Here is a 72,089-nt window from a genome sequence, read left to right as displayed (position 1 = left end):
TAAGCACGCAGTCACACGTTTGTATATATCAGGTCACACGATTCTTAGAATCCGTGTTTCCAATAACTTCACTGGTAGGAGAAATTGAACTGTGTATTTACATATTTCGTAGGCTGCTATATAGCATTGTAGAGTAGTTCGAGAAGCCGGGTTTTCAAAATTTTCGGGAACTGGACCCGACGCGACTCGACCTCTTCCCGACTGGTCCCGACCATCCGGTTCTCGCACATCCCTACATATCAAGTATATGTTAATTTAATTTTAGATTTTCTAAAAAAGTACAATATAATGGATGTAAGAATATATTTGTATTCAGATAAGTACAAAAAGAGAAATTTAATATTCATACTTAATAGTTTTGTAATATAATTACATGTAAATTTTAAATAATTGCATTTAAAAAGAAGATGCACTTCTGAACATTATACAGTCAGAGGTTTTATGTAATTATTAATGCAAAACTATATAAATAATTGTTTTGTGCGAGGCACATATCGATAGATAATAGGCCATTGATAATCATAAGAATAAAATAACTGTATTTGAAATATCGGTGTGTTTAAATCTGTCATGTTGCTACTGCAACTTTATTCTGAAGTGCCTTTGTCACTTATGGCATTTCAGATTGATATCTGTATTAATTGTATGTTATTCAACAAGAAAGAATTAGTTAAATATATTGAAACATAATGAATATATGTGATTGTAAAGATCATATCATTCATTACGATTTATTTATTAAAATAACAGGTTTAGAATATATATTATAGAATATATATTATAAGTAGAAACAGAAGAAGATAGTATAGAATATATATTATATATTATAGATATTATAGAATATATATTATATATTATAGATATTATAGAATATATACTATATATTATATATTACATATGGTATAGAATATATATTATAAATAGAAACAGAAGTTAATTTTTCACACTAATTATTATTATTAAACAACTTGGATATAAATAAAGATAATTTTCGTTTTTAATTAAAAATAATAAAAATATAACAATAAATTTGCATATATTCGATTAGAGAATACATTGTTCAAAGATTTACTGTTACAAGGAAACATCATAGAAACATTATAACGACTTACTGCGAGCAGAAGCTAATGGTATTGCGCAATCATATTCTTTACAAATCCATCAGGCCCTCGACTTTTACTATTTTCATTTTATACTTTTCTAAATCGAAAGGAAGCGCGAAGCATCGAATTCTCGAAGGACTCGAGAATTTCCTTGGACGCGACAAATTCGCCTAATTCGGGGTTTCGCGATGACGACGACCTCGCGGTCGACCTTCTTCCCTTGAGCAGCAGAGCTCGCCCGCGAGAACAATCGAGGCGAAATTCAGCGCGGCAGCCGGCGAGGAGAGAACGCGTTATCTCGAATCGAGGATCTCCTCCGCATCGACCGGATGTCGAGGCCTCAAGGTTTCGGCGCCGACTTTGACCGTGACGGCTGCCTCGGGACTGTCGGCGGCAATTATTCCTCCTTGTTGAAGCTTCGAATTGTTGTGACAACCGTGGCTTTTTTCCCCTCCCTGAGTAACAGATCTGTTTTTTTTTTTTTCTGTATCGTGTATCTTCACGAACGAAATCCTACCCGAAAACCCCGATGTAACTCGAAAGTTACATATTTCTTGTATTTGTATATTGAAAATTTTATTTCGTTATGGAAGCACTTTATTTTTTTTTATGGGAAATTTTGGGAAATAAAAATTGGATTATGATTACGCGAAGAAACTACGATGCTCTTCACAATGTGTGACGCGTTGTGAAATAATTTTTCTCATCGAGCTTTTCTTTTTCGTTGCATTCTGAGAAATATGAATTTGCACAAAAGTCCACAGTCTAGCCATTAGTTTCTGTTAGATCTATCTTATAGATCTGTTATAATCGCGACATCTCGTATCAATTAAGTGTACAACTAGTATGTACGTGATATGCGTGTATGTGTATGTATTATTTACATAAGCAGCTCGAACGTATTGTCAACGTTCTTTGTAATAACAGTCCGCTGAGTAAAATTGTTATTCCAAAATGGTTATTACCTCGTTAATTATTATAAAGCCACGTTGCTCTACGCGCTCCAACAGTTTCTAAATTTGATATTGGTGCTACAACGGAATTTTAATTACAGAGGGTCAACTCTTAACTGGGTCGGTCATCACTGTACCACTGGAAGACCGTGACAATTGCCTAATTTTAGAATTCATAATTCAATTTAATTCTGTCATTAATCTCCGTCAGAGAGAGACTGTAAAGTGTAAAATAAATTTAGCGCTCGCGTTGAATTCTTCATTCGTAATTCAATTTAATTCCATCAGAGAAAATACATAATGAATTTAATTGCTCCGAATTATTACAGTCACTTATGGTGCCGTTTAACGTCTCTCTTAGTCGTTGATAACGATGAAGATATCAAATTGAACGGATTAAATGGCTGAAACTGTTGGTTTACTACGAATCGAAACATGGATGATTGTGCGAATTGTCCATTATCAATAACGTTAATGACAAGTAGTTGGCCCGCGAGAAAAAACCACGGCTAGACATCGATGCACACAGCCACGACCAGGGAACATATAAAATGCATGGGTTATTGTCGCCGGGAACCTTACCGACAGCTGCTCGTTAGTTGTTGCCAGCCGCGGAGGTGAACCAGTCGAACCTTACTCTTATACTGGGTGTTTCCCTTCGAAACTGTCCCACTGATTTTTGTCACAACTTCTGTCTGCAAAACTTACGTATATTTTATCTTTTCACATTCCCAGAAATCTTTCGAAACCGAATTTTGACGAAAAGAACCGAAGAATCTTTCACTGTCGTGAAATAACATTCGTGTCGCTTGTCGGCGAGATTCAATTTAATTGGAAAATTGTCGCGTGATGAATTATAGAATTTACGATAAAGATAAATGTAGACAGGTATGTGTACGGATATACATGTAACAGTACCGGAAATAAGAAATGAAAGATTTAGTTTGTTCGATTGAAGATGGAAGATGAACGATCTCCGTTGATGAAACGAGTTAAACTAAAAAATAAAATGCATGTGGAAATAATCCATTCTACTGTTTTTGAATTTATTAAGAGAATCCTAAGTGATCTTCCATGGTTCCTGAAAGTACTCAATAACAAGTAAGAATATTATAATATAATATAATACAATATAATGTAATGTAATATAATATAATATAATATAACATAATATAATATAATATAATATAATATAATATAATATAATATAATATAATATAACAAAATATAATATAATAAAATATAATACAATATAATGTATTGTAATATAATATAATATAGTATAATGTAATATAATATAATATAATATAATACAATATAATGTATTGTAATATAATATAATATAGTATAATGTAATATAATATAATATAATATAATGTAATATAATAATAAGAAACAATAGATACGTAGCATTCACTACAAAAGACAACGTTTCTTAATCTATAAAGTATTTTACAATTTCAACGAAACCATACCGTCCAAAGTATGGAAGTTTAACCCTCTTTCAATTTCGAATAAAACTCATCGACAACAAGATTAAAGACACTCATTTACAAACTATTATTACTCGAAAGCGGTAAGATTCAGAAATGGCAATGTTTGCGTGTGATTTTTATTTCTCGAGCATGATATTGACGTTGTGAAAGATGCTGGCCCCGATCTCCAAACGCAGACGCCGAGGTAATCCTTTCGATGAGGAAGAGAAAACCCTTGGAAGGGGGAGGTAAGGCTGACGAGGAAATCGTTCCGAGAGGAACACCCTGTGCTTGCGCCGAGCGCAGAAGGCGAGCGCAGCATCGGAAGAGCAGCAGAAGAGGATAAGAAAGCAGACGAAGGCAAAGTAAAGGGACAGGACCACGCCTTGCGCCGCCTTGGCAGTGGAGGAGAGTTCGCCTCCGCTTCTTCGCCTCACCTCGCCTCGGGCATAACTAATATATCGACGGGCCTGTGCACCTCGCCTCTCTCTCTCTCTCTCTCTTTCTTTCTCTCTTTCTCTCGTCCTCTTTTACCTCTAGCACCAGCGATCCGCGATTCACGTGATCCCCTCTGACGCTCGAGTACTCGCAAACACGCGACTCTTCGCAAACAACTCTCGATGCTCTTCACGCTCCGGCCTTTCACGCTCTGATTCGAGACGCTCCGAACGTGTGCTCGCCATCCAGAGAAATATTGCCGGGATGATTTCGTTGGTAGAGAAGGAACCGCTCGTTCTCGAGAGATTTGGAAAGGAATTGTCGAATCGTGTTTGAAGGTTAGGACGAGATGCTCGGATGCTTTGGCCGATTCAGACGAGAAACGTCTCGTCTGATCGGTAACCAGGTTCAACGAGACGATGTGATTGCTCGTAGAATTCGTTGAAATTTTTATACTGAAACTTTGTACGAATGTCTGTGTTTGAGAATTGAGAATAAAGGGGAAAGGAGTATCGTTTGTTTCTTCGAGAACGCGATAACGTCTAGCACGCGCGAATAGATTAGTATCTAACAAAGTTGCAACACTCGGCGATTAGAAGTTTTAATTAAACTGGCGTTTAATAATGCCATGATTTTCTCTAGAATATGAGATTCAATTTGTGGGACAATTAACGAAATCCAGGCGCGCAATTGACGCTCACTGTTAAACGTGAAAATCGTACTTTCACGGTAATGAGGAAAGATTTATCGAAAATGAACGGCACTTTAAAGAAAAAAAAAGAACGACTTAAAGGAGATACAATTATTTTTCATTATTATTGTAAAAATACGTTCTGTAATGCGCAAAATTTATTCAAATCTCTGTAAGAATTAACCCTCATCGCTGTCAACTTGATTTATTCTTCTCGCGGAATGTGCACAAAATGTACAAAATCACAATATAAAATTAAACATACTCGAAAGTAGGCTATACGCGCTTGAAAAGAAATTTACTGTTGATAAAAGAATTCGAAAATTGTCAAGGGACAAATCCAGCTGAAAAAAATGAAGGATGAACGAGTGTTGAGAAAGTGTGTACATTTTATTATTGGAAAGTATGTCATTGGGTTACTGGAAAATTTTCCAGACCAGCGGCCGCCAACTATTCGCCACGCATTCCATTCACGATCGAAAGCCTTAATTGAATCGTATCGAACACTTTGAACGTTTTAAATTCAGTCTGCGCGATCTTGAATCGAACGAGGAAGAAAACTCCAGCAAATCCGAGAATCGAAAAAGGAAAAAGAAAAAAAAAGGACCGAAGCACAGAGTAAGAAACAGACAGTATTCGCGAGTTTAAGATTCTTAATAATTTTTTTATTAAAAGTAAATAAATAAAAAGGAAGAAAGGAACGAAAAGGAAATCGGGAATCTTCGTCGATAAGTGGTACAAGTCAAGAATAAAGCAGACATCTTCGAAAATTTATTATTCTATCTGTGTGTGCAAGATGATTAGTAAGATTATTTATTTTTGCCGAATTTTATAGAAATTTCCATCTAATATACGATATGTACGATGATCTATATACAACTATTTCGACTGCACTTATTTCTTTTCCTACATTTTGAATATTTTACAAACGTGTCTCTGTTAAAATTATGAATCTAATTCTCCAACTCTGTGACATTTGTCCGTTAACAATAATCTCCCAGTGTGCCAAAGAATCCCATAAATATAAATACCAATAAAACGAATAAACAAGAGCACTAATAAATATCATAAATAGAACTAACAAATCGAAGAAATTAATAATTGCTGGATCTTCCTTGATGATTCATTTTCTACGTGTCGGGGGCAACGCGAATACAAATAACTGAGTTAAAAAATAGAAAAATGTACAATTTCGCGAAGTGTCGAGAGGTTCAAAAATTCCGAAAGTTGAAAGAAGGAGACTGGATAAAATAAAATAAAAGCTTCGAAAGCTTTCAGAAGGCATCCGATAGTTCGCGTACCGATTCCGCTGTAACGATTGACGAAAGGTCCCGCAGCTTCTCACAGTGTCACTGGGTTACTGGATAATTTTCCACGCGAGTAACCGCGCCGCGTGAGAGCGAATCCGAAGCGAGGCGCATTGCGGCAACGCGGTTCGCTCGAACGTGCCTCGATAGCGGAACGTTCGATAGCACGAGAGTCTCGTAAACTATTTAAGTGACCATAAAAATCGAACGGAACATTAGCAACGCGCTCGCTCGCCCTCGATATGCACGCGGTTAATTGCCCGCGAAACTCAAAACCACCGCGTGTTTTTTTTTTTTTTTTTTTTTTCCCACGTACCTACCAATTACTCGATGTTCGTGATACGTAAGTGTTCGTGGAGTTCTCTGACGAGAGTTCGTCGCTCTTGCTTTCGTGAATGAGATTAACGTAGAATTTCTTTGAAAGCCAGTCGCGTGGTACTTGTTTGAGATATTAAAATTCCAGTTGACCAAGCAAACTGCTGTGAAATTAAAAAAGAAAGAGAGAGAAAGAGAAGAAAACACTTTGAAAAGTATGAAATCGACTTTCTGAGAAACTACTTGTCCATCCAGTTAAAAGATCGGATCGAGATTCTAGTTAATCAAGTTATTAACTGATTGCTTGGGGAATGATATCCGAACCGAATAGTGGGTCATTCATCCATGATGGAGATTTTAATACATTTTCTTATCTAGTAAAATAAATATTTCAATTCTCAAAACTGATTACTGCTGAAATTTTTTTGAATTTTTATCGTAATAAATTTCGCGGATTCCACGACGAATAAAAACACTTGTTATAGCAACTCACGTTATCGTAAAGGTTTAGGCACCAATACTTTTTTACTTGGAATTTGATTTTCTTTCGACTTATGACGAAAAAGATGTATGGTCCAATTAAAAAAAGAAAAAAAATAAAGGTGATCTTGGAAATTTTGAAAGGTTGATACACGTCATATTTTGCCTTCGTTTCAGATATGCAAGTTACGTGTGATTCACCCTGAGTTGTTACTGTCGACACAACATAAATAAAATAAAATGAAATATATCGTAAAGTAATATCTGATAATCTAAGAAGCGAGCTACGAGTCAGGTCAAAGTGATCGAAATACTTCAATACCCGAGGATTAAATTGAAAAAATTAATTAAAATCGCCTCTGAAAACGTCCGAACCGTTTGACCAACGATAATTAACTTAAGATTCGTTGAATCCTGTATATACAGTAAAATACATACTGAAATACCATACAATCTCGGGAACGCAGAGCCAAAGACGCGGTTCGCAACTTCTAGCAAATACTGGAACGACGTCTAAACGACAAACGGAAGAGTGTGGATAGAATTCCCGCGGCCACGCGGTACAAGACGCGAATTAATAGACTCGTCGAGCTTCCGTTCCGATCCGATGGAAAAAGGCGAGCGATCGTGAAACTAGACGGGCCGATTACAACGCCGAGTCCCCAGCCCCTCGCCCGCACGAGAGAGAAAGAGTAGCTCGTCATCGCGAGTTGGCTAGCCCCACAGGCCATGGGATCGCTTTAATCGGCTAACTCTCTGCGGCTGGTAAATAAATAACATTGTATTACACCGTCGCCGGCCTCCGCATCTCACGGAAGACGAACGAACGCGCGGATCGTTTTCCCAGGCGTGTGCGAGCGCGTGTGTGTGTGTGTGTGTGTGTGCATTGAACACTCCCGTTATCGTTATCCTCTCTCACGCGCGCGAATCGGCGCCGAGTCGATTCAGCCTCACGACCGCGCGCGCGAAACGGCCGCTAACGGTGATCGATTTTCCGGCCACGGGAACGATACTCGCTCGTGTAACATCGACGTGCTTGATCTACGATCTCCTCTCGTCTATTTGGTGAAGTCGATCGGCGAATTAGCTTGGCAAACCCCGATAGATTGACCCTTAAATCGTTCGCGAAACCGTTCTGCGAACGATCGGAACGTAGATCTCGTTGATTCTGAATCGGTCGGTTTGTCCGAATGTAAAATCTCGCGTGACATTGCGTTTGTTGTGACACTGGATTTGCTGGCAACTGGTTGCGCGGACCATAACGAGTGACCGAACCGTGTACAAACAAAATCGTCGACACATCAGCGGATAGAAATTGTTAAGAAGTAACGTACTTGTCATTTGTTTCGCCTAGGTTACGTTTAAACGTACTTGAAAACACGTTGAGAGAACGTTGCAATTCCGAGGACAAAAAGTTCTCGACGTGCGTGGCACGTCATTCCATCGTCGTTGACGTACGTACTTTACATCGTGGAATTTGTACTTATTACAGTTGAAAGGCAAGAGGAAACATTTCAGCTGAAGTTTACTTATGGATTGAAATAAAGTCGAAAGCGTATTTCACCGTGAATTAAGAAATTGCAGTAGCATACCGAACGAAACTTCTTAGAAAGATATAATTGCCTTCGAACATCTCCTGTACCACGAATCAAAAACTAGTTTCTCCGCGATTGTATCACACGGTTCGCACATTCGTTCTCTGGTATCAAAGCGGACGTGCATTTTTCCACGACGAGACGAAGAAAAAAGAAAAGGAAAACGAAACAGGTACTGATAACGGTGCCATTTCCCTCGTCTCTTCCTCCTTCTCCTTCTATTCCCCTCAACGCATCTCTCGCTATCGTCAGACTTCCTTTCCTTTCCTCTTCAAAAATCAACGCTCGATCAACGCGAATTTCCACTCTCGATTCATCGAGAAGTTCAACTCGAGAGAAAAGTTTCAACTCAAGATTTAAACCGATAGTTTGAGGTGAAAAAAATCATTCTAAAAATTGAGCACGTCCTCTAATCTCGAAATAAACGCTTGGTCTTACAGATTTCCACTTTAAAATGTCGAACTCGAGAGAAAAGTAACGTTTCGAACAGACGTTATACGTATATAATTTGGTAAGGTTCAAGGAACAAAAATTCGAAATTCTTCTCTTTCTTCTCGTTCATTCCTCTCGTCTTTCTCTATCGTTAAACTTTCCACCTCTGACCTTCGAATAAACGCTCGAGTTCCACTCTCGATTCGATGAACAGTCGAACTGAAGGGAAGAGAGTAACGTTCCAAATTGATGTTACACGCAATTTAGCAAAGTTCGAGGGAAGGAAAACTTGAAAATAAACGCTCGATCTCGCGGATTTCCACTTTCGATTCGTTCCACATCGGAAATCGCGTTCTCCATGGCGCGCGATCCCCCCCCCCCCCCCCCTCGTTCGTTCTTTTCCTCTTCGTTTATCCTTTTCCCCTCTTTCCGCGCTCTTGGCGGAACGATCGTTTCGTGGCTCGATCGTTTCGCCGTTGGAAATTGTGCGTTGCCCGGCGCACGTTGGCGAAACGGAAACGAAGGGCCGCAATTATAGCAGTCGTTACTTTTCCTGCTGTAACCAGAGTGACTATGTAGTCCCGCGGTCGATTAACTATGACCTTCGCCGCGCCGGCGAACGTAGAAACTCGGACGAATGCTCGTACGCGAGAGAGAACATAACCTCCTTCTATTTATATACAGGGGTGGTCCGGCTACCTCGTGGCGCTCACTGCTGTTTGAAATTTGCACGACCGTGTAACTCGTGTTCGAGCCATGTTCGCGATAATGGCGAGCTTGTAATACTTTTGCCCGTTGATAGCTGAACGGCCGTGTGATCGATGAGAAACATCGACGATTCTGCACGTCAGTCCTGTCAATGCGAAGTAGATTGTCAAGGCCTTCACTTTGAACAACGTCGATAGTTAGAATTACCTTCTTTCTTCCCGTCTTCGATCTCAACCCCGAATTCTTAGATTTCAACGTTACTGTCAAAATAGAAATCGTTTACCCTGAATGCTTGAAATTATATTAAAAATCTGAACGAGAAACATGTAAGAAATCGAGGATACACTCATTTTCAAATATATTCTTTTTGACTTTATTTAACATATCGCGTTACATCAGTCTCGTTGAATTTCTTAACAAGTGAACTAATTATTTTATAAGTGAGCGTCCGTACGATACTCTAGTACTGATTAAACACTCAGAGAGTTAAAAGGATGCGCAACAGAAAATTTAATTGGAAAACTATGTATACTGATAACTGCTTCATTAGTTTGTTCAAACTTGTGGTACATATCTTTTAGTTCATTATAAAAATCTATGGATGCATACATTCGTATTATCCTTATGCTATATATAATGATTATCTCAATCTACATAAAAATTCCTCTGTCGTAAGAATTCAGGTGTGTTCGTGAGTCATTTCACAGGGAAAGTTGTTCCATGTACAATCCATACATAATCGTTTCCCTATTAATTTCGATAATTGACTATTGTATCTAAGAAATACTTTCTCATAATCTCGAACAATCGATTTCCCTTACAATCGAACTTTCTTCTCATTTACATGCTTCCACTTACGTCGTTCACGTAATAATCGTGAGAAATTTAAAATTGATACCTCGTAATGGTACCGGTAATCTCTTCCCATAACCGTAACTCAAAAGTAATCTTTAAGCCGGGTCGAAATACTCGCTGGAAGAAAACGAGTCGACTTTTCGATGCACTGCCCAACGGACGCAATTAATTGCGTCGATTAAGGAATCACCGTAATAATCCTGTGCGCGATCGAGGTCAACGCTGAATGAAAAAAAAGGAAAAGCTCGTGTATCCTGCGTTGAGAAGGAAGCGGTGCAATTATATTTGCAAATATATATATTTGCAGTATCTCGCGAGGAGAGACCTTTGACTGCTCGTGCTGCTGCGATTGAAACACAAGCACGTTGAATCGGAGAAACTAACTTGTTGATTATATGCACGTTTCCAAAGACTTTTCTTTAATTTCTAAATAGGAAATTCGGGAGAATCGGACATTTTTCGAATAATGATTAGTTTCTCACTCCCAGATGTTGAAGTTAGAAGGTTACGAAGCTTTAAACTTTTAGTTTTGTCCTTTCAGTCCCCATCTTTTATACACAGTTCTTCAACTTCCTATCTCATTAAGCTTCTCTCGAATCTTTAAAAAAAAAAAAAAAAAAAAAACGAAAGAGCGATAATTAATTTCAACAGGATTAATATTTTATCTCCCCGCGCGTGAGCCTCTGCATCTCCATTAAAAGATATCTCTTGGCAAAAGAAAAGAAAAAAGAAGAAACTCGCATCGCGTTCTCCTCGATACTGACTTTTTACATTTGGATCGAGGATGCTTTCAGACGATAGGCTAATCGGTACACGATTACCAAAGGGAAGAGCGTGCCGTGTGCAAATACTTTCGAACGTACCAAACGTGTACACGTGAATATGTGTAACTACATCTCGTTACCTGTTGCCGCGAAACAGACGTTGACCGCAACATCGCGGGCCCCAGGAGTTGCGCAATAGCGCACATAGGAACGAGGCGCGATGGCTCGAAATCAATTAGGTGGATAGCGTTGCAACGGCGCCAATTAAGTTTTCTCTGGGCGACAATGATAAATCGTGCCGTGCAGTCTGTTGCGGCCGGCCGATTACAAAGGTCACCGAGTGAAAGTGCGCGGCCAATTAATAGCGATCGATACCGTGCGCGATCTCCGTTTCTGTAATAATTGCCGCGCGCGCGAAAATCCGATACGTGACGAGCAACTAGCATTTCGCGAGAAATAAATTCGCGTTGAACGTTATTTGAAAAATGATCGATGTTACTTTGAGATAACCCTGCGAACTAATTTTTATTTCAATCCACAGACGGCATCGTTGTATTCTAGTGATCAGAAAACTTTGGATGTTTGAATGTTTCTCTCGTACTTTCATCTAGTCAAATTCAATTAAATAATGTGAAAGCTTCCAAAATGAAGTCTTTTAACCAGACACTGAATTGGCCATTGCAGTCTGCAGGATTTTAAATAAATTTTTAATTTAATTTCACAATTAAAGTAAAATTAAATATTTCAAATTACGACACGATCATCTGTTCAACTCGGTTATGATGAAACAATCATAAAGTATCGCTCCATGTGCTGAACTTAACTTCTGCATCAATTTCTACTATTTCAAAAATTAAGGAGTCCTCGATTCACAAGTTGAAACATTTGAAAGTTTAGTGATCGAGGCTCGCAGAATTCGGGGTTTTCTTTTCGAACGCAGCGAGCCGATCTGGGTCGGCCGACATTGCAACAATGCGCTTTGCGCAGCGCGTGTGCAACGAGAGGAGGAAGGCACGGTGAACGTGTGCATATGAAAGATAGCTGGCTGATCGCCTACGTGCACGTGCCGTGCAGTTGGCTCTTTCGTTCCGTGCCATTTGTTGTTACATTTTCCCACTTCGACAACCTGGATCCACTTTGAATGTCCCTTTGAAACACCTCGGGATTCGTTACCGTTACGCGTCGCATTTGCTTCCCTTCTGATTTGAATTTATCGATCTTATCGGCCGTGAGAAAGACAGACGACACGTCTGTGTTCCCACGTGCGTGTGACAAAATATCCCGCGAATGAAACCACCAAACAGTTGCAATTTCTTAAGAGACCCTGGACTAATTGAATTAGAACTGCATTTTGACATTTCAATGTTTGAATGTACGAGCGAATGTAAAATTGAAGAGATTGAATGAAATTTCATTGCAAGTTTTATTAGCTGCTGAACATCGTATTTTATTACCTTACTATCATTAAGTGTTATTATTGTGCGAGTTGAGTATCGAGTAAATGATCATGTTGCGAGACATGAACAATTGAAAAGAGTGGTAAAAGATTGATATTGCAGTTGCAGAACTCAGAAAAGATACACATATTGCAAAAATAATTATTAATGTGTACGTGTGCAACACTGTGTACATTTTCTAATGTATATACGCGTAGGTATAATATAATATTTAATTGAATTTATTATTTTTTATAATATAACATTATAATAATATAATATAATATTTAATTAAATTTATAATATAAATTACATAAGATATCAAAAATTAAAATTAGTTCCAATTCTAATGACCAAGAGATGATGTGTGTTATAAATACTGGAATTCCTTAAATTTCACAAGTAGAGAAATATTCAGAAAATCTTTATTAAGAAATAGAATTGGCTAATGTAAATTAACTGAAAAGAAACATCGTTAACGCAACGTTGGGTCCGGAATTCTTTTCACGAGTAAGCCGCGCGCGATTGGTAAGCACGAGGACACCAAACATAGCGTCGAACGGGAATGGAAGGTTTTTACGGGTCGATTTTTCCGTTCCACGTGCCCCTGGAGTCACTCCAGGCTACGCTCTTCCCACGAATTTCATTCCCGATAAGCGGGCAAGATTTAACTAAGATTCACGTATTAGTACGGCTGACTAGCATAACATGGTTGAGAACGGTACATGAGACGGCGACAAAGGCCGCTGAGGTAACTTATGGGTATGAACTCTGCAAAAGGACTTCCTGTATGACCTCTGATCGGGAAACAAGGCCGTGGCCACGAGCTAACTCGTTCCACCAGCCAGGCGCCGCAAGTGCGGAACATTCTCACCGCGTTTGCTTTATCCTTCGTTCTGGTCGGTCTGGCTGGTACAAAAAACGTTCGTTGAAAAACGCGGCTAACGACAGAATTTTTTCTAGTCGGCCCCACACTCGTTTCCTCGAGAACTTTAAAATGCTTGCACGGCATACGAAAGTGTTCGGTATTGCGAAGATAAAATGTACAGTCCGCTGAGAAGGAAAAACAGAGCATGCTTCTTTGGAAGATGAGAGTGTGTGCAAGTACTTTCTGCAATCACCGTAGTTTTAAATCATTTCTGAGAAATTTGAAACGCCATTTTCATTTTCGTTTGATCATCAACGTCGAAACGGGGAAAAAAGGGGGGAGTTTAACTAGTTTAACTAGTTTAAACTAGTGTGGCACGCGCGTGAGTCCGCCAAAATCCATGAAGAAGCGGCGAGCCATCGAGTAGGGGGAGCCATTTTGCTTGGTAATCGCGTCATGCTCGTTTACGCTAGTTTACGCCAGTTTACAGAAGCGATGTTACGTTAAGACCCATCTTCACGAGGTCTAACAACGTCTTGTGAAAAATACGCCCGGTTTTTCGACGTTATTGGCGAGCAGAGAAAAAGAAAAAGAGAGAGAAAAAGAGACAAAGACAGAGAGAGAAAGAAAAGAGAAAGAGAGAGACGAAAGCCGCGCGTTCGGAGCAAAACGAATCCCAAAGTGAAGCGTTTCCTTCGAGACGATCGTGGCTAAGATATGACGTCCACGACTGGCTGCCAGGCTTGAAGGGCTTCGCAAACGATCGGTCGTTGAACCGCGAATCGTTCCTGAAGCGTTACACACGAGCGGCGGGACGTGCAAATTTCACTGGCCGACATTTGGCCTGTCTGGAATTTGAGCATCATCTCGGCTATTTTCAGCTACGAAATTGAAATTCGAAAATTTGCCGACGTAGTTTCTACACATTGAACTTTCTAAAACTCAATTTAAAACATGGCACATTTCTCGAATTTTCTAAAAAATCGGTAATAATCTTCAGTTGAAAATTCTTCGATTGTTAGCATAATAATATCGACAGTCACAGATCCTACGAACTCTATTTGATCTAATGGATTTGGAGTTTGTTGAAAAATATGTTTCCATTGAAGATGTTTTGAAGAACTCTTGTTGAAAAACTCTTGTTTTACATTCTCTTCTTTTGGAACTGTTCTTCGTTCACGAAGTTTGGTAATCGTTCGAAATTCAAAATTCTTGCGAATTACTCAACAATTTCTCCCGATATCTGTCCAGTATCCAATTGGAGGATATTATCTGCCAGATAAGGCTATATTCGCGGTTTTTGCAACGACAATTGTTCATCGCCCGGTATAAAATTTCCCATTATTCTGTGTGACGCGACAGCCAGCTTGTAACGGCAGAAAGGAAGCAATTAAGATACGATAAAAGGGAAAAGCGTCAGCTGGGTTCGATTTTCGCGTGGCACGCGAATCCTCGCGGATCCTACGCCATTGCGGGGTAAGACGGAGCGACGAGGAGGAACAAAGCGACCCACGCTGCAGGCATCATCATAGTCATATTCATACGCGAGCGTAAGGGCATTTCAGCACTGGGACAATGGCGAGACCGAATTTTTTCGCAGGCTCGATTGCAACGTCTGTTCCCTTTGTAGCCACGCGACCACGTCGACTGCCAATAAAGAACCTTCTTTATGAAACCTGCTGTACCTGGCTCCGCAGCTGGCTCCGAACGGAAACGAGCCACTGTGATCACTCTTTGTTTCCCGATCTTTCGAGCAAACGTCTCATTCTCCGGTGACATTAAAAATTTGTTGCAAGGTGTTTCGTGAATTTCCAAGCTTAGCGAAAATTTGAGAATTCGCGAACTTTTCATTCTCAACTATTGTCGTTCGGCATTATTAACAATACTACTGTATCTAACTAGCACGGTACGTAGTAATTATTATTTTAAATTGTTAGAGTTTAGTCATTTAATTTAAATCACTAAAGTTGGGTTTAGTTTGTTTCATTAGGTGTTAGTTTATTCTGCATTTTACGCTGTTGATAAAAAAAAAAAAATTTCGTGAATATGAAAGGCTTGTGTCTTGTACTACTGCGAGAGTTTACGTATAATTTATTACATGCATGTTTAATTTAATGTGAAACTCCGAATAAAATACCAGATCTTTAAGTTTAAGAAATATCTGTAAAATTACTGAGAAAATTATTAAAATATAGATTATTATACAGCAAACTACAACTTTCCTCCGTTGTTTGCACTTTCGTTTCGTCTGACGCAGGTCTTGTACCTCTCAGTGACAGATAGTTTTAGTCGACCGTAAATTCTTGTAATAATTTCCCTAAACGACACCAGTTAAGAGTCAAGTATGTAACTGTACAGCGGTGTTTGAAGCAAACACAAAGATTCGGATCGGCGAAGTTGTTTCAACGAGAGAAGTTTGGTTGGACGCGACCTGGACATGATAAACAGTGGCAGGTACAACAATGGGTTCATTACCGAAAATTTGGGCCCGAGCGTGAGCCCCCTTGGCGAATCTTGGCGAAGGGGTCCGGGTCGGTGACCTCTGCACACGGATGGCCGGCTCGCGGCATCGGCCTTTGCGGAAAGTACACGTGCACTGAGAAAACGTCGCTTCTAACACGAAGAATTTTTACCCAAGCATGAAAAAACAAGACGCACTCGGCAGTTTCATCAACATCGTGACATTGAAATTTTAGTGGGCCAGAAAACAGATGGAAGATTCTAGGTTTGTGCCAATTTGAACTTGTAAATTATAAAAGCGTCGTGATAAATTTTGTTGGTTCCTAGAAAATGAGAGAGTATCGAAATAGAAGATCCTAGATTGTTCTAAGACTCGTGTCAATTTATTAATTTAACTTCTTTCGAACTTGTCGTAAATTACCGAAATATTATTAGTTGAAATATCGACATCGTAATGCTGATATTTCGACAGTTTAGAAATCTAAAATGGGAGAGTTTGTTATTCTGGATTATTCTTTTTGTACCAACTTATAATTTCCTTTCTTTGAACTCGTAAGATGTATCATTCATCTGGTCGTACACGGTAATACGGCAGTAATGTAGTCACCGAAAAATAAATACATGCACGGCCATTGTGTGGGCACACACGATGGAACAACAGCAGGAGAGTTTTTGTTCCGACGTAGCATGCTCGGCGACTCGTGTCGTGTCATTCACACGAACGCCGAAAGCTGCAAAAGCCTTAACTTAACTTCTTTTCACTCTCGGCTAAAATGTCTCGTTGAAAAGGATTCTTGGAAGAATTCTTAACCCCTTGAAGTCCTTCAGACAGACTCTTCTGTCGTTCGTCATTTCGGGAATTCTAGCTCTTCGAGGAGATGTTCGAAGGCCTCGAAAATCTCGAGTCTTGAATATTTTGAAAATCTCGAGGTTTTAGAATATTCGATACTTCGTGAAATTTTTGAATCACTTGACATTCAACAAAAGTAATAAGTAATAAAAAAGCTTCTAAAGCTATCAAATCCTACTATCCTCGTGACTTTCAAGATTTTAATCCTCAAGTAGAGTTTTAATTTTAATTTAACAATCGAAATTTATGTTTAATGTATACCAAGTGGATAAATGGAAACGTAACGAGGCAATATGATGATTACATAAATTTTCAAACAATGACATCAACGCGTGATACAATTGTTAATTTAAAAAAATTAATGGTCCATTAATGTGGGTAAAGATTCAAGGTCTACCGAGACTGCTCAAGATTCATCAGGACTTTCAAGAGTGTTCAACGATTCTCAATGTGTCTCAAATCCAGTAACTGAATATATGATGTCTGTATTTGCAATACAAGCAAAACAAGAAAACGAGAAACAAAAAGCCGGAAAAGGAAAAAAAAAATCACGTTTTCGTTGTAACATCAGACGCGCGAAATTGATGATCGTTTACGATTATTAATAGCGACGCGAGGGACTCGACGATCGTTGGACAGCGAATTTCGCACGATTATGGCCGGATGAAATACCTCTCTCAGGCCGAGGCACTCGGTAATTGCCACGTACCGTCGAGTGATAAATAATTTGCAAATATGCCGTACACGAGCAACGACAACATTGCACGTAGGGGCGGGCTCGCAGCGTCTATAGTCACTCGGAGATTTATCGATTCGTTCGATTGCCGTTTCGCAAACGCGACCTTGAATCCCAGCACCCTTTGTCTTGCTCCTTTTTTTCCCTCCCCCCTCATACGTGTGCACTGTCCATACACGCCGCTCTATTAGCTCGTCCGTCTTCCTCTATCGATCGTAGACAATCATCGGTACGCTTTCACCAGACAAGATTTATCACGTCACTTTGTCGAAGATAATTGTTATTTAAACTTCGAGCGAATGGGACGCTTTTGTCGCGGGAGACTACGTGAAAAATCGAAGAAAATCTTCTGTAACAAAGTACTTTTGGAACTCGGTCCGGATTACTTTGAACTCTTCGTCGTTCTTAGCGAGAAAGAACGTTCGAGAGATAACGGAAAGTCGAGGGAGCCAAGTGAAAGAGGGGGGAGAAGCTATCGACCTGTTTGATTGATTAAAACGTCGAGCGCGTCGCAGTTGTTTCGATCGCTAAATGAATTTAGCGGCGAATGTTTCTCGCCGCGCCAGCCAGGTATACAAAGCGGCGCTTTAAATCTTCGGGGCTTAATAATCAGTCTGAAGGCTCTATAATTCTTGACCGTGAATCCACCGTCTGGAAACCGGGAGGGGGGAGGGGGGGATCGTTGAAGGCAACAGGCGAGATGGAACGCCATCGCGTTGAGGGTGTGCTGGGGCGTTCGTTCAACAACGAACTAAACTCAAGATGATAACGCCTGGTGTTTGAAAATGTGCGTTTCAAGTGATTTTCAATCATCTTGCGACGTCCGTTTCGAAAGTAATCAGACGTTTTTAGAAATAACGAAACGTGGATAATTTTTTCGTGAAAAATTATCCACGTCAAATACATTCCTTTTACAACGACTTGCGTGATTAATTTGCATGATCAGTTAAACGACTTCTGAGATAATTGATACTTTGTCGAAACACTTTGCTTTCGTGAGTATCTCGTGGAAAATAGCAAGGAGCCAAATGTATCATATACCTACAGTGAATAGTGTAACACTTTAAATTGTTCTTTTTTTTTTTTTTTTTTTTTTTTTGCAGTAGCTGTCGGGATGAGTTTCTGTTTCAATCCAAGTTATCATCCTTGCACGTGTTACTACAACTGCGTGACAGAGTTTCAACTTCTGGGAAATGCCTCGTATTTTTCGAAAGTTCGAATTAACCTTCATCTCCAATTTCGCCTGATTGACATACAAATATTCCACGACTAAACCACACCGTGGACGTTCACGTGCAAAGGAGCACAGTTGCTAGTGGAAAATTTAATCGAGATACTGGTTGCTTGGATATCGCAGATAGAGTGGAATATAAGCATATAATGCAAAAGCAAAAGACACAGTAGGTATGGTCACGTTGGCTCTATCTCGGGTGTATCGTATCCACCGACAAACCAATCTGGTTGCCACAATGGGGTCGACTCTATAGCAACCGGGACGCGTTTCCTTGTGATCTCGGTGATACGGAGTTTTCTTGACGAGTTCCATGCAAACGCGGCCGTTCTCCTCGTCATCTTGGCGAATTCAATATGCTCGAGCATCGATACTGCCGCTGCAGCGTAGCATGGCTGGCACGCGCATAATCCACGAGGTACTCCAACTTTAATGGGGCGAATCTCGAAAACGCGTGCTCTTTTGATCGATCGCGACGTAGCGACCGTTTCAATACGCTCGTTGGAATAAAGTTAACAAATCAGACAGACGATACAACCGCCGGTGTGCGTTGGGGATTTTTCCGAGGTTGTCGTTGACTTTCAAAGGGGCCGGGTGCGGTTCTCGCTTCGCTTCGCCATTATTCGCGTCCGTTCATTATTTATTGGCAAAGTTGATGCTCTGCCTCGTAGAAGCGAGGAATTTCTCGGACTAACAATAAGAGTTACTCGCGTTGAGACAAAAATTTCAAACTTTCTCAATGCGACTCTCTCTCTCTCTCTCTCTCTTTATACACACAAAAATCGGCGAATTCACGCTAACGCCATTCACGCGAAAGGCGGCCACGTCCAACGTTCGCGTCGCCTATAGAGAGGTTCGACGTAAGCAGGCACGACGTGCATTCGTCGTCAGGTGTCAGGAACGCGTTTCCTCTCGAGCCGGCGTTTCTCCTCGCCGCCTAGCCTCTCGCTGGCTAACCTTTGTCGAGACGTCCGGCAGCCGCATACCGGCACGCGTCACGTGACGTGCCGAATTCCCGGCAAATGGCGGGACGTAAGACAGAGGGGCAGCAACCCGCCAGGAAATAACGTTGCCTCGACGAGGCCGAGACAAATGGCAAATCGATGGCCACACCGTCATTTACGCCCGACCCCACACTCTCTGCGTTTCGCAAAGGACGCTCGGCTGAGGAAGGAACTGTGTGCGCGTCGTGTGCTTGTCGACCTCTGCTCTGCCCTCCCCACCCTCTGCCCCTCGTCGCCACTTTTCCCAGCGACACTTATTGTTAGTGAAAATCCGCCACAAGCTGCCGCCACGATTGCTCTCTATCCTCCTCTGCCGCGCCGACCGAGAGGTATCCACTACATGCATGGGGTTGGATTTAAATTTTAATGAGTCGCGGTTCGAGCACCTGTTTTCTGGGTTAATACGAGCGGAAAGGCTCTGCCGCGCCATCCCCGGATTTTCGTAGAAATTTCTAGAGTGGGTTTTCGCAGGTCTGCGGCAGGCGGCTCTCCTCCATCGCCGATTCTCGCTACCTTTTTGATAAAATGGTAATTTCCCTTCGGCGGGATTGTCAAAGTTATTTTGTATATTTTCCTCGCCGTTCCGCTAATTTCTGGGAAACTTGAAGATGAGACTAATGTGAAAAATATCCAAGGTACAGAGCAGCTTTGCGCGATTAGGTTAGATTGGATTTGCAGGGGTTGGAATTGTTGCTATTGGAAAGAAATTTTGCACAGGAGTTCACGTTAGGTGTATATATATGTGTAACGAACCCGAAGCTGTATAATTTGAATTGAAACTTTGTCTAAACTAACCTAACTTCGATACTGTGTTAGATACTGCTAACGCGCATAATATCAGTCTCGTCGTAAAATAACGAAGAAAGTACGCTGCACGCGTAATAAAGTGTTTGAAGACTGGGAAATTGAAATGAGAAGGGATGTTCAAGTAGACAGAGTCGAATAACAGAACACGTCCTTACATTTACTATTCGGATAGCAGAACAGGTTGGAAAGTGGAATAGATGGCAAAATTAGTAAATCTATCAAATTCCACTTTTTCTCGTACTTGAGCAATAAAGAAGATCCCAAAGCAACAACGCTAAAATTGAGAAAACGCAACGAGTTGCAAGATTGTATTCAATCAGATTGTATTCTCTCAACCTTACAACCATAAAACGAATGTAACAATCGAGACTTGATAGTTACACCAACAATAATTAACCAACTATCCAAGTTTCATCGTCAAACTTTCTTGCCCCGCCTGACCTGGCCGGCATGTACTTTAATTAAAAAGCCAACTAACTAAAGAAAAATCCAAATAAATCAGAACCAGAACGGAGACGAGAGTCGGAGCGCGGCGAGTCGATCGCGTCGATGAGAGGGCGGCACCGTCGGGCGCCGCATTAAGCAGGGGGGAAAAAAAAAAACTTGTGGCCCTTGTTATCACGGTCGTTACCGCGATAGTATCGCCTTGTTCCACGTACGGTTACACGGGGCGCGACGATATTTGCCCTGACAGGCTGCATGCAACGCAGACTGCCTGTTACACCGGTTACAACAATGGCGACCGAGCGGCTAACGAGGGAACTGTGTGAACCGACACCTTATCGAAACTTTTCTCCATTTTACGATTCTGCCCCTTGAATCCATAGGTATCTTTCAGCTCGATTAGTAACTGCAGATTTTGAATTAAACCTGGTCACGAGGTGTCAGTCAAAAGAGCGTGATCTCTTCTCTTTTTCGAGAACGTTTCATCTATTTCTCTGGCCGCCAGAGGGCAGTCACGTCACGTTCAGGCTTCTTAATTTGACTCAATTTAATTGCCAATCGCGCGTGGAATGTGAAGTACGAAATAATAGCCAACGATACCGTCTTTAGAGTTTACCAAGTGAAATAAATTTGTACTAAAACGTCCATGAGAGTGTGAATCGCTCTCGCTTTCCACAGTTTCGCGAGCCGTTTTCTCCCCGCTGACCAACACGAGCGAACACGTCGCCTGGTGTTGAATCTAATAAAACATAGCTGATCTTCGGGCCAGACGGCATTCCGTCAATGCAACAGACGATGAAGCATTCCGACAAAATAATTCGGCTGGATAAACGAGTGCGAGCATCCAGACGCGGAAAACGGGGATGAAACAATCCTCGAAATCGTTCCTTCAAAGGCTGACGATCCGCTCGCATTCCGCGTTTCATTACGCCATGGAAACTCCATGAAACAGTGCCGGCGGCGGCGGTGGCGGGAGGGAGGAGGGAAGGGGAGTAGAATCGCCGCGGAATCCGTGAGCAACTCGACGGATTTTCCGCGAGCCAGACTGAATCAAATAACAGTTATCCTTCATTATTTTGCGGCCCCGCGCAACTACCAAGACCCTTCCCCCGGGAGAAAAGCATGACGAGTTCAACAAAATGACGTGGAATTCGAATAATTATTTCAGTGGTATTTAATAATTTTCAATTCGAGCTTTGGAACCCTTGGGGAGAAAGGGAAGAAGAGAAAAGAATGCAAATTTGCGTAAAAGCACGCAGATCTAATAAACTGACAAAGAATGAAGAAACACACGGCGAGAGATATGTAAAAGTTTACTACCGGCAATCGCGATAATCGACAATTTCTGATCCCAATCGCGAGAAATCTCCAACCATCGCGGGGCGATTTTTCCAACAGAGGGACACTGATATCGACCAACCTACTTTTTTGAAAAAGACGAAAGAAGACTACGGCTCTGTTCTGGTTAAGTTTCCCTTCTCCCCCCAGCGGAAACCTAGAGGGCTTGTCTTTTCAGCCGGGTTCATGAATAATAAATAGAGCTTCAAAGGGTCCACGCGTGATCCGGGCTTAATGACGATACCGCGGGGAGCGGCGGTGATAGAGATCGCGTATTAATCTGAGAACTTGCTGGTTGGTCACACTTTCCGCGAACGTAAACAAAAGGAGAATTCCAGTTTGCGGCTTATCACCGCCTCGGCGCGCCGGGATAAATATAAACAGCTTGCAATAATACCAGGGCACAAGGTGCTAGGAGAGAAGGATGATTTTATCGATGCTCTCGAGCTTCCATCCTGCCGGAAGATTTCGTTCAACCGATCAGGCTAATTTAAAGTAGTACAGTACAGACGATGATTCTTCGGCGTCGTCATTGTTGGATTTAAATCGTTAACTGCGGCATAGCTGGGTGGTATGAATTTTTTCAGGAGATTCGAGCGATGTTAAGAGAAATTGAAAGTTTTTTTGTTTCGTTGGTGTTTCGTCCGAGCATGAACGAATTTGTTTTGCAGCGTTGTCTATCGAATGATCTGATTCCAAAGTCTCTCGTTTCTCAATGGTCGCAGGTGGAACTGAGGTTATTGATCTAAAAAAGTGGAAGGCTCGAAACTGTATTTGACAAACGTACCATAAACGGATCACATTCAATCAATATCCGTGACATTGTGTGCACACGGCGTTTCTATTTACTAAAGATGGATGGCGTGAATCATCAGGAGGGAATCCCAGATGATCTGCCCAGTTAAGATACAAGAATACAATGGTACTCGCGTGATCGTTTCCTCTATAGATTTCGCCCGATCGAACACGATTCTCTAGACACTCTTCAGTACCTCCCTCCCTTTCGTTACTTAATCTCTGGTTTCTCTAATTTATAGTCGAGAAATAAAATCAGGCAAAAAAAAAAAAAAGAAAAAGTAAAATAATCTTAATTGTTGGAAACTTTCTTACCGACAGAACGTTAACAATCTTGTATAAATCTTGGCCAGAAACTTACGTTGTTACGTGTTCAATTAACAACTAGCAAATTTGCAATTGCGTCATTATTCCTCTTCTGACGCGGGCGTGTTCGGTGCTGTTCCGCGAGAAACGAACTCGGTATCGGAGGAAGAATCGGCAGACGCGGTGCACGGAATCGTAAATGGCCTGGGCAAGCGCGTCACTGGGTGGGATAAAGCGAACGGGTGGCGCTAGTAGCGATAGCGGCGCGTTTTGAGGGTTGTCTGTACAATTGCGGTTAATTACTAGCATATTCATGCACACGATACACGCTCCTTAGTCGGGCGGGAACGGTGTGCACGACGTGCCTACTAATCCGCGGCGCAGATGCGACCGTAATTCGTTTGTTGCTCGGGACACGTCCATCGAATTAGCGCCAGGCTTAATTAAATCGTCCAGATAAACAACTTCTGCCTGTAGCTGGACGGCGATGCGACAACCGCCTTTATCCGGCCGATATTCAATCTCTCCTTTCTCCCTCCCATCTATGATTCTACCTCATCACCATCGAAATTACGTTTTCAGTCTCCTTCGAGTCTCTCCGCGCAGAGCGCGCCACCGTCGTCGCGATATTCTAGCAAATTTTCACGAGAGTTTGCGACAGTTTGTTGCCTGTTTGAACAACGTTCGATGAAATCTCCTAAGGAGATGGAGAGTAATTTTTGTTTGTATGTAAAGTAAAAAGTTCCTTGTCATCGAATTAAATAATATCGGATGTTTCCAATGGTATCGTTTTAGTTATTGACTTTCTTCTGTCAAGCTGAGTTCAGTTGGCTCAATTTATCGTATTTTTTAAACGCTTGGAAACAGGTCGACTTTTTATGAATCAATAATATTCAATTTCAAACATAATTAACTACAGTTTGAACAGAAACGAAAGAAGGATTATTTCCTTGGGAGTGCCCTAAATTTTTGATCAAAGCCGTATTCAATATTTCGCAGTCGATATTTCCCGCGTGTACATGTATAATAAATGACGTGAATATAATATGAAAGGAGAATCATCCAACGGCCGATTAAATAACAAATTTTGAAGTATTTTGTCCGCTGTTATTAGCCTTTAATGCGGCGCCGATTATTCGATTATCGTCCGTGTAATAACTAATTAATTAGCCAGGCTGCGCGCCGGCCGACAATAAGCCAATAATTTATGACGAATCGCTGACACGATACGCGTTCGCGTTCTAATTTTTCATCGATCAAATTACCGATGACACGCCGTCGATCAATTCGATTTTCATTCCCATCGAATTGAATTAACATCGGCGCGCCCTTTGCAGAAACGTTCGCAAAAAAGGAAACATACGTGTATAAAATTCTGTGAAAAATCTCTTTCCTTTGAAAATTGTTGTTGGTCGAAAACTGTTGGCCGAAACTTAGCAACGAGATTCTGAATTGAAACAAAACACCACGATATACGCTCATGTAACAATTTCTTTTTCATTGCTCTGTTCTCCGCATTGCTGATATATATTCCACGTGCCTCGATATTCCTCCAAGTTAAAGTTCCCGACCCTAATCTTCCCGGACTCCTGTCGATTCTCCCGTCCAAATTTCTGGACGCATGTAAACTTCACGACGTCCGACCAACTTTACGACCTCGTTATCCCCCGAAAGGCCGACGAAACGTCGAGACACGTGGCCATCGTTACCATCGGGGAGCCACACGTCGTCGCTGCTGTTTTTCTCTCTTTCTCTCCCTTCCTTCCTACTAACCACATGTCAACGGGCCGGCGGAGATTGATCGAGGGATCACGAAATTGAAACGGAAATATTCGAATTTCTTTCGTCGCCGGTCACACGGGCGTCTGCCATGCATATTTCAGGCCACGGACAAGAGGGAGGAAAGAAAAAGAGAAAAAAAAAAAAGAAGAAGAAGAGGGAAGCGTTACGCATATTTTCCCCCCCGTGTGTCTCGCGCGTTCGAACAGACACGGAGAATGGAAGCCAGAAATAGACGTGAGAACGTCTCCCTGTCGGCGCACGAAGCCCCGCGAGTTGTATCGGGGACCCCGGACTGTTTGGACACTCTCTCGACAGATTGAAATTTCATTTCGGGACGGAATGGATATTGGCTCAGCGCGATCAGATCGATCTCCAAGTGGATTTACCGCCTGTTTGTAAAAAATGTTCGTGATGGCTGAGGATTTTATACACATATATATATATATATATATATGTATGATTTCCATCTAGAGACGTAAGCTCTCAGTCGCGCGAGACCCGACGAATGAAAATAAATCTAAAAAAACGTAGCAAGTGTGTCGTGCCACTTAAAAGAAATCCTCAACCAACCTATCTATCGCGTTTCACCGTTAATTTGGTTGCAAAAGTGTTCGATTCGTTCGCCGAATTCTGCCGAATGAAGAAGTTATTCATAAACGTGCGATTAAGAGACACATTCGCGGTTCAACGACCCGTTTAAACCATCCACATCCGCGATTCGGCCGCGTGATGTTTATGCATCTTCGTGTATGATATCCAAGATATATGCGCGCATGTATATGCGTGCAAATCAGGCTGGACTTTCGCGTATCCACGTGAGAGATAGAGAGACAGGGGGCGTATGCCTCAGGAAGCGCGCTATTGCCCCCTGGTTGCATACAATATGCGCCATTACGTTATGCACATGTATGCATGCGTGCACAGGTGCATCGGCTGTCCACCGATCGAATCCCACTTCTATCCGCCAGCTTTATAAGACACACACCACCACGATTGTATGCAAATAACCGATCGAAACACGAAATTTCGCCGGTTAAAGCCAACGCTCTGCCATTAACTTGGAAACTCGATCTCCCCTTTCGCTTCTCGAAACTTTAAATTCCCGTCAAATTCCTGGAGACCGGCGATCCGTTGAATTGCACCGACCATTGCCCGGTAGCTGGAATAATCCCGCTGGACGAGCAATTCGCCACTTTAAAAATTTCCTACCGTTGAATCCGTGGCAATTTGCACCCTGTGTTATCGCGGCCGGTACCAGGGTTAAACGTCGCGAAGCGTCCGTCAAACTTTGGCACAAAGGGCTGCATTCACGTCACGTCGCGGCTCGGGAAAGAAAAAGGGAAAGAAAAAAAGAAAGAAGGGGGAAAGGAGCGCGAAAACTTAAAGTCGACGCAACAATGGCTTTTTGTCAGCCTAACCCACGAGCCCCCGTAAGAACGATACCGGCTGGCTCTCGAGGGCCCTACACCTTTCTGCCTCTTCATCGCCTCCTCCTCCTCCTCCTCCTCCTTCTCCCCCCCCCTTCCCTCCCAGCAAGATCAAGGGAGAACCGATCCGGGGATATCCCGGTGTATCGTTGCGGCGTCCAACACGTGACATCGTCCTCGTCGACGTCTCTCTTTCTCTCCTCGCCATTGTGCATTTGGGTCAACCCTTTCGACGACCAGTTCCGTCTCTACGCCTCTCCTCCTTCGAGAATGAGAGACGATAGCCACCATTTTCACGGGAGCATGAAAGGCCACTCGAGCACCCAGTGGCTTCTTTGTGGCCTCGCGCAGGTGAGAGAGGCTCGTCTTAATTTCCTCATTGAAAGATACACTCTTCCCGAGGTTTCTCTCTCCCTCTTCCGCCAGTCTTCTTCTCTGCAGCCGCGCTTCTTCGGTTTTCGTTCGATCTCGCTTTCTCCGCCATTCTTTTTTTTTTTTTCTTTTCACGAGACACGTTTGAAACATTGCTTGGAAATTTTCGGATGGAAGTTTGATAAAAATTGGCACGACGAATGAAGACGTTGCGCTAGATAGACGTTTTCTAATGGTGGTTTTAATCAATACTCGTCAACAGTAATACCTGAATGAATGAAGGGTTGGGATACTTCTGTCGAATTTTTGTGATCACAGCCCGACTCACCTGAAACAGAAAGATATGAAATGGTATTCAGTTGTCCATCCGTCCATCCCGTTTTCTTGTTTCATTAATTACAATTATCGTCAACGTCAGATTTAGAGATTATCTTACGTCGTTTCATTTTACAAAATTCGTAAAATGCGTTTATTCGGGCGACGATCGGAAATTACTTACACGCGTCAATTATCGTCATCGCACGCAACGTATTTGAACGGTACCTGATTGACCAATAATTAACGATATTGTGTTCAATAAACACCATCGCCAATCAACAAGTTATCAACGGTGTATTATCGTTCCGTTGCACTGATGATTTCATTCCTCAGAGCAATTCAATTAGATCATCGAAATAACACGACTGTTTGGCCGCGTTTCCATTCCAGGCAACATTAGCCCGAATAACCTAAATTTCTTTCTCCCCAAAGGAAAACAAAAAAAAAAAAAAAAAAAAAAAAAAAATGGAAAAATAAAAAGGTGAAAAATTCCTCTATCTACTAAATATTACAACGAGTATTATATTTTGTTATATATATTTTATACATTTTTACGTGAATTTTGTACATCTTGTACTTTCAAACTTTTCTTTCTTTCTTTCTTTTTTTTTTTTAAATAGAAACACTTTTCGTGTTTCCTAATTTTATAATAAACTTTAACAAAGTCTACACTATTCTAACACATTTTGTATATTTTGGCAAAAACGTTACATTTACTTTACTTCGTGTCTTTCAATAATGTCGCAACTTATGCAACCTCTGAGAATTATTTCACTGTTTGGCCCTTAATAGCTCAAAATCGTAGAACCTTCTTTCAATAATTTTAACAATTAACCCTCAAGTAAACTCGGAGACTCACCACTTGATTCATCAAAGGAGGAAATTTATTTTTACTATTAAACTAAAAGATTGAAAGTCCACTCGAGGCTTAAGTAAGAATTCAGTCAATAACTTAGCAAGCGAATATCCTCTAATTACGACAGTGACCATCTGTATCAACGGAAAACTTTCCTCTTCGCACATCCCCCCGTGGAAACACATGTTTTCCGTATACACGGAAACGCGTGCAAAACGATTTCCTGCCTTCAGGCACTAGGCGGTAACAATAAATACTAAAAATCGGTCACCCACATAGAACGTAGTTCGTTCTTTCTTTTTTCTCCGTCTTTTTCTTTTTTTCATCTTTTTTAACTCGTCGAACCTTTACGTGTTGGCCCGATATTCATGTGTCAATATTCTTTTCGTTCTTTTTTTTTTTTTTTTTTTTTTTTTTTTTTTTTTTTTTTTTTTTTTTCTTTTTAATCGTATAGCCTAAGGTCGTATAATCTTTCTTTTATTTATCTTTTTTAACTTCCCATAAACGGGAATTCTCTCTCCCCCTCCCTTCTCTCTTTTTCTCCTCCCTCTCCCCGTCTAGTTATTATCGAAAAATTTATTCTCTTTTATTTACACGATTTTTTTTTCTTTTTCCTTTAGTCCCTATTTATTGCAACGAGTAAAAAATAGTCGTATATTATTCGAACACGAAGCTCACGATAGATACACACGATTAATGCCCATTAGAGTATTTTGATTTTCGGGAATATTACTATATCGCAGTTCGCAGTCTCTCTTTTCTCATTATATCATACACGTTTTAGCAGGGGGAAAATTTTAAATTCATCTTTTCATTACTTCCTTAGTTTTCTGCTCGTCGTTTTTTTTTTTTTTTGGGGGGGGGTTTTTTATTTTTTTTTAATTTTTTTTTTTAATATTATCGTTATACGCATTGTCGATATTATTGAACACAGTGAAAGAGAGAGAGAGAGAGAGACAGAAAGAGAGAGAGAGAGGAAGAAAGAGAAAAGAGAGAGAGAGAGAGAGAGAGAGAGAGAAAGTAGGGACTTTCTCAAAAATTAAGTAGATCATTAACGTTAACAATTAACATTTTGAACGTAGCGTCTAGAGATACATAGGGTGAATTGTGAATCAAATGAGAAATGAATTGAGCAATTAACAACGAGAAATGAAATACTGTTTCTGAAATTTTCACGGTGTATAGTCTTTTCTTTTTTCCTAATACGCAGTTTAAGCTATTAGAATTATATATCACGCAATCATATGTTAGAATCTTATTAAAATAAATAACTTAAGTAAGTAAAACGAATAAACAACTTTGCTGCTTTAGTAGTTTTTAAACAGAGTGCGTGAAAATTCATACGATGCAAAATACACTGTTTTCTTCGCGAAACAATTTTGAACGATTTTTTTTTTTTTTTTAAAGAATGAACGTAACCAAAATTTCAAAATTGCCTCTTCGAGTTCGTGTTCTCGAACTCGAAGTTTATCCACGGTTTATTCTTCATTTAAGCAAATATTTCGAAATACTCGATATATACAATACAATGTGTTTAACGATTTATTCTCATTTCCTTGGTCTATCGTTCGTATAATTATCGAAATTTCAAAGAATATCGGATCAACATTTCTTTCAATGTCGTTCTATCCGGGTACAAGTCGTTACGTTAACATCATTATCACTATTCGTTACACGATAATATATACCTAGAACGTGTGCGATAAATGAACATCTCGGGATTTCGTTTCGAAGATTCTCCCGCGCGTTATTTACTGAATATTGCGTTACTTGCACCCTCTAAATATTACATTAAACAAACATAAAAGTTTAGCGCCAAGATATTTATATTTTTTTTATACGATATAATACTACAAGACTTTATGCTATGATATATAATAAATTTATTTATTGTTAATTCATAAATAAATTTATTTATAAATAATACGACAAACGAATCTCACGAGTACAATTATAAAATGGAAACATAATTTATTTCTGATCCAGTTGCATGAAAAAAATGTGTCAAATTTGGAGAAAAATTTCATGTTACATTCTGCTCAAGACACGAGAAATATTTTCAAACGACGAGATAAAGGGACACATTATTAATCATCAACATAGAAAAAACGTACATTGTCGCGCCAAGAAAGAAAAAAAAAATTAATTCAATTTAATTAACGAAATTAGGGTTAGTTTTCAAGTAAATTGGTGCAAGTTTCAGTAAATAACAGCGTATCGATACCGTAAACACACATAGGACGATAAGATAAAGACGAAATTGTTAGAGAAACGTAGTTTTGAACATCGGGGCAAACTCATTGATTGGCAATCAGCGTAATAAAACATCCTCGCGATGTATAGCAACTTGCTTCCTATTCTTTCAAGAGACTATTTCACACGAGTGCACGGGTCAACCTTAAAATGAAGAGATTTCCTATGCGTTTAGAATCTCGTACATCTTTCTCGCTAAAAATATTAGACCGCGGAAATACGAATATCCCAGCAAAGAAGTAACGCGACATTTTTTTTTTTTAATCCTATCATTATTATTATTTCATTTAGCAACGTTTTATCCTACCGTAATACCTCTTTGAGTTTACTAATCCTATCGTTTATAGTAAATTTAACTTTCTTCCTGTTAAGCATTTCTCGCATATTGAACCACCTCGTCTCAGTTACGACGTTTACTTATTTGAACCCTCAAAAGTCGGTGACGGGTGAAATTTCTCGACCCACACGAATTTTGTAACATTAGAACTAGAATCGACGATTAAGGTGTAATACTCGCGTCAGATAATACAAGTTTTAAAAAAAATGAAAACATGATAAATGATCGAAATCTCTTCAAAGATGTGGAAATTTCCACGAGACATTTAGTTCTAGTATTAATTCAGTAATTATCGCGCTGCAACGTATCGTAACGTTTATAGTAACTTGTAGTTACTATAGACGATAATTTACCTTTCATTTAGTACTGAATAATGATAATAATAATAGTAGTAGTAGTAGTAATAATAATAATAATAATAATAATAATAATAATAATAATAATAATAATAATAATAATAATAATAATATATTTATAATAATATACACTCCCCCTCTAAGTCTGCTAACTTTCTAATTTACAAAGAAAAAAAAAGATGTACCTTCTTCTATGATAAGGATTAAAAGAGAAAATGAGAAAGAACAAGAGGGACACGTGATATTCGCGCAGGTCAGACTTGCCACTGTACGTGGAGATTCCTTTTACGTACATTCGTTAAATTATCATCGTTAATATCGATAACAGTGGAGATAAATTAATGTAAATATTTTTACGTATGACGGAGCATACGTTAAACTATTGCTAAATTAAAGGAACTTCTATGTATGTATGTATGTATGTATGTATGTATGTATGCGTAACACTAGTAGGCGATTAGAATTAGTAATAAAGGAACGCGAGCGTTGTTTCGTTCGCGAATTAAATAGAAAATACAAATAAATTAAATATTGACCGTATATGTGTATGTAGAAACGTAGAAACTACTGTAATAATATAAAATATGCTTTTCTGCATATTATTTATGCAATATATGCATATATAGAATATATACTCCTCTCTATCTCTCTGTGTAATAGCTGATACAGGTAAAATGAACGATTTCAATGCATGGTACAGGCATGTACAAGGTGTTTCATTTTTGTCACTCTGTGAATGTCTGTGAATGTTCTAAACGTTATCGATGATATCATAAAATTACATTTCATCATGATAAACAGGGGGGGGGGGGGGGGGGAGAAGAGAATTTTAATAACGTAAAATATTCAAAAAATAAGGAATAATAATTCGTTCTGTTTCTTTAAATATTATCGTAATATATATATATATATATATATATTGTGTTAATTAAATGGTAATTGTTCCATGTTGTCATTCTTAATTAACGCAACACTGCAAGCGTACATTAATACTGAGCATGAAAACGTGTAGACTGCGTCAGAGATTTTGCATTAATTACTCATGACACTCGGAGAAACTTAGCTTAGAAAGAAATGTCGCATTAATGTTAAAGAGTTCGATAAAAAAAAAAAAAAAAAAAAAAAAAAAAAAAGAAAAAANTGCGGAGTAGTGGCGGACGAACAATCCACCGCAAAAAAAAAAAAAAAAAAAAAAAAAAAAGGAAAAGAAAAAAGAAAACAAACGATCTTTGAATATTGAAATCTTCGCTCTTCAAGTAAATAATAATCGCCGTTTTAACGTAACTTATAAATTACTTGCGTAGCAGCAACAATTCTTCACTAGTCTCTACGTTCTTCTGAGTACTTGGTAGAGTTAAAAAAATACCACTATGTTTTAAATATAGGAAATTTTCATTTTTTTTTCTTTTTTTTTTTTTTAAGCCATTTTTATATCCTTAGAATTATAGGCTCTTCGCAGGAGAATATTATTTACAAAATAGGGGTTTGAATTTGAATTAGAATTCTAGGTTAGATCTCGATTAACCTTTCGCGTGCTCGTCGAAATTATCAAAAGTCTAAGAATTTAATACCGAATGAGGAGCGTATATAACGAACCAAGAATCCATTCATCTATAAATATATACTTTTCACTATATTTATATTCCGTATATCCTAACGTGTTGTCCTCTTTGAACCACTAGTAATTAAACTAATTATTACAAGTATCTTAAGTTACCTAGTACGTATGAAAGGGTTAATTTAATTAGGTTAAATTCGAGTCACAGTTCAAGACTTTCCAGACTTGACACCGATATTTTCCAACCTTCGCTCATCCCGCGTAAGCTCCAATCCTAATGACACCCTCAAAATTCTCCTCAGTATCGTACCATCCCCAAAATTCGTTGCCTGTGCTTTTCAGCGCAGAGACAGCTTGCTTGAAAACAAAACCAAAAATAAAAAAAAAAAAAGAAAAAAAAGAACACCCCGTACATAACCATACCAGAAATCCTCTTCCACAAAGTAAACCTCCTCCGGGCTGATTCAATTCGACTCCTTACCTTTCGTGAAAGAGCGAGAAATCGAAAAAAAAAAACGGAGGCTGTTATCGCTCGATAACCAGAAAGAAAGAATTCAGTCAGCGGTTACTCTCTGTAACCGTCGATCGATAAAAGCCTCGTTTGAACTTCCGTCTGTACCTGCGCCAATGTATTCGTGCGTCATGATACGCGTACACTTTTCTCCCTGTCCTATCCCTCTTTTCATTTTTTTAATCTCCCTGTGAGTGAGCGTGTGGTTCGATCGATCGAAGAATAAATACGTATATACGGCAGCCGAAAAAATACTTATTCGAACGTGTGTCTATGTGTGTATATACACATGTATGTATATGCAATATAGGTACATATACATACACACATACACGCATACACACACACACACACACACACACACACGTGTGTGTGTGTGTATGTATATATATATATATATATCGTTACAATAAAATAGAGATATACTCTTGTTTTTTTTTTTTTTTGTTTTTTTTTGTTTTTTTTTAGACGAACAGCATGCTGCGTATATTGTTGTTGCAGAAAGTGTTGTTGCACAGAGAGATAGAAAGAAAGACGCTGTGTCTCTTAGGCAGTGTAACAAGATCGTGTAACAAGAGAACATATCAAATTTGTCAGCGAAATAAAGAACAATCTTTATCGTTAGGGTGTACCTGAGGCATGTGCGCGAGAACGCCGCCGACCGAGTGCATTTCCGCCACCGGCATACTGATCACCACGTCGGACTTGGAGTCCCCTTTTCGCGATGTCTCGGGACTTTTACGACCGTGGTCTTCCGCCGTTTCGTCCACGATTTTCTGAACAGAAATCAGAGAAATTCACAAAGCTTGGATGGAAAATTTCTGACAATAGAACTCTCCGTTTACGCAAACTTGTCGAGAAACACAGTCGACATAAGTTCGAGAAGTTTGCGCGATAGAATTTCAATTTCAAAACAGCATATCGTTCCAATAAATGGTGTTTTGTAATGTTGGCACAAGGGACTCACGTCAGGCGGATAAGCTGGATTTTCCGGTGCCATGTAGGTGACCAACTGCAAACATAATTGGTGCCAGATCACGCTGGACTCGCAGTAGGTGCACTCGGTGTCCGTGTTGCACACGTGACAGTTGTTCCAATTCGAGGCGACGATCGACTTCATCAAACGACACGCGTCCCTGCAGACCCACGTGTTGATCCCTGTGTGCTTGTCTATGTTCTGCAACTCCATCTTCCAATATTTCGCGCAATTTCATTAGGTTACTCCTCGTTCGTCAGACGCCTCTTTAGAATACGTTCCAGTTGCATAGATACCTGTTTTAGTAATATGTCGAGCATAAGAATGCAGCAGGATAAGTTCAACTCCGCGTTGGTAGTGAATTCCATGTGCCTCGGTGTTGGTACGACGTCGTCGGACAATGGCGTTGACTTTCCCGATTCGTTTTCGACCACAGAACCTGTGTATATATATCTATTGATAAACCTCTTCACTTTTGGTTCATTTCTTTCATAAATTAATATTGTATTACATACCCTTTTTGTAGTGTATGCAATAATATTAATTTATGAAAGCTTTATTTTAATATTACTTTAATAAATCTTCAACACTCTAATATTATAATATTTTAATTATGAATATATTAATGATAAACCTCTTCACTTTTGGTTCATTTCTTTCATAAATTGTTACATATCTTTTTTGTAGTGTATGTAATATGATTAATTTATGAAAGCTCTTTTATTTTAATATTAAATTTATCGAACCTCCATTATTTTAATATTACTTTAATAAATCTCCATACTTTAATATTCTAATATTTTAATTATATAATATTTTAATATTTTAATTATGAATATATTAATGATAAACCTCTTCACTTTTGGTTCATTTCTTTCATAAATTGTTACATATCTTTTTTGTAGTGTATATAATATGATTAATTTATGAAAGCTCCTTTATTTTAATATTAAATTTATCGAACCTCCATTATTTTAATATTACTTTAATAAATCTCCATACTTTAATACTTTAATATTTTAATTATGAATATATTAATGATAAACCTCTTCACTTTTGGTTCATTTCTTTCATAAATTAATATTGTATTACATATCATTTTTGTAGTGTATGTAATATAATATTAATTTATGAAAGCTCCTTTATTTTAATATTAAATTTATCGAACCTCCATTATTTTAATATTACTTCAATAAATCTCCATACTTTTAACATTTTAATATTTTAATTATGAATATACTAATGATAAACCTCTTCACTTCCACTCTGCCTCGAACATTTCTTTCTCAATCGTTATTTTAAATCTTAAACGGAGCTTTACTACAGTCTACATTTCAACAAGTAAACTTACAAATAGCGTTCCCTTCCTCGTCCTCTTTCTTCGTTCCTTTGCTGGGTTTCTGTTCAGACTCGGCAATATTCATGGATCCCATAACAGCCACACCGTCGCTGAACATGGAGAACAGTTGACAGAGAGGGATACTAATCTCCAACATAGTGAGTGTTTGCAGCCAATTCAGAGCCTGTTCTTGAACCTTTGCACATGTATTGACGAACCGTTTCGCCACAAAGTTGTACATCTTCTTAGCGTCGAAGCCCAGGGGGCTCATGTCTCGATCCAAAATTTTGCTGAAAGACCACGATCGAACGATTATCAATATTTTCAAAAATCGAAGAATTTTCTTTTTTTTTTTAGACGTTACGTTACCATAGGATCATTTTTAGCTCGTGAAGCTCGTACTCTGGTACGTCGTTCACCATAGCCTCCATCCAATGTGGCATCACGTAGTCCCAGACGTCTGGGGTGATCACTTCGTAGGGAACCAAGCAGAACAGGCGATTTAGGCCATCTTTCAGGTGTGACGTTCTCGAAGCCAGTGTCTCCCTTAATTAGAATCGTTCGTTTATAAACGACAGCTTTGTTTATACGCTTCTGTAAATTAATCTCTATCGTTGAATTAACATTGTTGGGTTACAGGGGGTCATTTGTATTTGTATAATAATATATAATATATTATTACTTTTATGATAACATAATATATTCTCTCTCAATATATATATATTATTATATATATTAAGAGAGAATATATTATGTTATTATTATATATATAGAATATATAGAATATATTATGTATTAATATAGAATATATTATATATTGTGTTATTATTATATATATAGAATATATAGAATATATTATGTTATTATTATATTATTATATATATTAAGAGAGAATATATTATGTTATCATAAAAATAATAATATATATATTATTATTTTTATGATAACATAATATATTCTCTGTAACAGAGATTAGCACAGTGGCAAGATTCAATGAAATAAGAAATTCGGAAATCAAGCAATTCAATTCTAAATCAATTAATTATTAAATTAATCTGAATTGATTAATCCCAGATTATTGATTCATAGTCAAACAATAATCAGTTCACAAGGAATAATTAATTCCTACGAAGAATTCTTTTTATCACTAGACTGCGGATTTTTATGGAACTGTGGGAAACTAAAATAAATTGTACGATCATTTAACACGAGAAAGATCTATGAAATAGAATTCTTGCTAGAATTCTTCCTATTTGACAGATCGATTATTTTCGTTCATATTAGTCCACAAAGGCGTAAATTTCTCATAAATATCCGCCGTCTGTTTGTCGTTGTTCGCACCAGTGTCCTCCGACTCGTACGTAATCCGCCGGATGTGGGAGAAGACAGGAAATGAAAACCTCGTAGTGCGTTTTCATCACCTCCGACAACCATCCGCAAACGTATTCGGTTTTCAACTTCTCCAACGCGCTCTCCGCTTGTCCTACAGTGAAAAACCACATTCGATCAAATATTCACAGTCACATACGTGAACCTTTTTGGTAAAGTACGTTTCGAGGATATCACTCAGGTCGGATTTACCGTAGAAACCGATAGTATCTGGTTTAGTTCGTGTGCTTTTTTTTTTTTTTTTTATTTTTCGAACGGAAACGACACAGAAGCGGAATTTCGGATTGCACAGCAAAGATACAGGGAAAGTACAAAGCCCATTGAATTACTGTATGTACATATTAGCGGTGTTACTTCAACAGCATGCGAGAGAAGTATCTCTACATATCGACAACTCGAAGAAATTCAAAGTAATTTTTTTTTCTTTTTTTTCTTAACAATCGAGTTGTATTTTTATCTAGAAAACTACTCGCGAGCTCACATTTTTTTTTTTTTTTTTGTTTCCTTTTTCGTTTTCTTTTCGCGGCAATTCTCGATGTGGGATTTCGCTACTTCGATGCATAGGAACTTGGTGCGATATTCTTTCAGCGTCGCGGAGCACAATTTGCGACAGCGTCGGAATTTCCATAGATCCTATGCATCGATCATTCAGAGGCTCGATCAGCCGCGACGCAGACGCACTCTTACTTTTTTTTTCTGTTCCGGAGATTTTTCGAGAGAAGGCTCCTTGTGTATGTGTGTGGCATGCACACGTAAAGGCAATTTAACGCATAGGCGTCAACCTAGCAGGTTGTCGTTCTGACGCGAGAATTTCGAATTGCACTTGTGTCAATATTACTTTTATATTCTTGCCCATTCCGTGCGATGCGAGGAACAAACGAAGTTTATTTTGATACATTTTCTCGACGATGAAAACTTTTATTTATTATTTAAGGATTAACTTGTTTTTATGCAATTACGTAATTTCACGAAGTTGTTTTCAAAGCAAATTTCCATTATTTTTAACAAACTTCCTTCAAAAGTTCTCATTTCAGACCGCTTTGGTAACATTTCAATGCAATAACATTAATATGCTTAATAGTTTTAAGTTTTGTATTATTTGACACAAAGAACATAATATACAAATTTAATCTTAATTGCTTTTTGTCGTTTACTGAAAATTAGTTAAAAATCTTGTCACAGTAATAAATTAACCTCCGTTGTAAGCTATATGCGAATCTTGCGTATTTAAGTTATTTTTCCTTGGATCACATTCAAGAATGATCCATATGGTCTCTCTTGGGTATTTATATAATACTTTCAATGAATTTATACAAGACAAATTTTAAACGATTCTAATTCCATGGCAAAGAAAGAAAGAGAGAGAGAGAGAGAGAGAGAGAGAGAGAGAGAAGAAATGGACAACAAATACAAATTTTATGTCTAAAAGAAATTACGAGTTCTATTAGACAATGACACACAGTAAGAGAGAACAGATTCCGAAACAATATAAAACGTGACAATAAAAAACAACAAACAAAGATAAAACAGCTGCGAAGTTGACGCCTCTACGACAACGAGTTGGACACAGGAACATACATCGAATACATTGATTTACTGGTACAATTTATAGACACCAAAAGTAAGGAGAATTTAGACAGAGACAGAGAAAGAGAAAAACAGGGAGACAACATTGAAAGCTATTCAAATTAGAACATGTCGAACGGTGTTAGTGTTCACGATCAAGCTTTTGTCGAGACACTGACAAACGTGTGAACGTATGAATGTCTTCTTTTTCTTTACCTAATCACGAGAATATAATTCGTTTCGTTCTTTTCTGATTACCACTTTGTCTAACTTGTTGAATACCGTGTCGAGTGTGAAAACACGGGCTAGTCAGTCACATGTGAGCATTGAAAGCATCCGAAGAGACAAAGCGAAAGAAAAAGAACGAAAACCAATGGGAAAGTTGAGCGTTTTCGATCGAATGTGCCTACGATCGCGGCCAAGGACTACCTACGGTCTATAGTGATGGGCTCGAGATGCTCGAGTCTCGTGTCGCTTCGAACTGAAACTATGGTTACAGCGAAATGCACGTTCTTAGTATTAAAATATTGTGAAGACCGAAGTGCATGTATATTTGTAATTTACGTATTTTTTTTTTTTTTTTGCTGTTCTGTTGAACACTTCCGCTCAAAAGTTAAGACAATTTCGAAGTGTAATAATGTAATAACAAAATATATTAAAATTTTGAAATGATATCTATGATACATTATATAAATACTTTTCAGTATGAATACTTCCTTGATGTGATATTACTTGATTTTTTTTAATTTTGAAGAAAATATCAAAGAACATCTTTTATTTTCAATAATTGGTATTTACCATAGTTGATAAAATTTTGAAGCTGCAATTTACAATGTGACATATTTTCAATTTAATTTACTTTTAGCACAAATATACTGAATTAATTATCTTTGGTAAAGTTAATATTTTCAGTATAACTTGATTGATTCATAAAATTCTTTCAATTTGAACATTGTAATACTCGTCATACGACTTTTGAGCAAGGCTTTGTACTTGCCTGAGAACGCGCATTCGCTGTAGCCGCAAGACAGATCAAACAAATTATTATAAAAAAAAAAAAAAAAATACACATATATATATATACATCTCGAAAAATTTTCAAAGACAGAGTGAAACTCGTAACCCTTCGACGCAACTTCTCCATTTCGAGAATTTCGAAGCGACATCGCGACTTCGTCCAACGACCCTCCGCCGCCCATCCACCGCTCATCTACGTTCTACGTTCATTAAGTGTATAAATATGCGAAGTGTTAAATTACCAACAGAAAAGATAAGGTGCATAAGGCTTTTTTTAGTACCATCGAAAGAGTAGGCAGTAACATGAAACCAATGAAATAGCATTGACAATAAACGGCCGAGTATTTCGATCGAGGTGTCTTGGTTCGGGGTGCAAAGACCCACTAGCAGCCAGACACCGTATCTCCCTAGTAGCTGTCTCTCCTCCAACGTCGCCGAATCGAACTGGCCGCCGCTTCCGCTACCGGAACCGGCCCCGCTGCTTCCGCCGCCGCTCCCTGGGAATCCTGCGCTTCCCTTATTAGTACTTATTTCCGAGATGTCTCGATTACTATCCATACTTAGCGGTTCAGCTTCCTTAAGCAGGCTGCAAGTAGAGAAGAGATTTGGTTAGACGCGCGTTGCACGCGATCCACGGCCACGTCTGGTTGTGGTCGGCTCACAGCAGGCAATTTTTTTCGAGACGATTGTAATTTTGGAAGAGATAGATCATTTAACGGTGATCGACATTCTCTGAGGCTATGATCCTCGAGTAGTATCGCTGGGTCACCGGTGCACTTTTTTTTTTTGATTTCACTTTGTCACTACAGTCAAGTTCATATTAACAAAAGTGATACTGGTGAGATTAAACTTGAAATCGAATAATTGTCGATCGACGACGAAATTAATTTGAAAATAAATCGAATCGAGTGATTCAACTGTGAGTTATTACGGTCGCGCCAGTGGCTCAATGATACTATTTGAGAATTAGATTAAAGAGCCTGACGCAAAGGAACGAGCAAGTATGTTTCTTTTTCTTCTTTTAATAAAATTGTTGATGTTTGTTTGAAGTTTTCGGTGTAAGAATCAAACGAGTTCGATGCGTGTTTTAATAAACCGACGGAAGAGGCGATTGAGAATCAAGTACAGTGATTGTTCGATATATACAATTCAATTTTTGTTTCAATTTCAAAGTCAGGACTTGCTCAGTTTCAGCACCAAGCTCTTCCAGTCGCTCGCTTGGAATTGGTAGATGATTGAATGAAATTTAAATGATTCTGGAAATACAAATGGCTCACGAAATTATCAACACGTGTTTGATCAAAAATTTTAATTATAAATAGTTGCAAAATTCATTTATAACATGTAAATTGTACCGAGTCTGGGAGAAATCGAAATTTGATCAACACTAGAACACTATCGGTGATTGAAGTGTAAAAATTTAGTACCATAGGAGAAACTGGACAAAGATTACACTACAGTAGAGAACATAAAACTTTCATAGATCATTCGAATCCTTGAAAAATCTACAATTATAAGTCTGTAAAATTCCTCCGAATGATTGCAAATCTGGTAATTCTAGTGTCAATATATAATATATTATTTTCATGAGACGTTTTGGAACTTGTATTCTAACGATTTCAAGCGAGCGAGAAAACGAAAGAGCACCGAACGTCGAAGAATCGAGGCTTCCACGTTCAATGGTATAGTTTGAACTTTCTCACGATCCATCTTCATTTCACTTGTATTTTACAGAGGACAGAAGAAAGTTTTAAAAAGCAAATGAGCACGAGATTATTTAGAATTTTCTAAAATGGAACATATCTAAGAGTAACATCTTCCAATAGAATGTCGATAAAAGAAATATCCACTTAGTAATTAATAATAATAGTTAACTAGACAAGTGCCAATTTCAATCTTTCTTTTGCCCTCCGTTGTATTTTGTGATCGACGATATCGATCGTGAAAACAGTTCGCGAAAATTTGTATTCGAACAGTGACAATGTCGATCCACTGTTCAGCCATGTCTTTGAAAAACATTCGAGATCAAGAGAAATCCGATTGATCTACGTCGACCACAACTGATGATCGATCAGACGCGACCTCGGATCGCGCCCGCTGCGCGAAATTATATCCAGTTATATAGACAATCAGATCAGGTTGAGAGAAATCTCGAAAGAACTTTCTATTTCACGTGACAACAAATATAATAATTCACTGTTCAGTTCTGTGATTCTAGCTACACGGTGATTCATGCTAGTTTCATTATGTTCAAAAACAACATGCAGTAGTTGGTGTGTCGATACTCGAGAAGTAGAATTCCAAACACCAAAGGAAGAACAGAAGAAAAGGAAGAAAGAAAGGTTGGAAAAAAATTAGAAGAGAAACAAATTTATAAAGAAATTTGATCTTTCACAGAGTCGTGATTCTATTTTATCGGATACTGGGAAAAATTCGTACGAGATCCTCTTTGTCAAACAAAAGTACTGACGTTCCAATATTCTTGTCGTCACGTTATTGGAATATTTCCGCTGCCTTTTCCTAGGTTTGAATCTTCTTCTCACGCTGCATTCCCTATATTATCTAGACTCGTGAAAAATACGAAAATAGAAATTTTTCGCTGTCCGATTTGTGTATGAAATATAAATCATCGTTTCATTTATCAATGACAATAATTAATTGGACCATCTTGAATTTCCAAAGAGAAGCAGCGAGTTCAACTTGAGATCTACAGAACATTTTCCACACAGCGCACAGACAATATTTCTGTTCAACGTGTACTAATATATTGACATACAAGTTTCAGGAAATAATTGAAAATCAGACACGTGTACACGCTACTGTAATTCAGTTACTGACAAAATGCCGTACGAACTTTCGCCAGTAGTTGATGAAAATAACGATCGAAGAAAGAACGGGGAAGGAAAAAAAAGAAGTGAGATTCCCAAATTGAATTAATGTCCCGTAGTAAAGTAGTGTTTTCTGTTCGTGCAGCATACCAGTGTGTCTCGGTTAATGGGTATCTATTCAAGCCTGCACCAGAGTGGGTCCGTTTTTTATTTGTGTGGAAACGGTACCAAGCCTGTGGTGCGTCGGTACCCAGGATGCGATACTGGCTGTGGTGTCCTCGCATTGCAACTTTTAAGGTGCACTTTTCCTATGCTCTCTACTGTGAGGCTGAATGCTTCGGAGTCACGCTCGTATCTCTCTCTCTCTCTCTCTCGCTTTTTGTGGACAACTCGGAGAGAAAAACTTGTCCGCGCTAGCCGCCATCCGGCTTCGAACGTCGCTCAAACGATTTTCGAGGCGACCCCGAGGTGCCCTACTTTCCACTGAACGTTTCCTGACTGACCAACTCGCGTATGTCTTATCACAAGTTGGCATATAAGGGAGAATCGCGCGGTACTGACCCCGTCTCGGATTTTTTCTTACCGTAACTTGGACTATCCTCGGTATAACAGTTACGTTAATTTATAGTATTATTAATGTTATTAATACTAGTATGATATTAATAATATAATGTTATAATATTAATTATTAATACTATGTTGCATATAATATTATAATTATTAATACTAATAATATTAATAATACTATATATTACATTAATTTATAGTATTATTAATATTATTAATACTACTATGATATTAATAATATAATGTTATAATAATATAATAATATAATGTTATAATATTACTAATACTATGTCATATATAATGTTATAATTATTAATACTAATAATATTAATAATACTATATATTACATTAATTTATAGTATTATTAATATTGACGTCGATATCAAAATTAACAAGATTCTGTGATTCTCTTACAATTTTATTATAATTATATTTATAATTTAAAGAAAATTGACTCGTAATTCTGTGAGAAATTATTTCTTGGTCTTGTATGTGTTTGGAATGAACAACCCTAGTATTCGTTAAAGTGGCCAAAAATCTAGAAGTTTAGTACTGAACGAAGAGCATGCGATAAATGTGCTTTTGACACATTCACTATATTGTAACATGTTCATTCTTTTTAAACGTCTTATAAGTAAAGCATCTCGTGATCAAATGAATATTGTTGGTCAAAAGATTTTAAATAATTAGGTGACTTTTATCGCAACTTAATGTTTAAGAAATATTAAATATTCTACTATATTTAAATATTAAATGTTCATAGGCAAAATGTATCTATAAACTTCGCGTGTTATGGATTGATTAAGAAGGAGAAAAACTATTTTTCTAATTAGCAAAAGACATAAATATTGGCCAATACCGCTGCGTGACTCTCCTCTATGGTTCTCAAAGACAATTTTAGTGGAAATTTTTTAAATCATATATCGAGAAAGATTAGATACCTTGACACATATCATGATCGTTACTCACAATACGATAACGATATTATATAAACACGATAACAATTTTATTTACGATAACACATTATACATCGAAAGTGCTTTCAGTCGACGAGAGTTCCATCGAAGCTTGGATTCATCGAATCCTAATTCCTTTTTCTATCGTTTTTTCCTTTTTCCTTCGAAATTTTCGAAATTGAACTTCCTCGCCTCAGTTTCCGGTTGTATAGAAAATATCTGTCGATCCTCGATAAACGCACAGAGAGAGACTTTCGAAGTCGGTGAGACGTCGAGCGTCAATGACGGATCGAGATGTACGCGGAACAGCTATCGAATATAATAAAAAGAAAGGCGGAAGGTACGGTCCCGATTTGAACAGGGTGGCATGCGACATCTCGTCCGTTTCTGTGAATATTCAAAAACAATAATATGGAGCATCGATCAACCACGTTGAACGGGAGCCACTGCGACCTCGAACGCCCAACAATTCAATGCGAGGAAGAAAAACACGACGTTCTGCTTCGAGTCTAAGCAGGATACAGGTGATTTTTTGAGTTCAGTTTTCCCATTGAACGTGGTTACAGCATAATGTCTTACCAAGCAGGATGGACCAGCACGAACAAACACGCAAAGCAACAATGATCCTGCGATCATTCGTTAGTACGCGTCATCGTGTTGTCACAATACTGTCGAACACATTACGATGATCGAACATCGTGGATAAGTGATTAACAACCATCGCTTGGATGCGACCTGTTGTCGTTAAATAAGTCATTAACTGATAAGCCCGTTAATTATTTAATTTCTTTGTTTATTTTTCACTTCTTTATTCAGCGAACGACGAAACGGCGAAGTGAACTCTTCATCTTTCACCTTAAACTGATATTGTTGAGCCACTGGCCAGACTAACAATTTAACATTAGATTACTCGATTTACTGGGATTCCTTTAATTCGATTTTATATCATGGCAACATGGCAATACGAGAGGATGAAACACCATGAGCTTTGTTGTTGGTAATGTAATGTAAATTGTTATGGTCGTCTGTGACTCAACGATGCCATTTTAAGGGTTGCAATAGTGAATTTATTTGCTTTCTTTTTTTTCTCTCTCTCTCTTTTTCCTTTCCGAGAAAAACTTGAGTCACGCGTGTGTATTATTAAACGAGCGGATTAAAAGTACGACGATGGTCGCGATCTGTGGGTTGGTAAACACGGATAGAACCAATCGAACTGTATCAACGTGCGTCGCATACGTCCACGTCGTCAAAAGAACACTTTCTGTCGCAGAAAGAGGCTTCGACATCGACGATACGTTAGAGACAAGAGACTCTGGCATTTGAATGAGAATTCTAAAAGACCGAACGACAATGAGACGCTTCGAGTTTTTATTCATCTTCAATTGATTCTCAAATGGTATCGTTTGTAGGTGATTGTTGAAATTTACATTTATATAGTTATCAAAATTCAGCACGTTTGATATTTTTGACGATTCGACGAAATTAATTTATAATTTGACAGTAGAACTGTTAGAGAAACATTAAAGGGTGGAACTTACGTCAGACAGATTAAAATGCAAAGAATAAAGGGAAAAATTTACGGTAGACTAAAGAATATAAAATAGATTTGTTATATACAATTGTTTGTGAAAGTATTCAAACTTTGTACGATGTTAGCGATATTGAGTAATATATATATTACTGTGATAATTTTGAAATGTACACTTATGTTAGAAATTAGTAATTTCTATATACATAATTATTTATAATAAATTATTTAATGATACATATATATATGTATAATTATGGATAAAATATGGATAATAAATTATCCATTATATTAATTAATCCTTCATTTGACACTTTTGCTTAGGCTAATATAATATAATAGAGTTACAATACACAACTGTACGCTTCAGATAACTTTACATACTATATATTAATTATTCATTAGATATATGTTTCGAATAAACATCTTACAACTCGTACATACATCTTTCGGTTCCAAAATTCACCATCAAAATGAAATTTCAAACATAACTTTCATACATGACGCGCGCAATCTATGGATTCGAATATTTCCCTGGCCCACTATAATTTTACAAAAAAATCATTCCCTCCAAGAATCCTTACAAAATTAATTGGTCCACGACGAGTTAATACCTAATTCTAGATTTCTAGAATTCAGCGATACCAGTTGAGAGTGGTCCATACGAAACTGTCGTGTCGAAAATTTCGAATACTGACAAGTCGAGTCTCTTCTCCCTAGTCGCGACAGCGTCCCAATTAAACTCGTGCAAATTACAACGACTGTTAGTGTCCCTTGTCCCAACCATAGCCCCCATCCCTGTCCCGATAACTTTCGAACGTTAAGCGATACAGGATATTTCAGCAGATAGGGAACGAGAATGTTGGAAGTAAGAGCATCTCACCTGACAATCGCCTGGACCATGTAGGCCTGCGTCTGTGGATCCATCTTCGATATGTGCGGCAACGCTGTGTGATACACGTGGTCCTCGCCCCGACCTTTGTCGTGTCGATTGTTGTGGCACTTCTGGCAATAACGAATCGGATGGTTCCCGTTGTAACTGGCGCACTCGGTGGAGAAACAAACACTGATCGCCGACTTGTCCGTGGCCTTGCAATTCTGAGGTGGTTTAAAGCAGTGAATTTGTAGCAATTTTGGGTCTAATATCTATTATATAGATTGAAATTGTTACAAGATTATGTACAACGTTAAAGGATTGGGTATTTTCCTGTTGATTTTCTACAACTGTCCTGTCATTTGGGAATTACTGCACTTGTACATTCAGGCATCTACATTTTAGAAATCTTTTATACTCACTGCTTTATCAATTCGAAAAATACGAGATGAATTATTTATGACAATTGTTACAACTCAGATTCTATATAATTGTAGAGGCAAGCTACAATTTATTACAAGGTTTCCTCTTCTAACAGAAAAAGATACAAACCGAGTTATGTCAATATATATGTACTATCGAACGACATTCAATTTCGACTTTATATAATTGCAATTTTGTTCACTTACATAAATCATATGATCATATCTTTGTAATCGCGTATCGATGAAATGTAGATACAATAAATATTTTTCAAAATATATATAATATTATATATATTATATTATTATATACAATATTATATATATTATATTATTATATTATCTATTATATATAATATTTTTCAGACATATGAGCACATAATTCCAAAATTACATGATGCCAATTATCCTCTGAGATTTTAATTACCGACGTACAGAAAAGATCATTTCATATCATTCATTCAACACTCACTTAAATGTTGAATAATATTTGCAGAAAATATGCAATAATAAAGAAAACACTAATAAAAACTCTTCGGCATGCAGCAGTACATTTGTTCAAAGTTGATCGTCAATTAATGACTCACCTTGTTTTCGCATATCATCGACACCTGTTGCATGGGGTGCAAGATGTCGTAGAACAGTTGATTCGGATGCGCCCTGTGTATCTCGTTCGCGCACTCGATGCAGAGATACATGGGTGGCGGTGTCTCGGTAGCGAACGTGATGGATATCCGATGATCGTAACACACTTTGCCAGCTTCGGCGTTGCCCGCGTTCGGACAGGAATCTCTTTGACAAACGAACGGTGCCAGATCATCTGTTGATGATTTCAACGAAACTCGATATCTTCGATTTCATTCGTGTATGAGGTTTTGGATATAGCTAGATACCGTGAAAGACGTACTTGCGAATTTTACTAAAACCGCTCTGCGATCGAAGAGGTTCGGATTGAACGATGGCCAGTAGTAGAATAACAATTTCGCTGCTGAGGCTCTTGCAGGAGCTGTGCCATAAGCAACCACGCAGAGAATGTCCTTGACAACGCCTGGTTTCAGTGCCATTAGACACTCCAGTAGTTGGCAATGGTGTGCTGAACGTTTAGACAATTTTCACTGTCGTTGATGTTGTTATAAAATAATAAAATTGATATGGTAGTGATACTGTACAAAATAAAATAATTTATATATAATATTAAAATAAAGATAATAAATATAATAAAATAATTTATATACATAATATTAAATATTATTTATTATAGTAAATTAATTATTGATTTTAATATGATAATTATTAGTAGATTTAATATCATGTTAATGTTGTTGTTATCGATACCATATTTTTTTATTATCTTATAATCATAGAATTAATAACCACTGCAACTACAAAATAATAAAAATACATTTCGAATAAAATACGAAAATCAAAATTATAACCTGGGTTACTGGAATATTGAAAGATCATCATGATAACGGCTGCTATCGATTGGCTGGCTGCGTTTTCCGTTCCATCCTCGGTCTTCCTTGCTGAACACATTTCATACAAATTTTAATTAATAAGTTGTCGCCAGGAAACACGTTTTTTTTATTTTTGACTGCTCGTAAAATATGCACTACAATATTTACAAAGTACCACGGTAATTAATATTATAAATTATTACGACACCGAAATGTCACAATGGCTACGCTCACTACATTTGCATTTAATATCATCGCGGTCTATATTTTTCGTCCACCACGTGTCAAAATAGTTTAATAACGAAACACTTACTGATGGTGAATGGCAGAATGTAGTAACAAAGATAGTTGACGATATCTTGATGAAGTTCCATTGGAAGCACCGAAATGGAGCTGGCCGTGAGGTAGGCCACGTTGTCGATCAGATCGTGATCCAGAAATGGCAACAGACACGCGAGACATTGTAGCAATGCTTGGCCAAACGCTGGAATGTAAATCAACGAAACACGAATTCGTTCAACATGTTGCGAGCAACATTGCATTCCATGTGTGTATAAATAAAAAATAAAAATAAATCAAAATACTAGAATACACACGATACATATCGTACAATACAAAATTTATATAACGATAGTTTTTGGTGAAAATTTTGCTCGGTGTAAATGCTGAAATCGAAAAATATAGAGCAAACCTTGTAGACCGATGTGAATGGAGGAAACAACGTCGATCAGCTGAGTGAGGGCGTTGTACAGCTGTTTGTAATCCAAGTTCGGGTAAAGCGCCATGCGCTCCGCGTCGTACTTTTGTGATTTCACCATTTCGAGTGGCGATTCGTGAACCTCTTTCAACAGAGCTGCGAAATCAGGTATAAATTAATGATAATACCAAAAGAAAAGTTATGGATGAAATGGTACCGAGATACTTACACAGCAGCATTTGAGAGAAGAACTTGAGTGTGTTTGCCATGTCAAGGCCGGAAGGTACAGGTTGACTTCCGTGGAGAAGTCTCTGATAGTAATCGTGGAGGCTAGTCAATTTTAACGAGTCTGAAAAGATATTTGTACATCCATTTGTAAGTCATTCGCTGTGAATTAACTGTGAAACAGTATCATTGGATTATAGTAACTTATGTTAGATCACTAAAATTTTACTTTGTATTTTACATTCTCTCTGACTAGTTATAAAATTTCAAAATTGAGCGAATGAGAAATTTAAATTGTTACTGCGACCAATGTAATTCGACGATATACCAGTTAGGAGTTAAACGAAACACGTGTGTAGACCTAGTCTAATCTATTCTAATAAAATTTGACATAAATCATAATAAACAGACTTCGAACTTTTACAAACTTTTCCAGAAAATTTCAAAGTGAAAAAAATTACGCAATATTGCGCGTAACATGCAAAATATTCGAAATACAATGCTCTCCGTGATACTTGGTGCGGAAAATAATTTACCACCGTGGTTCTCTTTCTTAATTATACTTTCAGAACTATAAATTCGCGTGGAGATCCAAATTCTCCGGTGACAAATACATGGAAGGTTGTATTACTTTAATCTCGTACTCACACGCTGCGAATCTAGTCCCCATTTTGTGTAATTTCTTACTCCTCTTGCGCTCTGTTCAACTTGAATCGCCGAGATCGCAAAGAAAGAGACACCGGTAACCGAAACAACACAAATTTCACGTTACATCACGATCGAGCCTCCGCATCTTTTTACCTCGCTCGCTAATTTATTCGTCATTTATTCCGGTCATCGTGTCTCGAACAGACGACACAGAACACGAGACTTCTCTTGACGTGATGCGTTTTACAACTGCAGAATCAGCACGGGTCCATTCCAGCAGAGTCGTCGATGGAGAATGAGCGCGCATGTCGTATCGACCTGTTTGCCCGAGCGGCGCCCTCTCATCTTTTCATCCCCTCAGCTCGATTCCCGGGAAAATCCGAAAGATACGATCGAACTTAACCGAGTTTAACTCGCGGATACGTGATTTCCTTGTTTGTTGGAATTATTTTGTGTGTGAGGTACACTTCCCACCAATATTCTAATGTAGACTTGTAGTTAAAGAAGTGTAGGTTATTGAAGAATTCTCCTCTCACTAAAATTGAATTTAATTCTTTTCAATAATTACACGTGGATCATTTGTATTCGTTTCTTTAGTTTAATATTTTGTGTTCGATAATATGATGATCGACGTTAATTTTTTATTGTACAATTTCACTCCTAATTAACATTTAGTCATTTACAGTAAAACACGTGTTTAGAATTCAACATGAGTATTATACGCAGATTATTCACGTAAAAATTATATTTATTAAAAGTTATTATTATTTACGATTTTTAATTACAATAGAATTTTTACATATAATTTTTATTTTATATATATATATATATATAGATTATGATTATTTTTTATATTTTTAATATTTATAGTATGTGAAAGAATTTTAGGATTATTATTATTAATTAGTATAAATTATGAATTTGGTCATCAAAAAATAAAATTTTTAAATTTAACATTTTAAAAATGATTGAATTAATTTATATAATTTGTTTAATAATAATAGTTTATTTATTTGATTTTATTATTTTAAGAAATTTAATTTATTTAATTATAATTTTATCTTTTTTTTAATTTTAATATATTAAATTGAAGAATACTTTTTTTTAATTCTAGTTTTCACGTTTATTTTTGGGATCATTCTACATAAAAGAATTGCATTTGGTAATTTGAAAATGTCTACGTTTCGGTATATTATTTCGTTTGTAATAGTCATTTGTAAGTTAGTGAAACGTACGTGTGCAGAATGCTATAAAATATGCTTTGATTATCGGGAAATTTGAGAAATTGAGCATAGTGTAATGTAATCAGGATCATACTGGATCTATCGATAGATGCATAATTCACAATCATTTCTCCGCTTTTAGAGTTTGTAAAATATACTTCAAGTGTTTCGAATATCGACATACGTCGAACTTTCGAACTTGCTTAAACGAACAAATTTCGTTCCTTCTCGATCGATCATTGTCCGCGAATCGGCAGCCGTTTGCGTTTGCAAATTAATTAAAAATTCGCGTTGCCGTCGACTCAGAGAAATACGGTTTCCATTTTTCAAAGAAACCACGTCGTAACTTCAATCGAATCGAGGTCCACGCTCGTTGTGACCAACGTGAAACAGTACCCGATATGCTCGTCAAACGGAGAGAGTTATGTCATCGTGAATTGACGGAAAACCGCCCGAAGACTCGTTATGCAAGTAGCTTCCTCGCGGTCACGTAAGCCCCGATCGCATGAGGTTTGACAATTATTCCGTAATGTCGTTATTCTTGATCCAATGAGCTGCAATTATCTTTAAGAGATTACCAGCGAAGCTCGTGTGCGCTATATTTGCCTCTTATCGTTCACTTCGTTTTCCAAAGTATTACAAAATTTTCATCGATAAGATAATATCGCGACAGATGGTCCGCGCCGAAATTTTCGACATGCCAACTCTGTCTCGTTGCAACGATTTTACTTTGTAGCCAACGATTTTCTTTTTTTCTTATTTTAGGGAGTATATAAAAAAATGCAAAAAAAATTATACTTACTCTTTACGGAGAAGTAGTTGTAAAATTTAATTGTAAAATTTAATTGTAAAATTTAATTGCAATTTTATTGTTACATAATTTTGTAGCTGGACATCATGCTTCTTCGAGTTCTTTGAAATAAATTTTTTATTCCGCTTAAATCACGTGTATGATTCATACAATATGAAGATTATAGGAAAGAACTATAGACAGGCCATATCTTTTACTTTTAAGGAACACTTTTAAAATTCGTATTATTGAAAATGTCTTTTTATTTGGTTTTTGGTAGTTACACGCGTGTCTCTTCGATATTTTCGAAATCTTTTTGATTTCAAAAACATTCTTTTGCAATAACACGTTTAACTTTCGTCGTTCGATTATTTTCAAAGAACATGTATCTTTGGAACGTAATAGGTTCTAAATAAGTAATTTTTCGTTGTAATTTCACTCGAATAAACAAAAATATTGAATTAATCTTCGTAATTACGATCGTTAAAAAAAAAAGATTAATGAAATAAAATGAAAAATTCTGAATGTTATATTACTTTAGAAATATATCATACATTCTGACATTTCATTAACACTCTAGTAAAACGATCACAATTATATTGGTCAGATTTGAAACAAACAAATCATCAACACTGACTATTCACTCACGTACACTGGTTTTCAGCAAACATACGTTCACAGCGAATATCGTTCAATTCGTCGCTCTCAAATTAGTTTAAGCAATCGCGTCAGTCATTGCAACATTAACGAAATTCCAAAGTGCTCTGCATAATACACGTAATAATACTTATGTACATAAAATGCACGAATAAATATCGCACGAACCTCGTAAAACTTTTCACTTTATACAGAGACGAATGGAATCGGTCTTCTTTCGAATCTGAGCTAGAGAAAGGAAAAAGGCGACAAAAAGTCTGAAAAAGAAAGATGGTTCTTTAGCCATTTGCAACTCAGCTGTCGAGGATAGTAATACCACGGATTTCGTGATGACTTTCGTGCCAGAGCACCGTGTAACCAGAGTGTAACTGTGTCACGAGGGGTCGATTCTAGGCCGACCTATGACGTGCGACCCGCAATCGATATCATCTAAATACAATGCACACCTGCAAGCGAGTGAAGTCATTCTCCGGAATACGTGCACTTTGCGCGCGGATGTGTGCCTCGTTAATCGAAATACAGTCTACGACGACACCGGAAGCCGGTCTTTAAATATATACGTGGCTATCTCGAGCAGCCGCTGCGATCGATCGATCTCGCCCGGCGTAGCGATTACTCGATCCGTCGCCGGTGTCACAACGATCGTCGTGACGTCGTCGTTTACGTGGAAACTTCTGGGAATATTAATCTCGACACAGGGGGGATAAAAGCAAAATATATTTGTTTCTCAATTGCGGAAAGAATTAGGAGCGATTAAAAAGAAAAACTGTAAAAAGGGAGATGAATTATTTTTAAAAGGGTGTAGAATTTGGAAGAGTTATTGAAGAGTGAAAGAAGGAAGTGGAATTTTTATTTTTTCATAGCGACATGTTGTGGTTAGAAATCTGTAAAAAGGGGGAGTGAATTATTTCCTTACGATAGAGAAAGATTAAATATAGAAATTCTGAATTATTAGGAAGTAAGAATTTTTATTCTGCGATCGTGACGTTGTTTACGTGGAAACTTCTGGGAATATTAATCTCGACGCAGGGGGGATAAAAGCAAAGTATATTTGTTTCTCAATTGCGGAAAGAATTAGGAGAGATTAAAAAGAAAAACTGTAAAAAGAGGGATGAATTATTTTTAAAAGGGTGTAGAATTTTAATTCAATAATTTGGAAGAGTTATTGAAGAGAAAGAAGTGGAATTTTTATTTTTTCATAGCGACATGTTGTGGTTAGAAGTCTGTAAAAAGGGGGAGTGAATTATTTTCTTAGAATAGAGAAAGATTAAACATAGAAACTCTGAATTATTAGGAAGTAAGAATTTTTATTCTGCGATCGTGACGTCGTTTACGTGGAAACTTCTGGGAATATTAATCTCAACACAGGGGGATAAAAGCAAAGTATATTTGTTTCTTAATTGCGGAAAGAATTAGGAGAGATTAAAAAGAAAAACTGTAAAAAGGGGGATGAATTATTTTTGAAAGGGTGTAGAATTTGGAAGAGTTATTGAAGAATGAAAGAAGGAAGTGGAATTTTTATTTTTTCATAGCGACATGTTGTGGTTAGAAATCTGTAAAAAGGGGGAGTGAATTATTTCCTTAGAATACAGAAAGATTAAACATAGAAACTCTGAATTATTAGGAAGTAAGAATTTTTATTCTGCGATCGTGACGTCGTTTACGTGGAAACTTCTGGGAATATTAATCTCGACACAGGGGGATAAAAATAAAGTACATTTGTTTCTCAATTGCGGAAATAATTGCTAGAGATTAAAAAAAAAAACTGTAAAAAGGGGAATGAATTATTTTGAAAAGGGTGTAGAATTTTAATTCAACAATTTGGAAGAATTATTAAAGAGAAGGAAGTGGAATTTTTATTTTTTCATAGCGAAAATGTTAAAAATCTGTAAAAAGGGGGAGGGTGAATTATTTCCTTACGATACAGAAAGGATTAAACATAGAAACTCTGAATTATTAGGAAGTAAGAAGGTTCATTCTTATCACAGAGAGGAAAGAATTACCTTTCCACATAGAAAATAACATGCTTGAAAAAAGACCAATCACAGGAAGGACGACGATTTCGATCGGTGTTCTTAGAATGTTCCAGGAAATGAAAGACAAAACGAGTAAATAAAATCGTCGTATCATTTCAAATGATTTGTCCATGACGCGGATTATTAAATCACGGTCGAAATTAAACAAATACAGCTAGCAGTCGATGAAATGGCGATGGTGAACGTGCGTTTACCTCATAAAAATTCCTGGAATATTCCGGAGGGGATGGATGGATCAGTGTAGGACCGCGACTCATCCACGATAAAGGGGACGTAATCGCACGCGAGGGGTGCGAAGGCAGGTGACTGGATCGATTTCTCTATCTGGCGCGCGCGCGCGCGCGTGTTCGAATGGATTGCAGCAATGACGCAGACGCGTGGCCACGCGATCTCGCGTGCTTTGCCTCGGGAAAGCTGTTTGAAAAAAGAAAAGAGAAAGGCATAAAAATCCGTCAAAAAAGGAAGAGAACTCGAACCTTAAAATCCGAGGGACAGAGATCAGACAACGAGTATGGCGAGAGAAACTGAAAAGAACGTGCTGCGAGTCGAGTCGAATGAAAATAAATGCGTGTGAAAAATTCAGAAAGATTGGAAGAAACAGAGAAAACTAATCGTTAGTAATCGTTAAGGACCAATGTTGCGAACGTAAAATTTTTCTTGCGAACTAAAGAACTTCAATATTTCTTTTTTTCTTCTTCTTCTTCTTTTCTCTGTCGTTGAATTTTAAAATGTTGAAGTGCAAACTCGCACTTTTACAAATCCAGCCCAATAACGGGTAATTATCCTGACTTAAGCGGATGAAATTGCAAATAGACATTCACTTGATGAACGCTATTCTTTCCGCATTCATTTTAATGAAATCCTATGAAATCTAACAGCATTGTGACAAACTACCACACGATCCTCGATAAGGTTAAGACGTCCTCGCGAAGCACACGGAACGAACGAAAAATAAAAGATACAGACGTCGCCGCGATGGGGATGAAAGATGGTTAGAAGCGTGACGAAGAGAAAAAGGGAGGGAGGGACAGAGAGAGAGAGAGAAAGAGAGAGAGGGCAAAAGTGGTGAGAAAAGGAGGGCAGGATGGATATACACGAATGCCGGGTTGCCTAGGACACCACATGGACACCACGTTCGCGTTACGACGTCACGAGCCGCGATGGGGGTGAAAGCCGCGCAACCCTCTGCCTATCGAGGCGTCTTCGAAAACAGTGCTCGCGGAGCAAGCCACGTTGAAAGTCGTGCGGTGAACCGCGCTTCGTGCCACGCTTCGACACCAGCGCGAGAAAGGTACGAGAAATTCACACTGCGCGCGTGTGTAGACGCTTAGAAAAGGAAATTCAAAGTTTTTTTTTTTTTTTTTTTTTTTTTGGATTAAAAGGTGGTGTTGTTCTCGAAGTTTAGAGAGGTAAACGAGTGTTATCTTCACACCGGTGCATCGGTAAAAATTGATTTCTGATTACAGTGCAGGCTTTGTTTCATTTCTTGGGTGTCTGATCGACGATCGAGAGTGGTAGGAAATTTTGATTTTCGAGCGTTTCGGAGTTTCGTTGCTGTAATTGAGAAAGATAGTTGGAAAGTTCGAGTTTTTTTTTTTCTACCTATTCTACGTGTCCGTATTTTGAAAATTTTATTTTGTGTTTACTTGCTGCTTCGTCAAATAGATACAAAAGATGTTACATTATGTTTTTATTTATGTATATTCGTTCAAGTGTAATTTTACACTTTTAAATTTTCTATAAATGTGTAAAAATCCACAGTTTAGTTAATCTAGGTAAACCATAATTTAATCCTCATTGGGTTGATGAAACTCTTTCTTATTTCCAAAGTCGGACTGCAAGTTTCATTTAAATTAAAAAAAAATTTCGATTCACAATTCTCTCCATTCTGATTGAAACAGTGAATTATTAATTACTCAATTATACAGCAACGAAAGTTTGAACTAATAAACTATTAATTAATTACTTGATAACGAAAGGTTGGAGTAATAAATAAAAGTCAAAATAATAAATTATTAATTACTCGGCTACTTAATAGTGAAAGGTTGAAGTGATAAATTATTAATTAGCAGCAAAATTATTAATTATTAAACTACGAATCTTTATGCGTTTAAAGGAAAAATACGACACGTAGATGGTGAAAATGTACGAGATATCTGCATCTGTTACAATATTTAATGGCAGAAATGAATTTACTACTTACAAGAGAATATATCCAAGTATCAATCGCCGATTTTGAGGAAATTCAGCATAAATGTAATTTTTGAAAAAATATTTGACACGTATTTTCTCCTTATCGGCAATCGAACGGATGAAAACCACCCTTAAAGTTGGGAATCCGAAATATATTTTGTCAGTTACCTCGGAAATTACTAAACATACAGTTTTCATGTCAATTGATGAAATTAGTATTTTGTTAACGACGAATTTAACAGTTTAAACATTTGTTTAAGCAATGTATTAACGAAACCGATATATCTTTTATCACTTTTTCATAGTTTTTCCAAGTAAATATCAATACATTTACTCAATGCTTGTTTATCAAAACTTAAACAAAACATTACATTGGAATCTGCATTTTTGCACTGCAAAAAGAAATATTCATCAATTTTCAAGTCTGCCGTTGTAACAGCGAGAGCGCTTAGCCGGGCGAAGCCGTCAGACAGAAAATAGAGAAAACTATGAAATGCAAATGTAAAAAAATACTTGATACCGGGAGACGAATCGTTTCTGCTCGATAATCCGTTCCGGTCGATCGAAAATCGATGCACGATCACGTCGTTTGTGCGCGCGTGTTCGTCATCACCGTGGCCTGATCCCATCAATTGATTAACGCCACCCCTCGGCCAGATAGCTGGTACTTTCCGGTGGTCGGCGAGATAATAAAAAGCAAACAGATGAATCAACCCAGCGTACAAGGCCAATAGGCAGAGGCCGCTCCAGGATCCGTCACTATCCGGCTCGAGAGGGTGGCCATCCCCCTTTTTTGTAGCCTGTCAACGGGCATAACGGAGCTGCAAGGGACCATGTGATTTGATTATGTTGGTAATACGCTCCGTATGCCACCCTAATTGCTGCGGCCTGCCCCCCTTTCGCCGCGTTGATCCTTGCGTACAGGAATCCGTTTCGCGAAAGAATTTGCAGTAGCTTGATTAAGGGTTCGCTTGTTTATCTTTCCTCTTGGTAACGGCCGTTGTAACGCGTCTCGAAATGGCGGACGACGAGTTATCTACGAAATATATCTGAGAATAGATCGAATCGGTTTTTGATTCGGGGAAGAAACTGGAATGAAAGTGAATTGTTGATTATTTTCGTTAGTTGACAATTGCTTTGAATAGCAATGAATAGCATTTAGCTGTTTAACCACGTTGCGCTGGCAACTGATTGCGGACCATAACGAGCGACCAAGCCGTACAACAATAATTCGTCGCTCTCTCTTTGAACTGGATAGAAATTATAGTGTAATAATACTGAGAAGTAATAAATTTGTTATTTGTTTTGCCTGAGTATATTAATTATACTTAAATATACTTAAAACTGAGAAAATATTGCAATTTTGCACGTCATTCCAGCGCTAGAGGTTAGAGTGGAAGATTATTAATTTAACAGCGATAGATTAAAATGATCAATTGTTTAATCGATTAGTTTAAACACCAGTGACAGGAATCATTATTATTTTTAACTTTTTTGATTCAATGGACGTTCGTTTATGCATAATTGCACAATAAACAATCGAGTTTAGTAATTAGTTGAAATCATTTCTAAAATTCAGTACGTACACCTCCGACGAGTAACTAATTCCTAATTCATCGTAAAATTTCTTACACAATGACACATTTTCTGCAAGATATTTAATTAATCGCGTTCTCTCCTCCGCTCCTTGCACCTTTGTCTCTCTCTGTACACGATGCAATGTACTCGCGATATACTATTACGTCAATTTACGTAAATAGGATCGTCGATAACAAATTACACAAGCCCGCGTACTTACACGTCGTTAGAAACGTTCCGGGATTGAATATTTTACAAGCTGCGACTCGCTTTGCACTTTCGCGCAACAGACGTCGTCAGCCGACGTTCCCAACTGGAAAAGGTCGGAGGTAATTGTCGAAAGCTTCGATTTATCGATCCAGGCCGGATTCACTTGCCTGAAACCCACCGTTTGACCTCCGGCCATCCTCCGATGCCTCGGTCCTTGTAAATCATTGTCTCTTTTCGAAAACGACGTCCCAGCCGCATTTCACCTGCATAGGCCGCGCACAATTGTCCGCAGTCGAAGCTGATATGATCGATACCATCGCGTACGCTGGTTGGAAACTAAATTAATTGTTACGCCATGTTGGCGGGATGACCGAGGGAACGACGACGATGATGTCAGGATTATTATTGGCTGCCTGTTACAAGGCGTTACAATTAGAGGATTCGCATGCAGTCTGATTCGGTGACGTCAGGACGATCGTTAGAAATATCAGGCGAGATCGGACGTGATAACGTGGCGAAGGTCTTCGGTTGCTCGTTAATATATTTAGCCTCGTCGATGCTCCAGAAAATTCCCACCCAGTTGTTCCAGTTTCTGGCTCGCTCTGCGCAGCCAGGTTTGTTAACCCCTTGACTTAGGGGGTTGGACGAGTTAACTCGTCGCTCGAGATTCTCATCTCTTAATTGAGGCGAATTTTTCTTGTTTGCAAAAATACGTAAACGTAATAATGTAACAATTAGTACAATTAATGATATAATGCGTTCGAGCTTGAAAAAGAGTTAGGTGTAGAATATTTTTTCAAAGCGAGACCATTGGTTTTTTTTTTTTTTTGTAATGGGATTACATTGCGAACAATTAAATATTCTGCATCAAATTTTGAAGAAATACGATTTCATAGAGACTTCAAAACGAATTTTCGTACGTGATTTTTCATTTTCTTCTCTGTCTCTCAAAATATTTCGAAACGTCTATGAATATTTTTAAAACGCAGTTAACAGGTTAACGACTTCTATTTTTCAACGTCGTCGTCATAAACAACCTTGTTGTTCTATTTTTATTCTATTGATCGTCCAAGAGAGGATGATTTGTTTAGATTCGATATTATCGTGTAATTTTTATGCTTCGCATTATTGCCCTTAGTGAAAGATAGATTGCCTCGATAAAGTGGATGAGCGATCGATAGTATTTTATCGAAGGTTTAAATTCGATATTTGGTGTACCTGCAAGGTCGCTGCGACGTTCCGCGCGTGACCTTAAATACTCCTCCGTGTCAAAGGTCTCTGACCTGGTCTTTACGTACATACGTACAGCCACCTGTTTTACCCACCGAGTACACCATGCGACAGTCAATTTAAAATTGCTGAGAACCTTTCGCGTAACTTCATTCTCAACGTGATGAAACGACCCCTAAATTTCCAATTTATATTTCATTATTACCAGTCTGCAGTAACTAGAATGCAGAATTCTTTCCCCTATAATTGATTTGTACTTCGAGCAATTCATATCCTTTTTGCGATTCGTTTTAAAATTTGTAGACATTAATGAAAGTGCCAGTTAATCAAGCTTTTTCTTGTAAAAAAAAAAAAAAGTTAAGAATTGAACAAGCGCGAACACTTCTCTGAGTCACTGTGCCTAATGTACAATTTAACTCTGTATAAAGTGCAACTTGAAAGTTAGTATGCATAGTGTGCATATACCTACATCTCTGAAAACTTTATTTTGTCTGTTTATTAGTTTGATCAATACACTATTATAATAATACTCAGTGGCTATTTTAGTTTCCAGATACATACGTGACAAGTCAAAATAAAATAATTAAATTGGGTAGTCAATTACATAAATTGGATAATAAATTGAATCCGATCCACGTAATAATAATATTGCGCAACAATAAAAGTTCTTTCTCGAAAAATATTCGTCCAAATTTATAAACATTTATGCAATAGCAAGATAATGAAATTAAAAGAGCTATCTAATCAAAGAGTTAAAGCTAAACTAATTTAAAGTTGACTTGAATTAATCTTTCTCTCTTGTAACTAAACAAAATTATTATAAAATTAATTAATTGCATCATGACGCTGTCGTAGATTAAAAGGAAGATTCCGTTTCAAATTACAAACTCCATTATAAAATTAATTAATTACAAACGAGTTTCTACATAACGACGACGCTGATCATATTCCAAAAAAATACTCGAAAACATAAGAATCACAGACAACGGGAAATTATAAGATTAATCGAGTTTCTACGTAGTCAAACGATCACTTGGCGTGTGGATATTCCAAATTTCGGACTGTCGTTCTCATCGAGGCAACAAATCCTCGCCTCGACACACACTTCGATTGCGCAGTAATAACAATATTGTACCGCGAATTCCTTGAATTGGAATACCTGGTAAATGTCTGTTTATCGGCGAGCCATGCACGAGCCGAGCAAAACAAAAACTGCCAAATGTGTCGAAACACGTTGGCTCAGTGTTTCCTCACCGCTTTCCTCGCTAGGACGCGTAATTTTCATCGTACGAACGAATATCGAATATTTCATTCCAACGAAAGGACTCAAGCGTTCAACATGACGTATTTTCCATTCTCAACCAAAGATTGAGACATCCGTTGTAATAGAGGAGAAGAATCGTACGAAAAGTAGATGCAGAGTTGATAGAATGTCCGTCGAATTTGGACCAGTAGTAAGACACGAGGGGAGTTCTTCCATTCGATCACGACACAGAAATTCGACTGTTGAAGTCTTCAGCTTCCAGTAGGCGTGAATGTGAAACGAGTTTTCTGAAAATTCGTCGCCAATCTTGCCGAAAGTTTCAGTTTGGCATGATTGGCATGTTAAGTTAATTTTTTCAACTGACGACGCAGTTGTCACGAGCGGAGTCGGAGTCGCATGTATGTATATATATATTAACAAAATAAAACACTATGTTTGAGTAATGCTTTGGATGCATGGCTCGATGCGTCGATGGTAAAAAAATGGACATTAATGCGGGTAATAGCGACATCTCGTTGTAAAGTGGCCTTAAGGTGTGCTGCCAGTGTCCGGTAACGCGAAACTGTTGGCCGCTCGATACCGTCGCCGCCGACAGTTTTGTCTTCGGTATTGATTCGTCCGTGGTTATGCTTCACGCTTGCCGTGTATCGTTGTGCAACCCACGGGAATATGCATCTCGATGTTAATCGCCGCCACGGTGAGCAAACGTGGTTAAACGCTGCCCGCGAACGCGTTAATCGTGAGAACGAGACGCTAATGAACTCGTTGTGCTCCAATTTCGTCGATGAATTACTCTGTCGTAGACGTATCCAGCTCCAGTAGTTTAGAAACGGAAGAGTTTACTTACTTATCCCGATCCCGCGAGTTAAATGCGACTCTCGCTCACAGTAGATTCATGTTTAATGCAAATGAGATACAAAAATACGTGTATGTGTATGTACGAGGAAAGTATCCGGAACAATTTTTTATGAGAAACCTTCTGTAAATCGAACTCTTGGGAATATTTTTAATATTTACGTATTTAGTCATGAAAATATTCGAATGCTTATAGGAGGTTATTAATAAATACATACTTTAGTGCAATGTCAGTAACAATAGTAACAACGAATGAAAGAAGAGCGGAAAGAAGCTGTCCCTAATTTCGTTTCAAGTTAAATAAACGTGTCTTTGTACAGAATGCGCTCACAGTGAATTTACAAATACAAACTATCTTATAATTAACTAAACATAAACGCACGCAACTTAAAACTAACCGCACGCAACTTAAAGCTAAGACGCACGCATCCCGCGATATCCCTCGTCGTCCCACGATGTCCCTCGTCGTCCATCGGTGGCCCGCTGGGGGCACAATAGTTTATTTATCAACTGATTGTACCTACAGTTCAGTTTAGATCGTGAAATAAAGAATGAACAGAAATTTTCACGATCTAACCTGAACTGTAGGTTGCGTAGTTCTTAGCTTGATATCATTTCACAAACATTAAAGTTTATCATTTTACAATTTAGTTTGATAACGTTTCACAAAGTTTAATGTTTGTAAAACAATATCAATTACCAGGTCTCACCACGAGGAGGTAACTACGCACGAGACCTGCCCGGGCCCTAGTCCCAACCACCCTCCATTACATTCAAATAACTCAGCATTCTTAAGGAATGCCGAGATTTTGTTCTACTTGGCCCGGGGTTACGAACAAAGGAGACAGACGATCCATAGTTCAGTCTCAAGCTTAAGTCTAAATCTTAACTCTAAAACGCATGTATGAAATTGAACTATGGAACTCTGTCTCCCGATCGCGTTAACAATCATACAATACATACAATCATACCATCATACATTACATACAATCGTACATTACATACATTACATACGATCATACGTTACATACATTGCATACCATCATACGTTACATACATTGCGTCAATCATACATCACATCCATCACATACAATCATAAATTGCACACATTACGTACAATCATACATCACATCCATCACATACAATCATACATCATACACGAATGCAAATCATACAATGTGTCACAATCACTCGCAGCCTTTCATACTAACCACACACTCATCCAACATGAAACTTACACAACAATAATTCGCAGCCCTAATAGCGCATTCTGTATCAAAGACACGTTTATCGAACTTTGAACGAAACTAGGAGAACGAAACTATTAACACGCTTCAATATCGTGTTTTTCAAGGGATATAACGCGAAATGAAACCGCGGTTTGTTACTGTCATTGTACTAGAGAAGAGTTTCCAACTTTTGCTATTAGTGTGCCAAGTCGGAGTTCGAGCACTTAGAGGCAAGTAGTCTAGTTGAACCCCCAACGACACAGTGGGGTTCCGTAGAACCACTGGAGTCGGATTACGAAGGACTAGACTACTTGAACCTCACCTCGTCCGATTCGAACGAGGCTGCAGTTCCCCGATTTGACACACTGACAGCGAAAGTTGGAAACATTACTCTAGTGCAATGACAGTAACAAAAGTAACTCTACTCTAGTGCAATGACAATAACAAAAGTAACTTTACTCTAGTGCAATGACAGTAACAAAAGTAACTCTACTCTAGTGCAATGACAGTAACAAATGTATCTGTACTCTAGTGCAATGACAGTAACAATAGTAACAACGAACGAAAAAAGAGAAGAGAGGAGGTATCCATAATTTCGTTTCAAGTTAAACAAACGTGTCTTTGTACAGAATACATTCACAATAAATTTACAAATACTAACTATCTTATAATTAACTAAAACTAATCGCACGCAACTTAAAACTAAGACGCACGCATCCCACGATGTCCTTGCGAGATCCCTCGTCGTCCATCGGTGGGGGCCCAAAAGTTTTCTTATCAACTAAGTGTACCTACAGTTCAGTGTAGATCGTGAAATGAAGAATGAACAGAAATTTTCACGATCTAAACTGAACTGTAGGTTGCGTAGTTCTTAGCTTGATATCGTTTCACAAACATAAAAGTTTATCGTTTCACAATTTAGTTTGATAACGTTTCACAAACTTTAATGTTTATAAAACAATATCAATTACCAGGTCTCACCACGAGGAGGTAACTACGCACGAGACCCGCCCGGGCCCTAGTCCCAACCACCCTCCATTACAATCAAACAACTCGACATTCTTAAGGAATGCCGAGATTTTGTTCTACTTGGCCCGGGGTTACGAACAAAGGTGACAGACGATCCATAGTTCAGTCTCAAGCTTAAGTCTAAATCTTAACTCTAAAGCGCATGTATGAAATTGAACTATGGAACTCTGTCTCCCGATCGCGTTAACAATCATACAATACATACAATCATACAATCATACATTGCATACATTACATTCAATCCTACATTACATACATTACATATGATCATACGTCTCATACATTGCATACAATCACACGTTACAAACATTGCGTCAATCAGACATCACATCCATCATACATTCATAAATTGCGCACATTACGTACAATCATACATCATATCCATCACATACAATCATACATCATACACGAATGCAAGTCATACAATATGTCACAATCACTCGCAGCCTTTCGTACTAACCACACACTCATCCAACATGAAACTTACACAACAATAATTCGCAGCCCTAACAGCGCATTCTGTACCAAAGACACGTTTATCGAACTTTGAACGAAATTAGGAGAACGCAACTATAAACACGCTCCAATATCGTGTTTTTCAAGGGATATAACGCGAAATGAAACCGCGGTTTGTTACCGTCATTGTACTAGAGAAGAGTTTCCAACTTTCGCTATCAGTGTGCCAAGTCGGAGTTCGAGCACTTAGAGGCAAGTAGTCTAGTTGAACCCCCAACGACACAGTGGGGTTCCGTAGAACCGCTGGAGTCGGATTACGAAGGAGTAGACTACTTGAACCTCACCTCGTCCGATTCGAACGAGGCTGCAGTTCCCCGATTTGACACACTGACAGCGAAAGTTGGAAACTTTACTCTAGTGCAATGACAGTAACAAAAGTAACTCTACTCTAGTGCAATGACAATAAAAAAAGTAACTCTACTCTAGTGCAATGACAGTAACAAAAGTAACTCTACTCTAGTGCAATGACAGTAACAAATGTATCTGTACTCTAGTGCAATGACAGTAACAATAGTAACAACGAACGAAAAAAGAGAAGAGAGGAGGTATCCATAATTTCGTTTCAAGTTAAACAAACGTGTCTTTGTACAGAATACGTTCACAATAAATTTAGAAATACTAACTATCTTATAATTAACTAAAACTAAACGCACGCAACTTAAAACTAAGACGCATCCCACGATGTCCTTGCGAGATCCCTCGTCGTCCATCGGTGGGGGCCCAAAAGTTTACTTATCAACTAAGTGTACCTACAGTTCAGTGTAGATCGTGAAATGAAGAATGAACAGAAATTTTCACGATCTAAACTGAACTGTAGGTTGCGTAGTTCTTAGCTTGATATCGTTTCACAAACATAAAAGTTTATCGTTTCACAATTTAGCTTGATAACTTTAACGTTTGTAAAACGATATCAATTACCGAGACCCACCACGTGGAGGTGACTACGCATGGGTCTTATTATAATGTATTGTAAATCAATACTGTTTGATATATTTATCAAACAGATCTCAGCTTGTATTGAATTTAAGTAATTTGTTAGAAAGAGTAATGGTATTCGTAAAATATGGCGTAATTGTTTGATCGATCTAATGACTCATTTAAGATATTCAAGAAATATGCTTGTTTGACAAATTAGTAGTAAAGGACAAAATTATTTTCCAAATTATAGATTCAAAAAGAAATTCTCAAAGTGTCCGTTAACATTTAAGTAGCAATAGTATTGTTAGACTAATATTATCTATGTATATGCAAAGATACAACGTATATTACGGTAATTGTTAAAGAACTGTAACTAATAAAATATATCTTGTACGACTACGATACAAGTCATGGAAATTGAACTCGTATTCGGGTTCAGATAATCGCCATCATGTATTAACCCAACACCAAGAAACCAAACCATGCAACTTACCGATTGTTGAAGTCAGAATTGTAGATTGAGGTTTGGTTGCAGACGTATTATTTAAAATGTTTTTGTTAAATTTTGATCGATGTTTACACGAGAGAAATTCAATTCGTAATGAGCTCTTGTCTCCGTATCGATTGACATTAATTTGATCTTTCGGTCGTTAATGATACGATACAGGTAATGAAAATTTCTTAGAAATGTATTAGTGACGCGATTACTACAAATAATTAATTAAAAATTTTAACTTAGAAATGTTATAGAAGTGAATTTATTGTTTAATTGTTGCAAATAAATTATTGGAAATGTTAGATAATGTTTAAACAATTAGAATATTCAGAAATATTATTTAAAACTCACTCCTAAATTTTGGTCGATGTGCACACGACGAAAGTTCAATTGGTAAAGAGTCTCCGTACCGCTGAAGGTTAATTTAATATTCCGATTGTCAATGACCCGGAACTGTTGATAATTTTTTTTTAGTACTTCAAAACGGTTTCTCTATTATACTAATCAATAGTTTTTAATTTTCTATCGCAAGATTATACTTTCATAAATACGTTCCAATGTCAAATGTAATAATTTATCAATTTTTTAATCTATAACTTGCTAAAACTAAATTTACACTTTCATAATATTAATTTTTCAGTTATAACTGCCGTGAATATTGAATAGAAATTTATGTAGAGAAAAGTTATGTAGTCAAAAATCAAGTTAAAAAGTGATCGTTGCTGCAGAATAACATATAAGCGCAAAATATAAAAATTTTCGCCCGTTTATTGTTTCAGACAGCAAGAAATATATGTATTATGTAACGTTATTCTAAATAAAATAATTTAATTATTCTAAATGAATTGTTCGAACCATGAAATAATGCTTGGAAGTTCAATCACTGATTTAATTGTTATAAGTAAACAGTTAAAATTGTTAATATACAAAATATACAAAAATATCATCGAAATGCATTATTTTACATTTTGAATAATACATTTGAAACAATTAAATTATTTCTACAATATTTCTAGGCATTATTTAATAATTTTCACAACTTTTATATTGCAATTAACAATTAAATTAATCATTTCATTCAGTAAGTCATTTCTCTTAAGTATATTGTTCAAGATTCTTATAAATTATTAATTAAATATTTTAAATAACACTTAGAAAGAATTACAGAAGAGAATTTATTGTTTAATTGTTGCAAGTAAATTATTGGAAATATTAGATAATGTTTAAACAGGTAGAATATTCAGAAATATTATTTAAAAACTCACTCCTAAATTTTAATCGATGTGCACACGACGGAAGTTCAATTGATAATGACTCTCCGTACCGCTGAAGGTTAATTTAATATTCCGATTGTCGGTGAACCGGAATTGTTGATAATTTTTTTTTAATTTCTCGAAAGTATTTGTCTATTATACTAATTAATAGTTTTTAGATTTCTATCGCAAGGTTACACGTTCACAAATATGTTCCAATGTCAAATGTAATAATTTATCAATTTTTTAATCTATAACTTGCTAAAACTAAATTTACACTTTCATAATATTAATTTTTCAGTTATAACTGCTGGAGATAAGTTATATTGTTAAAAGTTATTAGTAGTCAAAAATCGAATTAAACAGTGATCGACGCTGTAGAATAACGTATAAACGCAACATATAAAAATTTTTCGCTCTTTTATTATTTCAGACAGCAAGAAATATATGTATTATGTAACTATCTTTTCCGTTATTCTAAATAAAATAATTTAATTATTCTAAATGAATTGTTCGAACCATGAAATAATAGTTTGAAAGTTCAATCACTGATTTAATTGTTATAAGTAAATAGTTAAAATTGTTAATGTACAAAAATATCATCGAAATGCACTATTTTATAATTTGAATAATTCATTTGGAACAAATAAATTATTTCTACAATATTTCTAGACATTAATTAATAATTTTCACAACTTTTATATTGCGATTAAACAATTAAATTAATCATTTCATTCAATAAGTCATTTCTCTTAAGTACATTGTTCAAGATTCTTATAAATTATTAGTTATATATTTTAAATAACACTTAGAAGGAATTACAGAAGAGATTTTATTGTTTAATTGTTGCAAGTAAATTATTGGAAATATTATTTAAAAACTCACTACTAAATTTTGGTTGATGTCCACACGACGGAAGTTTAATTGATAATGACTCTCCGTACCGCTGAAGGTTAATTTAATATTCCGATTGTCAGTGACCCGGAACTGTTGATAGTTTTTTTTTAGTACTTCAAAACGGTTTCTCTATTATACTAATCAATAGTTTTTAGATTTCTATCGCAAGATTATACTTTCATAAATATGTTCCAATGTCAAATGTAATAATTTGTCACTTTTTTAATCTATAACTGACTAAAACTAAATTTACACTTTCATAATATTAATTTTTTAGTTATAACTGCAGTGATGTATTAAATAGAAATTTATGTAGAGAAAAGTTATGTAGTCAAAAATCAAGTTAAAAAGTAATCGTCGCTGCAGAATAACATATAAGCGCAAAATATAAAAATTTTTGCTCGTTTGCTTGTTTCAGACAGCAAGAAATATACGTATTATGTAACGATCTTATCCGTTATTCTAAATAAAATAATTTAATTATTCTAAATGAATTGTTCGAACCATGAAATAATAGTTTGGAAGTTCAATCACTGATTTAATTGTTATAAGTAAATAGTTAAAATTGTTAATATTCAAAAATATCATCGAAATGCATTATTTTACAATTTGAATAATTCATTTGGAACAATTAAATTATTTCTACAATATTTCTAGACATTATTTAATAATTTTCACAACTTTTATATTGCAATTAACAATTAAATTAATCATTTCATTCAGTAAGTCATTTCTCTTAAGTACATTGTTCAAGATTCTTATAAATTATTAGTTAAATATTTTAAATAACACTTAGAAAGAATTACAGAAGAGAATTTATTGTTTAATTGTTGCAAGTAAATTATTGGAAATATTAGATAATGTTTAAACAGGTAGAATATTCAGAAATATTATTTAAAAACTCACTCCTAAATTTTAATCGATGTTCACACGACGGAAGTTCAGTTGATAATGACTCTCCGTACCGCTGAAGGTTAATTTAATATTCCGATTGTCGGTGACCCGGAATTGTTGAAATTTACACTTTCATAATATTAATTTTTAAGGTATAACTGCTTGATGCATATTAAATAGAAATTTATGTAGAAAAAAGTTGTATAGTCAAAAGTCGAGTTAAACAGTGATCGTTGCTTCAAACTAAGCGCGCAACATATAAAAATTTTTACTCGTTTATTGTTTTAAATTGCAAGGAATATATGTATTATGTAACTATCTAAATTACAAGATATTTAATACCTGTATATTACTTTATGCAGTATGTTTTATATATATTATATAATATAATATTTATATTACACATCATTTAATCACTCTTTTTATCAATTAATCTTATTTTATTCATCCTAATGTTACTATTTCGTTGGGCATTGAAACGTCAATCAATCGACGATCGTAACGGCAATTAATTAACTAAATTAAAAAATAGAAATATTTCCATTGCTGAACAAAGACATGAATAATCGAAAGCATTGAACTCGTCGGTTTCTATTTTTCCGCATATTTTATACGCAAACGCAGCTAAAAAGCAAATTTAAAAAAGAGAATCTCCATTGTTCTCAAATTCGTCCAACTACTCGCTGGTTTGATCGAGAACCTTTTCCCAGAAGTGGTAGCGTGATAATTAATAATTTAGCCATTCATTCAAATACCTGAACGATTAATAATTCACAATTCTATAGCAGTCAACCGTGTTAAAATAGAAACCAGTTAGAACCAAGCCGGATGAGAGGGGGTTGGAGAGGATCGATCGTTGAATCGTTGAATCGAAGAATCTGAATTCCTCTCCTAGCCTGTCTTTAACCGAGAATATTCAGCTGGACTGGAAGAATCTCCAGTACGCGCGTGTGTCGATAATTATTCAACGGAGGAGTTCTGAATCGAATGGAACGCCGTCGTGATCTCTTTCTCTCTCTCTCTCTCTCTCTCTCTCTCTCTCTCTCTCTCTCTCTCTCTCTCTCTCTTTCTCGGCCGGTTGTCGACCAGCGGGATTAATTATGCATGAGTTACTTTCGCGCGTTTAGACGACCGCGTTTCAGGCAGTGATCCGACGCGAGGCATAAAACAACCCAGGAGTCCTTGCCACAGCCTTGCGTTTTCTCCTTGAGGCTTGAATTCTATTTAAATACGCGGCATAGCGCGCGCGACCCGTCAGGCTGGAAGGGGCCGTAGAACTTGCTGGCATTTCTACACGCTCTTTCTGCCGAGATCACGTTGTCCTTTTGTTCCACGACCGCCTCTTTCACTTGACGCCTCCGCGTTGTCCGCCGTTTCCGCTGGTATTTTCGTCGCTCCGCGCTAATATCGTTCGCGGCAGTAAGTTTGCTCTGAACGAACGATCTTCGAGACGTGTTGCGTGAGGCGTGTCGTCGGTGTTTCATTCGAAAAGACAGCTCGTTTCGAGTGTTTATAAGCTTGAGCGAGGATGTTGAAAATGATGTTTTTTTGAGCGCGAGAATAAATTTCTACTGTCAAGTTCATAGTGGATCCGCGAGAAAAGAAATTTATTTCTTGGCAAATTTGTGGCAAGCCTGTTTCGAAAACTGGCACAATCTTCCCTGGATCTGTCCAACTACTTTACTTTCGCGAATGATTGATTAATAAACGACCGCTGCTCTGATATTCTATAATGATTGATTAATAAACGACCGCTGCTCTGATATTCTATAATTCATGGAGTTTGACACTCCACGTAGGATTTTTCAGAATTTTCGCAATTGTCTTGTTCACATCTGACTTCTCACTCAGAAACTCGAACTTAACTTTTCTCCCTTAACGTATCTTCACGTCCACGTTCTATAGTCTTAGGCTAGTTATTTACATCGCAACTAGAAGAAACCAACAATAAGTAATCGTTAAGAGATTATACAAATCGATTCTTTATACAACGCGTTTTGATACAGTGACATTTTATCTAGAAACGCACGAATGTAAAATTTGTAATCTAATGATCACACGAAGTTCAGAATTTACCTCCTGTATTGAGGTTTTGTTAAAAGTAAAACGAAACAAATTTAATAAATTAATGAAGAAATTCACCTGTACAGAAGGTGCGAAATATTTGTTACAAACTATTAATATTTAGTACTAATTTACTATACATTACAAATAACCATTTTAAACATACAATAAGTATTATTGTATTGTATTATAATGGATGAATATTGAAGAATATATATTCTGTTTATTATATAGTATATAGATTATACTGATATATAATAGATTACGGCAGTTTAATAAATACTTTTGTAGTCTCTCTCTCTCTCTCTCTCTCTACACTATACACAAAATATTTTGTAATTTCTGTACATAATTTAATTTTCCTAAATTTAATTCAAACTTGATCAATACAATTGTAAAAGCCACGTCTCGCTGATGATGTTGATAAAATATTTTCCATAACACACATAATTCACATTCGTCACCATGTGAACGGCTGTCTCGCAAAACCACCTTGTGTCAAAAACCATAAAAGAAAGAACAGGAAGCACCACGTAAAAATACTCCGAGAATCATAAATCTTTATAAACCTCCTTCTCTCATAAACTTCCGCTTCCTCGTTCAACGAAAGCGAGATCCTTATGTGCATTTATCCTTTTCACCTTCGTTCTTCCTTCAACCCGTTGTTAATCAACTTTTTTCCAATTCTTAACTCTTTAACTCTTTCGCGATCTGCTTTGCGCCGCAGCAGAAAGTTGGGACAAAGAGGGATTCTGGCTCGCCTTGGCGCTGAGCCCGTCAAGTTCCTGTTCCCTCTTCAAGGTCCGCCGGTGGCCAACGTCTGATTCGAGCGAGTCAACGTGCTGCTGTCCCTCGTCGACGCGTTTTCCCGTCGTTCGTGTTACTCTCTCGCGCGGACATTGTTCTCCCGATGACCCGAACGCGTTCTCATGGCTTGACCGCCCGGAGGATCGACCGATCTTTCCTTACTTGGATCCTTTCGTCCGCAAACCGGACGAGAAGGAATGAGAGTTCTCTATCGCTTCCTGCTTCGCTCGAAGTTGCCCGGCAGCGAGGACGCGGTAATAAGGACGCTCGTTTGCGTTTTGCCCGGGTTTTCGGATCCTC

At 37.5% G+C, this 72,089-nt stretch overlaps 1 protein-coding gene across 3 annotated transcripts; it reads right to left on the bottom strand.

Annotated features, from left to right (window-relative positions):
* Positions 1–33,596: 33,596 nt before the first annotated feature.
* Positions 33,597–52,861, bottom strand: LOC122527447 (protein unc-79 homolog). Of its 3 annotated transcripts, none has more exons than XM_043651652.1 (16): positions 52,218–52,861; positions 49,651–50,185; positions 49,007–49,126; positions 48,772–48,933; positions 48,394–48,564; positions 48,060–48,149; positions 47,531–47,716; positions 47,211–47,443; positions 46,211–46,425; positions 39,691–40,034; positions 36,818–36,959; positions 35,846–36,022; positions 35,489–35,766; positions 34,434–34,576; positions 34,129–34,350; positions 33,597–33,937 (listed from the first exon to the last, which is right to left on the bottom strand). In XM_043651652.1, the coding sequence occupies exons 2-16, from the start codon at positions 49,670–49,672 to the stop codon at positions 33,755–33,757; spliced, it is 2,688 nt and encodes an 895-aa protein (XP_043507587.1). In that variant the 5' UTR covers positions 49,673–50,185; positions 52,218–52,861; the 3' UTR covers positions 33,597–33,754. The 3 variants fall into 3 exon arrangements, with proteins under 3 accessions (XP_043507587.1, XP_043507589.1, XP_043507588.1); XM_043651654.1 differs by having other exon boundaries at positions 39,730–40,034; XM_043651653.1 differs by lacking the exon at positions 52,218–52,861 and adding an exon at positions 51,676–51,692.
* Between the last annotated feature and the right edge of the window lie 19,228 nt (positions 52,862–72,089).

This window comes from Frieseomelitta varia, unplaced genomic scaffold (genome assembly GCF_011392965.1).
Source record: "Frieseomelitta varia isolate USP_RPSP 00005682 unplaced genomic scaffold, Fvar_1.2 scaffold_218, whole genome shotgun sequence".
NCBI classification, from domain to species: domain Eukaryota; kingdom Metazoa; phylum Arthropoda; class Insecta; order Hymenoptera; family Apidae; genus Frieseomelitta; species Frieseomelitta varia.
The sequence above is the reverse complement of the archived record's forward strand: the minus strand, read 5'-3'. Positions and strand labels throughout refer to the sequence as shown.

Coding starts and splice junctions, on each gene's coding strand:
- LOC122527447 (XM_043651652.1), bottom strand. CDS start 49,672: ATGGGGACTAGATTCGCAGCGT. Junction 48,565..48,771: donor CATTCACATCGGTCTACAAG/GTTTGCTCTATA, acceptor TTTACATTCCAG/CGTTTGGCCAAGCATTGCTA. Junction 35,767..35,845: donor GAGCTAAAAATGATCCTATG/GTAACGTAACGT, acceptor GTGGTCTTTCAG/CAAAATTTTGGATCGAGACA.